Source organism: Cricetulus griseus, chromosome 5 (assembly GCF_003668045.3).
Source record: "Cricetulus griseus strain 17A/GY chromosome 5, alternate assembly CriGri-PICRH-1.0, whole genome shotgun sequence".
NCBI lineage: Eukaryota > Metazoa > Chordata > Mammalia > Rodentia > Cricetidae > Cricetulus > Cricetulus griseus.
This window is the reverse complement of record NC_048598.1, coordinates 82,893,869-82,964,075: the sequence shown is the minus strand read 5'-3', so window position 1 is coordinate 82,964,075 and position 70,207 is coordinate 82,893,869. Positions and strand designations below refer to the sequence as shown.

The following is a 70,207-nucleotide window of genomic DNA, read 5'->3' as shown; positions in this document are numbered from 1 at the left end:
AGGAAAGGAGGGAGGGGAAACTTTGGTTGGGATGTAAACACAAAACAAAAACCCCAAACCAACAAAAAACTCAATTAGCTTTCAAGATTTAACACCCCCCCCCAAAAAAGCAATATGGAGTGGGTGCTTTCATGCATCCTTATATTTTGCCTTGTGAATATGTACAGCCCTTTCAAATCTCTTCATTCATTCCTTCATTCATTCATTCATTCATTCATTCATTCATTTGCTCCTTCACTCATTCAGCTGCTAGGCATTTACTGAATACCAGCTTGGCAATGGACCCTGGGGATATTCCTGGGTAAACTGGCCTCTCCTTAGTTGCTGCCATGATGGTTCTCTGAAAGATAGCCATGCTGAGGGCTGATTTAGGACAAAGAGGAATATTCCTGGCTGTGGAAAATGAAGGGCTAAAGCCATTCCATAAAACCTTGACCCAGAGAGAAGGAATTGCATAGTCCAGAAGAACCCTGAAGGGACAGTAAACACCCCTGCATACATGAGGAGCTCAGCCTTATCCTTGGGTTGAATTCCATATATTTATTATGTTAAATGGAATGAAGGGACCTGAGGTCTAATGCTGCCTTCTGAATGCCACAATTATTGAGTATGACAGTCTCCATCAAATCTCTCCCTTAGCCACTCCCTTCTGAAGGATAGAGTAAATGAGAACAGCAACTCCAGGCCAGTCTCCCCACCCCCACCCACTTACACACCCTTCTAGTTGCCCTCTGTGACTCTATCCCTTCATCCCTCTACATAGGTTTCACCTTGAAGGAATTTGCTTAATTACCATGGATTAAGCCCAGTATTGGCTTATTGGGGATGACTGTGGAAATGTGAAGAACTTATTTACTGAGCCAATAGTTTTTTGTCTTTGCTTTCTATGAGTTGTCTTCTGTTCAACATCTCCTGATGACTATTTCACTGAGAATAAAGCCTTGCCAAGGTCTTGAACTGGCCCTCCTGCTCTTTCTTCACCCCAAACATTCTTATGTTCATTTGCCTCTTATTGGTTCTGGGTCTCTGACCTTGATTCTCCAGCTCCTAGACAGTTCTCCTAGACACCTGACCCAAAGTATCTCCTCAGAGACACTGACCAAAGTAACCACCATGTTGCCTTTTGTCCTTGATTCTTCTAGTCACCTTGTGTCCACAGCACACATCTCCACTATGTAAGACATGTCTGATTATTGTCTGCCTTTTTTCTCTCACAAAGACTGTTCCTTGGGATGAGAACAGCAACTTCGGTTTGTTCATTGTTTGACACCCCCCCACCCCCCACCCCCTACCACCCCAACACACACGCATACTTAAATTAGCCTCAGGCACACACTGCAATTAATACAGATTTGGCATGTGAGTGGCCCATGAGTGAATAAACATGTATACGCACAGCACTGGTCTCTTAACTATGACTGCATGTATCTTGGTCCCATAATGTGGAGACATCCTCCTTCATGCTTAGGCCCACTGCCTTGTTGCTGCTGTTGCCTTGTTTTTAAAGCAACCACAGAAATCTTGTCTATGAAGTAAGAAGTGGCTCTTGAGTACCTCAAGAACGTAAGCTTGACAAACAGAGGCCGTGAGACAGCAAGTGTTCCCCCAAGTTCAGAGAGCATGTCTCCACACAGGACTTCACCCACACTTTCCCCTTGTTCCTTCAACACACACCCTAGCACTTTCTCCACACTCCACTGACCCCTGCCCACTCACCACCAAGTTACTTACTCCTCACGCTCAACTGCCAGTAACGTGAACAGAGCCAGAAGGGCCCAACATACTAAACCAAGTCACCATTTGCTTCCATCCAAGTCCATGCATTCTAATGACACCTGGGTGTGGAGGGATCTTTTCCCCAGGGAAGCCCTCCCTTTTCCTTTGTGACACTAAAATACATGGAATCATGCAGCAGAGACCCAGCTGCTCCAGCACAGCTGGGGTAAAGCCTGGCATCTTCTTCGACACCCTTTGTGATTATGTAGGTAAATCACACATTCACAGCTGATTAAATGCAATTTTGCCGTGTTTCCTCTTAACCAATCACATTCTTCTCTGTCTCCCCATGGTAACTGATTTGCCTGGTCTGCTTTGCTTTGTTGTTACTGTTTTGGACGGGCTTGTGGGGAAAGGAGTGTTCACCCGTCCTCCCCTGTGCACTCCATATGGTCTTCGCTTCCGGCTCTCCCTCGGTCCTTCTACAGCTTCACGTGAAATCCATTCCCCACTGCTGCGAACACTATTTAAACTGTTGCTTTATTTGGAGAACTCCTTATTTAAGAACTGGTGCATCCCCGGAGTCAATACTGCATTAATCACTTGTGTTATCTCCTCAGATTACCTTTCACAGTTGGTTTAGTTTCAATTCCCAAGTTCATTTTATTTGAGAAACGTGTCAGCACGATAGCGATTTACTGTAGCCACAGCAGAGGCACATAAAGCAGGGGCCAATGCTTCACCGATGCCTTGGCAGAAAGACAGATGCTTGTTCAGATATGTCCACCTCACAGCCCAGCTCACTCCTTTGTAGGCTTATGCTCTGGGTCTCAGTTTTTCCAATTGCCAACAAGGACAACAGTCATCGCCTCTCTCTTTACCGCCAAGGCTACTTCAAAGTTTGATTAATCATGTTTGAGGTAGACCCCACCACCACCACCACCACCAAATCACTGCACAGTAAACCAATCTCAGAAAGGAAACTTAGAACATGAACTGCCCTCAATATGAAATTTAAAGATTACTTGGAAGGTATCCTTGTGCTGACAACATCAGATAACTTTATTTTACTGTTCAGTAATTTCATATGTATTGCCTTGTAAATTAGTTCACATTCGATGTGGATAAAGAAAATAAAAATTTACACTGTCTTCCCAGTGCAGGGGAGGGGCTCTCTTTAGTGTGTGGCCTGCTGACATTTCTGGAAAGCACATCAGCTTGTGGACACCTCCTGAGAGGATCAGCAGAGACAAACGATTTTCAAGGCCACACAGCAAGGCAGCCATGAAGCAAGAACTGACTGAGAGTCCCGAGTCTCTGGGTTGCTAGCTTGCTAAACCACAAGGCTCTGTAACCTCCTTTTTCAAATAATTGCTCTCATTTAGTGTTAAAAAAAAAAAAAAGCCATCAGGGATGCTTCTTTCACAAAACAAAATAGGAAGGATTGGTCCACTTAGATATTAATCTTCAGGCAGTCCTGGTGGCACGGGGATTTCTCATAATGTGGTATGGGGGGTATGCCAAGAAGGTAATTAAAATTGCTGTCATACCTTTAGGCGACTGCAGACTGAGGGGGTCCCTTGAAGGTCAGTCATGTAAAGCGATGCTTGTGCTCATAAAAATAAGCCTGGCACTTTCTGGAGTCACAAAGAGCTGTGTGTATTCTGGGTTAGAAACAGCTGCTTGATGGAAGACTATGAAGCAGTTATTTCCAAGGGGAAACTGTCAAAATCGTGAGTGGATGCAAACTGAACCTATGTACATGCATCGAATGTCTCATGTATGGCTAGGGCTGGGTTACTAGGGTGGATTCGGGGTCTGGGGGCATCAACACAGATGCTCTGTAGGGGGATGGAAAGTCTGTGGGATGAGAGGGCTGGAAAGCAAACCACAAGTCAGCTCTTTAGTACTCTTTATGAGGTTGTGAAGCAGGTCCTCACTCAAAGAGTGATTGTTACTAATGCCCAGAGCCAACAGTGGGGAGGACCCTGAAAACCAGAGCTTTCGTGTCTACCACTCGTGTACATCTATTCTGAATGGAGAAAATCGAACCATGAGTACAAAAGTGACTCTGGAATCGGTGTCGTAGAAGAAAGTACTTTACAAAAATGAGGTTTAATGGTGGTTATTTCTAGTTTGTTTTATTTCCTGAGCACCCCATGGAGAGATGTGAAAATCACCGCTGTGTCTTTGGTTGCATTTTAAACACTTAGTTTTAACGGACTGCAGGGGCTGGACAAGGTGAGGTGGAATGTGTTTGGCTTGCTGGGAATGTGTTTGAAACCTGCTAAAGCCATGGCTGAGTGAAGCTCGGTTCAGGCATAGACGAGCTTCTAAAGCAAGTATTTATGTGCTCATCACTGTCAACTTGACACAAAAGATATTCTGTGATTTAAGAATGAATGGCCCTTTGTTTCATATCTGGCTATGATGATGTGGTACCTACTGTGTTTTATGGACATGGTCAACAGAGAACCCTGGCTGACCTAGAAGAACCAGAGTCTAGTGGTGCCTCTAGGAATCTTGCAAGGCTCTGTGCACTTTCTAGAATCCCCAGAGGGTGTCACTCTGAACGTACACATGAACGGAATGCACAGAGGTTGTCCTATGTGGGCCTAAAGATCCATCCCACTTGGAGAAGCCAGAAGCTACAGGTCATCTAATCTCACAACACTCCAAGAGGTCAGAATATTGGCCATTTATTAAGGTAAAGGCATGCTTTTCACAATGACCAGTGCATTTCATAAATGCCACTCAGGAGCTCAATCTCCCAATTTTAGTAAACTCTAGAGAAAGGCAACACTTGACCAAAGACCCACACCTAGTAGGCGTATCTGAGGCTGAGATCACCGCTGTGGGACATTTGTGTATTCCCCTTTTCTTCAAGTTGTTTTATCCCCCTGCCCCACTTTTTTGTTTTTGGAACAAGAACTACAATTTTCAGGCTAGGAATATAGCTCAGTTGATAGAGTGTTTGCTAAGCATGTACAAAGGTGTGTGTTCAATCCCCAGTCCTTCACAAACTAGACATGGTGGCACATGCTGGCAATCCTATCACTTAGGAGGTTGAGGCAGGAGCATAGATTTACAACAAAAGCAAGCAAACAAACAAACAAACAAAAAGTTCATTTTTTTGTTTGTTTTATTTACTTTTTGTTTTCCTGCCTTGAAACAGGGTCTCAGCAACTCCAGCTGATCTTTCCAACTTGCTATATAGCCAGACATGACCTTGATCTTCCCAATTGTTTGATTGCTGGTGTGTGCCACCCATCAATGACCTAGTTCTAAAATCTTCCAAAGGAATCATCCTTGGTCATTCTTCCTATCCTTTCCCTCAAATCCAATTTACTAGCCATCCTTGTCAATGCCATCTCTGAAGCATCGGCCCACTACTCTCCATTTCCCTTGCAATCTCCCTAGTCCAGGCTATTATCTTATGTCCTATGACATCAGGGCTGGTCTCAGTCTCTTTGGATCCCCTTTCTACCCAGCTGTAGTACTAATATTCCTACAATGGAAATGAAACCAAATCATTCTCCTTCATTAAACCCTTTAATTGCTTCCCACTGCCAGAATAAAGTGCTGCATCCTATTAATGGCAGCCACTAAGGCTCTGCTGGTCTCAGGACCTGGCCTCTACCACTGACCTTTTGTTTTCTCTACTCCAGACCTTTGATCTTCTATGTTTCCCACCTTATATCACATTCACTTAGACATCTAAAGGAGACCAATGGTAGTCCAGGCATGCGAGCACTGTTTTAACAATGATTGCTGAAGGAGAGAAAACACACACACACACACACACACACACACACACACACACACACACACACACGGGGGGGGGCAATAAAGATGGAGGGACCTGGGGGGCATGGCTCAATGGATAAGACACCTTGCTGTTCAGGATGAGGACACAAGTTTGAATCCTAAGTACCTACAAAAACCCAGGCATGACTCACACAACTGCAACCCAGCCTTGGAGGACTGACACAAACAGATCCCAGGAGCTTGGATGAATTTCAAGTCAGGGTGAAACCTCAAGAGAATAGGAAGAAAGCAATAAAGAAAAATGTCTAGTGTCTTCCTCTGGCCTTTTCTTGCATGCACATGGGTACGTGTGTCCACACCTATGCATGTGGCATAAGCATATGTACACACAAAGAAAGAATCTTAATTTATAGGTAACCAATTTGTTTTCCTCTTATAGGCACTCCAAGCAGATACACTCGGATGTAACAATTGAGAACAATTAAAAAGCTTGCTTTAAAGGTTTTTAAAAATATAGGTTGCATACAAAGAGGAAATATATTGAATAGACATATTACCAGGATGCAGTTGGGTACGTACTGCATCTTCAAGCATGTGTGCTTGTTTTGCAGAGCAGAGAACTTCCACTCCTTCTGGTCAAAGGACAAAGCCCTGGAGAAATACAAATGCAATTTAAAAAGAGTTCTTGGTCAGTATAGCCATTTGCATTCAAAAGAAATTATTTCTGAAGCATCCCTTTTCAGAATTCCAATTAGAGATGTAAAATGCCCGCACATAAATGGGAAGGTTTAAATTGAGGTGTAGAATCATATTGAGGTCACTACTTAATAAAGTTTGAGCCATCAATAAATGTTCCATCGTGCTTTGTTCATAACACATGCAAGTTCTATCTGGGTTAGTTTGGGTTAATAGTCCCTTTAATTATCCAAATGAGCCTTCCTTGCTTGCCAAGCTATATTCTCCTTCCATTTGGCCTCATACTACTATTTCTAACAGCTTCCCTAAAATGGTGTCAAGGGAGTCAGGGGTGTCTGCGGAAGGAGAGTTTTTATCTGTGACTCAGAATTCATTCACAGAGTCTACAGAGATTGAAGAGCACCTACTGTGTACCAGACACTGAGCAGTAGAGACACAGCAGTTTGCACCTTGCTAGAGTGTTAAGTCTGGTTAATGCTGGTTAGCATGAAGACAGTATGTGAAGACTACCTGGCTAGGAAAGGGGTTATGGCAGTGTAGCCTATTCAAGGATGTTATCTAGGAGGGTTGTGATTTGGTGAGTGTAAATTCAAATAAATCAAGCAGAGATTTGGGTGTCCCCAGCAGGGGAAACAGCCAGAGTGGATTGATAGGCAGCATCCAGGCCCTGGGCACCCCTGACACTGGGTATTTATCACTGTCCCTGGAACACATGGGCCTTCCCTTCCCTGTCCTCAGGACCCAGTCACCTCTCCATCGCCCTGTTTAGTTCACCTGGTTCATACCCTGTTACCACTCTCTTATTTCAGTTTCAACTGGGAAATCTTCAAAAGGCACCTTCCCACTTCCAAAAATTTCATGTGAGTTATAAGAACCAGGGGAAGGGAAATGCACACAGCCCATGTTGTGACTGTAACTCAAAAGCTTCCTGTGGCAATGACTGTCTGAATTACTTTCATTCTGTGTTTATGCAATTTGGGGTCAGAAAGGACACATTTATCTATCTATCTATACCTTACTTCATTTTACTACAGCACAAGCTTCATGCTGGCAAGAGCCTTTGTTCTGCTGCATTGTTTCCCAAACGTACTGCAGAGCACCTGGCTCCTGTTAGTCATTCCAGAAATACTTGTTGAAATATTCAATTCCTTTTATGGGGGTGGTATGCTCTGACAATCTTGACTCTCAAGGGCTCCTGGTGGTCCAAAGAAAAAGATAGTGTTTCCTCAGAGTGGGTGGTCCAGGCTCTAACAATTCAAGTAAACCATAGACTTGGCAGTTCAAAAGAGGGGCAATGTGGGCCCTGTGGCTCTCCTTAGTGCTTTAGCTAAGGCCTGCTTTGCTGAATGTTATCTCTTTGTAGTAGGTAGATGTAGTTTTATTTATTTATTTATTTATTTATTTATTTATTTAGGTATTTATTGCCTACAGTCCCTGATGCTCTGTAAATCCACTCATCATTCAGCACCCAGGGGAGGGAGTGGTGGTTGTGGGGGGAGACTAACCTTTCTTGGTGACTAATGAAGAGACATAAGCCCAGATGGGCCAGTGTCCCTAGACTATTCAAGGCTAAGACCAGTCACTACTGAGAGGTCCTTGACCAAGGCTTGGTTCCTCCAGGCCTTTGAATCTGCTCTTGGGAGTTTCTTGTCCCAGTACCCCTGGACACCCTGGGATTGCAAGCTGGATACAAACCATCACATGGTTCCCTTTGCTGTCTCTGAGCTACCCTTGGGCCCTTCCAGCCTGTGAAGTTTGTCCGGTGAGTCTTCCATTCCTAGGGCGGCTGTCTCCTCACTTCAGTGAGCACAGCAGCCTCTACTTACTGCCCATCAAAATCCCCCCAGGCAAAGAAATAGTGTCGCCACACGCATGCAATGAAAAGCAGGGCAGAGAACAAGCTGAGAATATCAAGACATTTTCATCCCACACACAGACTTGCTCCACCATTTCAACTGGTCTTGTTCAAGTACCGGTTAAAGAAACAGCCTTCGGAGGACCCCAAGATGGAAGCCAAATGCCCAATATTGACAACATTCGCTCCCTCCTAGGACAGTAAACAGAAATGGAAGAATCTTGTTCCCCATGTTCCCAGCTCCCAGAATCGGAAGGCTCTTGCCAGATCCTGTTTAAATTCTGTCAACTCCCCCAGCTTCCTAAGAACCTGTCTGGCGTGTGAGCCTTTCCACCTTCTGCCACGGAGAAGCTTTCTTCCACTCGCACCTCAAACCTCTGGGAAGAGTCCCTGAAACTTCAAAAGTAACTCGCTCAGACATTGCTGCGGTGGCTAGAATATAAATGTCCAGGAGTCCTGACATCTTCTATGGGGGATCTTTCAAAAAAAGACTTCAAAGAAACTGCTCTCCTGCTTTGAGAGTTTCCCACATAAGTAATAAATGAAAATAATTGCCCCTTTCTAGATGTATCTGATTTCATCTAGAGAGACTGGGTTGTTAAACAGGCTGGAGAGACTGTGGATGTGCCTGGGGCCTCAGCGGTGCATGAACCCTCAGGGGAGGGAGCGCATTTGAAAGGCCTCTGCTATGCTGCCTCCTCCCAACAGCCTCCAAGATGATGTGTGGGCACTGGCATTTGGAAATAAAGTCTATTTCTTCTTGGAGTAATTATTGTTTTTCTTTTCTAAATACTAAATCCATTGGGTATTGTTTGAGACAGAGTCTCAATGTAGCTCAGGCTGGCCTCAAATTCACTTTGTAGTAGTCAAATACAAGCTTGATCCTTTGGGGCTCTCCCCAAATTCTGGGATTACAGGCATGTGCCAGCAGGCCCAGTTTGTGAAGTGATGGGGACTGAACCCAGGGTTTTGACATGCTAAGCAAGCACTCTAACACCTGAGGTACATCTTCAGAATGAAGTTCTTCCAGTGAAATTAAAATCTAAAACAATGTCTTATGGAGGGTGTGGCATTTCCCCTATTTATAGAACCTTACGACACCTGTCACATGAGATAGGGGCTGGTGTTGAGCTAAAGGTGAAGCATAGGCATTAGTGCCCAACCCTCCACTGAAAGATAAGGAAACACAGTGGGAAGATTTTAAAGTGAAAATAAAATGAAGGAAATATTCCCATTCTGGTCCTCAGCTTCCCTGGGATAGTCCCTGCCTGGTAGAGCTTTTGAGAGGGGTGGATAAAGTAACAGCTGGAAAACTGCACAGCCCAACTGGGTGCTCAAGGTCAGTGCTAAGTAGGTTAGCCTGCTTAGTTGGTAGCTTAGGAGTAAGTCACATTCTGACCCACTTGGCCAGCCCAAGATGCACGTCAAAATTATGTTTCTTTCTCTCTTCCTCTTTTTTCATTTTTCTTAAAATTCAAGCTTATGTTCACCTGTGGACCTTGAGTTCACTGTCCTGCTGAAGAACTTTCCAGGTGTTTCTGATGTGCTGCTTTGTGAAGCTGAAAAACTCGTAAGGCCAAGGACCACACATATCACTAAATGAATTCCGTTCAGGTGGTAAAGGGATAGGGACTTAAATATCAGTGAAATTTCAAACTTGAAATTTGAGAGTTTTGAAAATGGCATCTTATATTAATAGCAAACACATAATTGCTACAAAGAGATAAATAACAATGACCAGCTTAATCAACATAAAGCAATTAGGCTTCCTAGAATTTGGGCTCAGCACTCAGAGGGCTCAGACAAGAGGATCACTGCAGGTTTACACAGTGAGCCAGAGGCCAGAAAACATAGCAAAACCTGGCCTCAAAAAAATCAAATAAACAACAACTAATTGAAAACAAAACAGAGGTCCTGGCTGTCCCTATGTCTGGGGAAGACTTGTTGACTCAGCTAAAAGACAGAAAAAAAAAAAAAAAAAAAAAAAGCACACCTAAATTAACAAGGGGGCAGTCATTTAATGCAGAAACCCAGTTAACATAAAGAGACACAAAGCCAAATAACAGGTAAGACTTCAAACGATACTGCATAGTGTTACAGATCAGCTCTTACACAGTCGGTCTGTTGTTCTTATGCATTAGAATCCAGTACAAAGACAGAAAGTTGACTTCAATTCATTAAAAGTAATAATAAGGCAACAGAAGAAGAATCCTCTGGTGACAAGGAACAGCCACAAAGAATGCACAAATATCAGATGCTGACACAACAAGACACCATCAGGACTAGTTCTGAGGATGCTGCATTAAAATCGAACAAGCCTGATACAGTGACAAGAAAATTATACTCGTTTTGTTACGAATCCTTTTGCAAATAGAAACGACTCTCCGGTGATGGTTATATACAAACTTTCTGAAAGAAATGGAAATTGTACAAATTTTCCCATCGCTGTTCCTCTTTTCTGGTGCCTATAAATGTCCCGTGGCACTGGTCCTCATTTCGGACAGTCAAAGTGTAAATAGTCATTAAAGCACTTGAACCCACAGTAGTCTTGTCCTTAGAAAGGTTGGGAGGTTCTGCTTGATTTTCTGTCACTCATCTGGAAAGGGCAGCAGGCAACAGGTTGGAATGCAAAAGACCTCTTTGTGCTTGGAACCCTGGTGTGAACTCAGTTCCACTCCCCTTAGGAGTGACCCCACTCGGTAGCTGGGGCTTCTACAGTGCAGACAGTCATACAGTGGAGTCCCTGCCAGACTTCAGGTGTGCAATCTTGGTCCGGCTAATAAACGGATAAGCGATGCAGAGGCCTCCAGCTGCCACAATAAAGCCTAAACTGCACCAGGCACAAAAGATAGACCAGCTGTAGCCATGTTCCACATCGTGAGGCAGGCTGTAAATTAGCTTCGGGACCCGGTTCAAATCATAGGAGACACTGGCAGCATACGTGCAGAGTGAGATGGTGCAAAATATCCCTACAAGGAATGCAAAGAGAGCAGAGTGATCAGTTGTGCTTTGCTCATGTCCAGGCAAAACACCAGACAAGCCTCGGTGAAAATCAGATCACCCCAAATTCAGGAACACCTGGAATTCTATTACTTGAATGGATTCAATCTGTAAACATCAACAAATAGCAGGGAAAACTCAGATCATTTAAACCTCTCAGATTTGTCTTGCATAGTTTCTGCAAGCACTCTACCAACTGAGTGACATTCCCAGACCTTAAAATTTCGGTTTTTTAGCGGGGAGAATCTAGCAACCTCTCAAATCTAACACAAAACAGCCATCATTTCCTTTGCTCTATACCAGACTTACACTTTCATACAGTTGCAGATATTATACAAAGACATCTTTTCTTTTCTTTTTCCTTTTTGTATACATTGGTTTTGTTGTAGCAAAGCAACACTTCAACATTTAAAAGGGGCATCTTTTGATGATTATGTTTACCAAGTTTACTGTAAGATTAAAAGAATTGTTAGAAGTGGCTTTTTTGGTAAGATACAGAATCTAACACACACTAGGCCTTTAGCAATTTTTAAAAAAAAAATAAAATAAAGTAATGAATACTTCCAAATAATATAAACTACATCTAGAAATTTGGAATTGATATAAAAATTTAAGTAAAGGTATTGTGTACTTCAGTCATGCAAATTGTAATTAATTTGAGTGGTAAATATATACACCATACATTTACATAAGTATTTATGCTATATGACATATTGTATACATAAAACAATATTTTACTTTATCATATCAATATGTGTATAGACAATTGTCCTTTAAGAACACTAAAATCAGGAATGGGCAGACAAAACAAGGGCTCATTTGATAAAGTTCTTGCCTTATAAGCATGAAGATATTGGTTTGATACCCACATAAAAAGCCAATCACGGTGGCACATACTTATAACCACAGGCAGATGGCCAGCCAGATAACGTAGCTCACTGGGCCAACAACAACAACAACAACAACAACACACACACACACACACACACACACACACCACTTATAAACGTGTTTCTTAATGTCCAAGAGATGTAGTTGCTTCCTGCTCTCCAATGGACCCTCAAGAATGTTTTATGGGAGTGGGTATAGGATGAGAATGGGGTATTCACAGAGTTCATGAAATAAAATAAACAAATGAAACCAGAAACTGGCATTCAATCAAGTGTTAGAATGTCCAAGCCCTACACAGTCTCTCATCATGCCCTGGATTATTGCTGTGAACAATGAAAGTGGCATCTGTTTGCTGGGAAATGGCGTTATATCCTTGGGGATACATGAGGCACAGAACTTAAAAGACAGAGGCAAAAAGAAGCAAGAACTCTACCCCTGTCTTAATCTGCAGCTTTTGGTGATCAAAGCCACTAGCAGAAAAAACAAACTTAGAGCAGGCAGCTATTTGCAGGGAATAAAGATCACCCTACATCCTAATGCCATTTTACAGGCTCTAGACTTCTGCTTTCATTTGGGTCATGCAAAGGCACATTACCTAAATCTTTTTCCAAATGTGCACTTGGAAAATAAATATTCCAAAATAAAAGTACTCTGTCTGAGATAACTTGGTATTTCCTACTCTTTGTCTGGCTTTGTTTCTAAGCTCAAAAATAAATGATTTTGTTTTTCTGAAAAGGATAAAGTAATATTGTCTGGCTTCTTTCTGCACTGGTTCATTTTTTTCCAACTTTTTTTTATTTGAATTAGAAACAGGATTGTTTTATATGACAGTCCTATTTCCCTTCTCCCACCCGGCGTCCTCTCCTACCCACCCACCCCCAACTAAAACTTTATCTGTCACATATCTTTTCTGCTCCCCCTGGATAGTGAGGCCTTCCATAGGGTGTCATCAGAGTCTTTGGTATCCTTTGGGATAGGGCCTAGGCCCACCCCCGTGTGTCTTGGCTCAGGGAGTATTCCTCTATATGGAATGGGCTCCCAATGTCCACACCTATGCTAGGGATAAATTCTGGGCTTCTACAGGAGGTCCCATAGATTTCTGAGGTTTCCTCACAGAAACCCATGTTCCTTGGTTCTGGAGGGTTTCTCTGTGTAGCCTTCGCTGTCCTGGAACTCACTCTGCAGACCAGGCTGGCCTCGAATCCAGGGATCTCTGAGTATTGATCACCTCCAGAGTATTGGGAGTAAAGGCATGTGCCACCACTGTTTTTTGTTTTGTTTTATTTTTTAACAGTAGACATATTATTCGAGTTGTACAAAGGGTAGAAACCACTCTTTCATCAAGGAATAGACCATTCAAATGAGGACTTCCCTGCTTTTACCAAACCCTGTGAAGAGCAAATGTTTACTACATCTGTCCACATGACTGCACTGACAACAAAAACCATGTTTGTGAACATTAAGTCCCTAAAGAAATGCTGACACTAGAAGGAGGGAAAAATTGATCTCTGGAAAATCAACAGGTAAAACATAATGGTGGAACAATGACCTCTTCCCAGGGAAAACAGCTTCATCCTGCACTCAGATGTCTGCACATGGCTGACTGCCTAAAAGCAAGCATTTTTACAAGCAGCATGATGCTAATGACCTCTGAAAGCCTGAGTTCAAACTTAGATTTCCCAAGCATCCTTTGAAGTAAAATGTGCTGGGCTGGGCTGCAAGAAAAACGCATTCGGCTGGCTCTGTGTGACCCTGATATTGCCTTACCTTCCCTGGAGCATTCGTGGGGAACAGGGGCTTGTCAACACATATCCCTTATAGCGCTCATAATTCTGCTAATCCCAAATAAGGCACACAATCAGTGTATTGCTTAAGATGTCTTTGTGACCATGGGACGATTAGGAAACTAAGCTTTTAAAAATGGCATAGCTTACATTGCTTTCTGGATACTCTCCCTTTGATTTTATCTAAAATGTTGGTTTTTATGAGCACCCCTCCCTCCAAGAACTCCATGAAACTACTTTTGGTGTGATGCATTTTATGATTGCACCCTGGGTTCATGCTGAATAAGAAAGGATGCTAATCTGAAGAAATGGCCAGGGCACAGGTGCCTTATGTTCTGAATGAATGTGTGTTTTCCTGGGCACTTGGTGAGGGAAGACCTCATGGACACTGTGTGGAGTGAATCTAACTGGATATCTCTCTCTCTCTCTCTCTCTCTCTCTCTCTCTCTCTCTTTCTAAGATGCCAGGGGCTGAAGTTCCCTGAAGCTAAATCTGTGCCCCTCCCACCTCCCAAGAGCAAAACAAAGACTATTTTGGAATGCTTTTTGGCTTCCACCCTCACTCTTGGATCTAAGTTGCTTTGTGTTTCAGTTTGGAGATTACATGTCTATCAAAGGCCATGAGTCAAAGTCTTGTGTATCAGCTTGTGAGTGTTAAAATAATAATAGTTTTATGTCAGTGGTGGGCCTGAAAAAGGGAGCTGACACGTAATTACACCATGAGCCAAAAAGTCAAGAGGAAAGAGAAATCAGTAACAGGTGAGGGGAATTAGTGTTAGCCTCTTTTTCCAGGTCACAGCACCAAATGTTAAATATAATAATAAATAGAGTGGCCAGTTGGGAAAACGCAGGTGATTACATGTCATCTTCTTTCTGGAACCGACCACTCTACTATTATATTTAATAGTGAGTATGACAGGGAGACAGTGGAATCTTTGGGAGATGGGAACTGGTAAAAGAAAATTAGGTCACAGGGGTGTATCCTTGAGGGGACTATTGGAACTCCAAGGGCTTAGTCTGTCTATGGGCCCAAAGCAATGGGGTTCAGAGACCATGAACTAGAGACTCTGAAACCATGAACCCCCAAAACCAAACAAAATCTTTTCAATCGATTTACCCAGGTGTTTTGTCACAGCTAAGGACTGCTAACACATCTTGCAAATTTGATTGTCCTTTTCTCTTACTTTTTTTTCCTTCTTGCATATATTTATTGTACAACGAAATACCACATGCATCTTCCGGCCACTCAGGTCCTTTTGGGAAGAGGTACTCATCAATCTGATGAAATTTCATCTCCTGGCCTCACTGACATGGTGTAAGGAAGAATAGGCCTACTTGCCTACTCAGTGTCCCCTGTCTGCCCTTCCCTCTTCCCACAATGCCCCCTAGGGTCTCCAGCAGTGTCTTCCCTCCTTCTGAAAGCTCTGGAGACAAGAGGAGCTAGCTATTCCATCCAGACCCTTGAATCCCTGAGGAGCTCTACAAACACCTAGTGGCTACAGGTGTTCTTGTGCAATGGAAGGTCCATAGAAGGAAATGTACTGGAGAAGACAAACTTTTATAAAATATTATAAAAAGAAGTTTGTCCCATTCAAGATATTAAAAAAAATCCAGCTGGGTTTAGCAAGTGTTTAATACCAGTACTTGGGAGGCAGAGGCAATCAGGTCTTTGTGAGTTCAAGGTTAGCCTGGTCTATATAGTGAGCTCCAGGATCCAGGACTGCCAGAGCTACATAGTGAAACCTTGTCTCAAAACAAACAAACAATCATAAATTTGATCACAACAGGAAAAAAAAAACTTGTTTTAAATAACAAAGGCATGCCTACTGCAGCCAGATCCATAGTTCAGCCAGTTTAGATATAAGATCCATTTTAAATCCCTTACATACCTTTTAATGTTCTGTGTATGTGGTTGATAAAGGTACTGTAGCAATGTACTACAGAGAGGGAAAAAAAAAAGAGCTATTTTCTCAGAATTCCAGAGGCTGTGAATCTTAGCCCAAGGCATTAGTATAATGGTTTGCTTCTGAAACCACCTTACCTTGGGCATGGCTGCCTTCTCTTCAAATATCTTCACATGCAACCACTCAAATCCCCCTCTTCTCTAAGACCACATCATCTACACTGGCTTACGACACAACATATTGCTCTGATTTAATGTGAGTTTCTCTTTAAAGTCCCTGTTGCAAAGTTAAGTCACACTTTGAGATCCTGGGGGCTGGGGAATCAACACATAAATTGTGGGAAATTCAACTTAACCCTTAGCACTGTGTGTGTGTTTGGGTCTTCTAACTGAATGGAGTATACTTGTATTTCTTTTACAGGTCTTAGCAAGACTACCGCCTCAGTGCAGTATATTACCACTTATTTATTATCTCTTCTGTCCCCTACCTAGCTCTGTTTAGACGAGAGGTGGTTTTATGTGATCTAAAAGGATCACGTAGAAGATCTGGAACCCAAAATGGTCTACCACTTCCCAATGTGCATTGCAAGCAAAGGTAGTAGATACCTCTTTGATTATCTGTAATCTCTACACATTGGCTAACAGGCATACACTCATAGAGTCAAGAAAGCCTGTTAAACCAAACGGAACTCTACAATGAACTGGTTAATACCATCTTAAGAAGCAACTCATGGGGGCTGATAAAAGATGGCTTGGTGGTTAGGAGCCCTTGCTGGTCTTGGAAGGTCAGGGCTTGATTCCCAGTCCCCATGTGTCACATCTCTAACTCCAGTTTCAGGGGATGCAATGCCCTCTCCTGGTTTCCTTGGGCACTGCATGCACATACTACACAAAAACACATGCAGGCAAAACCATTCAGACACACACAATAAAAATAAATCTATTTTGAACTTTAAAAAAAAAAAGGTAGTTCATGCCAAATTACTTCACATAATACTGCATTCTTCGAGGTGGCAATCTAGTTCGTACAAGGTACGAAGAGGTACGAAGAGGAGTATGCAGGTATTTCTCCATAGGGAGAAAGGTTAGTTTTCCATTCTTCCCTCTTTGCCCCTGCAAGCTCATATTTCCAGCCCAGCCGGAAGCCCCATGAGACAGAGGTTCCCCTGTCCTGAGCTTGCTCCTGGCTATGGCTGGGAGTATCTTCAAAGAATAAATAATTACTGGTTTCCTGACAACCCATGTATGCTGCAGCTACTTCTCTTATAAAATATTAAAGGGTCTTCTGCCGATATTCTTAATTAGAACACACCATGACATCACAGAAGAGCAGGACTGCAGGGGATATTTTTAAGATTGGGACAGCAAATAAATTCATGCCACTGTCCCAGATCATCAGTCCGATTTCCTGCCCTAAAACCTCAGCAGTGCCCATGGCCAGCTTGGAAGATATAATTAGGCTAACTAGGGCCATTTTTTTTCACCTCCCTCCTTTGAAGTTCTTAAAAGGCTCAAGAGTAGGAGTTGCTTTCCCTCCGCTTAGCCTGCTTGATAAACAACTGACTACTACACCCAGAGGCATAAACATTGATTTTCTCTTTCCCCGTGCCTTCAAATGATAGCCTGCCCATCATTCTTGTCTTTTTGCCCTTTCAGCAAAAAAGACTTGTTCCTTTTCATATAGGTTACTTAAAAAGCCTCACCTCCATCCTCGTAACTAAATGATGTGGCAGGCCTACTAGAGGCAGACAAAAGTTATAAGAAATAAGTAAACAAACACAATGAAAAGATCCATGATCTGCAATTCCTTAAAAAAAGAAAATCTAGCCTTTTTCTGCAATATTGCCTCCATTTCCTGCACTTTCCCGAGCTAAGGCTATGACAGCCCTCACTGGTCCTGTTTAGTGTGAATATTCATACATTTTGTTGTAGAAATGTTAGTGTATTTGATTTTGCAACAATGCCCCAGACCTTGCTGACATATTAGAATACACAGAACACATGTGCCATATGCTTTCACGAAAATAAAATATTTAGGTCTTGAATTCCAAAACACATTTAGTCCCCAGGGTTTCAGATAATATATCAAGTATCTGTGGTTTAGGGTTGTAGTTGACAGATAGCACAGATCATTCTAGAATAAGACCTACTCTAGCAGGTCCCTTTTACTGAGAAGCATTGAGGCAAAGAAGGGTCAGGTCAGGCCAGGGTGGGTGCTAGCTGCTCCTGATGTTTTGAAGGGGCTGCCTGGTCTCTGCCTCTTCCTCTGCAGTCAGCATGGGGGTGTTATATGACATGCCATGTGTGTGCTTCAGCCTTTGAAGGATGATGGGTACAGTTGGTACTAAGACCTGTACCCAGGGAGGAAAATGGAATACAAGCTTTGTTCAAAATGGAAGACTTCTGGTGTATTAAAAAAATAGTTAAGGGACAGGGAGACATTTCAGTAGATGAAGGTGCTTGCCCAGCCCTGAGTTCCATCCTGGAAAGCCACATGATGAATGAGGGAAAGAACTGAATTCCACAAGCCGTTCTCTTACCCCCACATGCACATGGTGGCATACCACACACACACACACACACACACACACACACACACACACACACACACACCACATACACCCCTTAAAAATGTAATAAAAAACAGATTAAAATTCTATAACATAAAAGATATACTAAAACTGAAAATATTGAACAAACTAGCCCTTTAGTGGTAACAGTTGCAGCTGTATTCCTATTGTCATCTAATAGAATGCTTCATTTACTCATTTTTGCTTTTTGCATGTGTCTACATATATGTACTTGAGTGTGTGAGTGTGCACATGTTTATGGAGCTGTCAGGACCACCCTGAGGAACTTTCTCTACCTTCTTTGTGACAGGAGCTCTCATTGCCTTGGAGCTCACCAAGTAGGCAAGGCTGACTCCTCATCTATTGCTAGAAACCCTCCAGGCTTTGCCTCCTCACCGCTGAGATTACCAGCACACACCATCACATTCAGATTTCTATTTTTATATGGGTTCTAAGGATTAAATGGAGGCCCTCATGCTTGGGGGAGGGGGCGGGAAACAATCACTTTGCTGAGTCATCGATCTCCCCAACCCAGCTGTTTCATTCATTCATCCATTTAACAGGGGTAGAGCTCATTCACACTGCACTGATAATGGTACACTCTAGCAACGGGGAGGAACTTAAAGCTGGAAAAGGAGGGTCTCACTGGCCCACTTCTCTGTGTGCACCACTGTTTGAGTGTGTAACCTCAGAGCATGTGATATCATAGGTCTAGTATGATGCCCCAGGTCCTTCTCCAGGAACCCTTGCAAGGCTGGAGAGTAGCACATGGCATTGTAGCCCAGCTCTCAGATGCAAACTGATGGTCCAGAAGCAGTCCTTCTGCCTGCAGGTTGTCCAGGCTGGTCAGTGTGCAACGTGGTTGAAAGAGGAAGGTTGCTCTTTGCCTCCCATTTTAACAGCTCAACTGTCACATCACTGGGGTTCCCATTGAAGGGAAGGGCTAGCTAATCAGTTCAGGCAGAGAATGAAGACACCAGCATATTAGAAAGGGCTAAGTTTAGCATCAAAAATCTGTGGGAGAGCTGCCGTCTAGAGATGCTGAAGACAGCCTGCTTAATTAAAATCAATTCTTTTAACCCTTCAATGTTTTCGCTGCCTGCCACTCCCTGAAAAGGCACTCCAGCCAAGTTATCTCAGCTATTGGATTAACCAGCATCTTAGTGTCCTGGTAGGAATTTGAAAGCATTGTTCCTCTCAACCAAATCAAAAGGAACTTCCTTACACCCCACTTCAAGTGACAGAAGAGCATAGCACCCTGAAAACCATCAGCTTTTTCTCTGTGACTACAAGACACTTGATTTTACTTTCCTTTTTGTAAAACAAAACAAAACAAAACAATGCATCTCCTTGGCCTCCCTGGAACTGTTAGACTTGGCTTGCGTGGTCTTGTGATTTATTTCAATACTAACAGCTGTTTCATACACCTGAACATCCTTAGTTACTCCTGCACCACCTATGGTAAAAGATGGCATTTAAAATAAAGTAATCCTTCTGTGATTTTTGGTGTGGGGCCTTTCAAGACTTCGGGAAAGCAGCCAGGTATTATAATGTATAGCTGCAATCCCAAGACTTGGGGCAGAGGCAGGACTGTTGCAAGTTCAAAGCCAGCTGAGACTACATAGCAAGTTCCAGGCTATCCAGGGCTACATAGCAAGTCTCTATCTGAAAAGCAAATAAACAACAATAATACTGCTTGGGGGAAAGCAAACTACACTTCTTTAATGTATTTTGAGCTAGAAACCATATACTTGGGATACAACTAACAAAGGGGAAAGAAAAGGAGGAGATTTTTCCTATGAAGCCCGAACCAAGACATAGAAGAAGAATCTTAAAACAATTTGGTCACTTGTCTGGACCACCCATAGACACAAATCCTTGGCTTTTAAGGGTTCAAAACCTCTTTCCAAAGCTTAGAAACCAGCTTCAAGCCTCCCAAATTACATCACTGGATATCCCTCTAAACCTGGGAGAAATAACTTGGCTTTTCTTCCAGAACTATACAGGGTCCAGGGTCCATCTGAACATTTTGTTGGGGTGTTTATGACAGTCCACAGACAAGGTCGCACCATTGCATAGAAAAGGAGTGGAGTGGAGTAAAAAGGAAGGAGAGCTATTTGTCATGTCAAGGCTATGATGTGAACATACTAGACATGGAAGTACCACTTATCTGTTGGCTCTGAGAGAAACGTAGAAAAGATGGCATGGACATATAGGAAAACCATCATTTGTACACTTACTATATGCCATTAGAGCAGAAAACCAGATGGGGAGCACTGGAGGCATGCTGCTACCAAAACACAGGCTTGATAAATCACTTATAATAGAGGCAAATATTGGGGAGGGGAGGGAGTCTTGTAATGGTCACTTGAGTACCAAAACCTCAGGGAAGTAACGATCGCCTTCTAGAGTAGTGTTGGTTCTTATGCTGGGTCTACTTGGTGAGACTTAATTTGGCATTCTTTCATTATACACACTTTCACTTCCTGTGAAGGTTGAAAAGAAAACCATTTCTACTCTATAGCCACCTTCCCCTAGCCATTGACCCCAACTTCCACCTGCCTTTTAGACAAAAAATACCCTTCATTTGTTAACCAGAGAAACCTAGCTGTGTCTCTACACCCCTTATGTTTTAAGCAAAGTTGTCCTTCGATGGAACCTTCCAGCAGTGTCTATCACCCTCACTTCACACTCATGCTCTTCTCTTCATTAGGAGATCTCTAAAGATTTGGTTCCTGGCCAGGGCTCTCACTTTGCATGGTTTCTTTCCTTCTCCTATTGCTCTTCTTTCTGTTGCTCAGAACACACTCATCCCACTCTTGCCCAGAGTTTGGGGCTGGTGGCTTCCTCAGCCCACAGTTCTCTCCCAACTTCCAGCCATGCCTCAGGGCTTCATGAGAAACTGTTGCCTCAGCATCACCCAAAACGACCGTACACTGCCCATCTTCTTCACAGTTTCTATTGTTATCACAAATCATTTCTTATGTCTCTCCACAATAAAAATGGGCAGTGACACTGCCTGCTAGAGAGGCTGTGTCTCTAAGACCAAGAACAGGCACTGGTACAGTAAGACCTCCAACAGGAATGCCAAGGACACCATCCCCTTTACATGGACTATGAGGGGACTTGGAGCTATTGGCCTTCCTCTCCTTGAGTGAACCTGAGAAAAGTGGCCTGTCTTTGTCAAGAGTCCAAGCCAGAATCCAAGACATAGAATTAAACAATGAGAGAGAAAATACCAGCACTGGCTCTAATGACACTTTCCTCTGACCCATTAATGCTGCTATGGGAAAAGAGGGAATGCACTTTTGTGCCCTGTTCCCTTTAAATTCTGTTTCCTACAAAACTGAATGAGCCTCTTCTGCTTGCTCTCTTCTCACCAGTGAAAACAAAATCAACAGTGATATGACCAAGCTGAATGCAGAGAATGACGTGCAGTAGTATACCTGTCATGAGGAATAGGAGGCCAGCCACGTGCTGGGTCAGGCTTTCTTCCCAGAAGAAGCTGACAGTGGCCACGATGCAGCCACACAGCAGGACAGCCACCGCCATGCCCAGGAAGCCAGCTGTTATTCTTCTTAGATCTAATCTCAAAAACAGAAACAGTCAAAATCGGAGACAGATTGGGAAAGTGACAATTGCAGGACAAAGAGTTCCATTCGTATTGTGAGAGGATGCTATACAGGCAGGCATGGGGTCTGCAGGGTGGAGGATTTGGGGGATTCTATTCCTGGGATCAGTGCAGCCCTCTGTGTCCATGAAGTCATTACAGCTACAGAAGAGATGAGGGGACAACCACAGGGTAAATGTGAGCAACAAACAAGATCCATAGCAAAGTGGGCAAGGAAGACTCAAGAGACACACTCTCAGCCTTCAAAGAGCAACCCAGATGAAGGTTAGCACACCACAGTGGTCTCTATTAACCTGGCTTCTCCCTCTTTGGAACAAAGAGCCTAGAAGGCAAGCTTATAACAAAACAGAGTTTTGTCTGAGCATCCCAGATGCCAATTAGGTTTTTTTTTCATTTCTAGCAACCCATGTCTATTTCCAACAAGTATTTAAGAAAAATGTGAGAAAGTAAAGCCACCTTGGAGAAGGAAGCAGTGGCCTACAGTGTGTGCTTGAGACAGCTAGCTGTTCATAAACATCATCTCGCTGCTAAATACAAGTCTCACAAGCGGAGTGCCTATTTACCTAGGCTAAAAAGGGACTATACCCATGGGACAAGTCCTACAAACAGAGTGCCAATTCACCTATTTACCCAGGCTAACGAGAGACTATGCCCATGGAACAAATCTCCACTATATGCCTAACAGACAACATCTGTATCAGCTGTTCTCAATCCATGGGTCTCAACCCATTTGAGGGTCACATATCAATGGATACCTTGTATATAAGATATTTATATTACACTCACAACAGTGGCAAAATTACAGTTATGAAGTAGCAATGAAAATAATTTTATGGTTGGGGGTCATCACAACATAAGGAACTGCATTAGAGAGTCACAGTATCAGGAAGGTTGAGAACCACTGATCTACATAGAAATGTGTCTTCCATTTGCAACACTCACGTTGCCCTCCTTCTCATTATTTTACTTTTCCACTGTTTCTTTCTGTCCTTCCTGCTTCTGCTCCTGTCTTTGTCTGGAAGAAAGCAAACTGAAAGGAGCTCTTAGCTAGATGTTCAAAGTCTACGATGTTTCTTAAAACAAGAGTTCTCAAGCACACAACTGCTGCCCCTAAGGCCAGGTAACAAGTCTGAACAAAACACACATGAAGTAGATCTCAGTAGTGAGTGGGGCTCCTCTGCTGCTGTGGAATTGTCTTCGGGGGACTGCATGGAGGGAAGACTGGCTACAGTAGCTTCCAATCTTGGCCACAGCATCTTAGCTACCTGTGGGTTTCCCTATTTCTTGTTGTTTTTTGTTTGTTTGTTTTTGAGACAGTTGTGTAGCCTTGGCTGTCCTGCAACTCACTCAGTAGCTCACACTGACCTCAAACTCACAGAGATCCACTTGCCTCTGCTCCGAGTGCTGCAGTTAAAGTTGTGCATCACCACTGCCCAGCTGGGTTTCCCTATTTCTTCAAAGGGAGTCCTTATTTCCATCTCAGAGTTTTTAAATCTTTTAATCTGAATTAAAACAAGGCCTTTTTTCTTCCTCAGAAGAGAAAATATACATCACAAAATAAGGGATTATGGATAGTAACAATTTAAATATGCTGAGTTTAGTGTTATAGGTACAGGGTACAAAGAATTTGGAGATGGCCACATATGCGGAGAGGGACTAATAATGGCTCAGTCCTTTGCTATAACATCCCAAGAGTCTGTGATGTGAAAAATCTGTCTTATGTGACTACTAAAAATCACAAAGATCAGACATAACCTATAGGGGCCTGGCATCGGTTCCAGACATGGTGGTGTCCTAACTGGGGAATGTGGTACAGATCACCAAGCATGACTCTCAGAAACAAACAGCCAGGCCTGTGGGAGCTGAAAGCATCTTGCTCTTAGAAACTCCACCAAGGCTAATGATCAAATCTTTGCCTTGCTGGGTAAAGAGGCCAAAACTTGGAGAATTAAAGGGATGAGGTCCTTTGCTGGGCCCTGTAATTTTTTCTATCTGGCCACAGTCAGTGACAATGAGACCGGTCTTCACAGACACCTAAGACAAAGACCTTCAAACATGCTCATAAGGGGTTAAGAAGGAAGACCACCCAGATAAGACTTATGGGTTTATTGAGAAGTGCTTGTTTGAATTTGCCAGCAAGAAAGAAGTCTTATCACTCTCTCGACGTTTTATCCAATGACTTGTTTTGTTTTTTGTAACAGGGTTTCTCTGTAGACTGGGCTGTCCTGAAAAACACTCTGTAGAGCAGGTTGGTCTTGACCTCAGATATCCACCTGCCTCTGCCTCCCAAGTGCTGGGATTAAAAGTGTATGCCACCACCACCTGGCTTTTATCCAATGACTTTGTAAGTCCTAAAATCGAGCCTCCATATTTGTAGTGAGAATTGGGACATAGCCTTTTGCTTTCCAGGGCAATTTACTGGAAGAACAAGACAGTATCTACAGTGGCTTTCTCCACCAAACAACGTGTCCACAGTCCTCATCTCTGTTTGCTCACTGGAAAAGACAGCAATGCTGACTTCTGACTCTGGGGAACACGGGAAAAAACTCAATGTCTTGTTTTTCTTTCACGTGCCACCTACCACTAGCCAGTTTGCATCAACGATTTCTAGGTAAATATCCACCCTTTTTAGTTTCACTTTGCACGCTCTTATCTAGACTTTCACATTTCCTTGACAGTGAAAAAGAGCAGTTCTTTCCACCAAGATGCAGAGCTAAGAGATGCAACCCTCTGAGAAAATTATGACATGCATTCATAAAGATATTTCAGCAAAAATACAGTGATCTGAGCTAAACACAGTAACTAAAATAAATAGAGAATATATAGAGAAAAATTGAGAGCATGGAAGGTATAAGTTCTTAAACATACTAACTTATAAAAAAACATAAACATACTAACTTATTTTTAAAAATTGAGATGGGCTAGAAAGATTGGTTGGTGGTTAAAGAGCACACACAGCTATCTGAGCTTGGTTCCCAGAACCCATGTTGGGTGGCTCACAAACACCTGTAACTACAGCTTTAGAGAGATCTAGGGGTATCTCTGGCCTCTAAGGGCACCTGAACTCCCATGCATATACCCCCTCACAATACACATAACTAAAAATAAAACTTAAAAAAAAGGTTGAGTTACCTGAAGTTAGCAATGCCACTCAGGCTGACAGGCACATAGTCCTGTCTTATAGAGCTTCACACATGATTTTTCTCACACTTGAATTGTAAACACACTGTGTTCACAGCATAGCAAACTGATGCTTGGAGTGTCTGACCAAGTTCAGCTGGGTCCAGAGGGCACATAGGATAAACAGCTTTCAATCCAAACCTAAGAGAGGTAGGGATTTTTTTTTTTTCTTCTTGTGTAATCCTTTCCCAGAAATACTTACGAAGCAGGTGCCATTCATCTTGCTGGATTGTCTTGGTTAAATTGAAAGGAATGTTTCTTAAGCGGATTGGCTGCGAAAAGTGGTACTTGATAGCTGTGCATCGCTGGGCAATACCTTGAAAGAAATAAGAAATGGGATTTGCTAGCCTTTTCATTTGTAATAGAATTCTGGAGCCCAAGGCAGAATAATTTATCCTAAACCAGGGAATGAATGGGGAAGGGATAAGGAATCTCTTGATTACTGTCATTAACAGAGGCAACTCATGGCAGCCAAATACAAAAATCACATTCCATCTTATATGCATTTTTATGAGTGTGTATATATACATATATTTAAATGCCTTTCAATACTAAATGAGTTTGTTTGACTTAAACACAAAGCTATCTGGGGGGGAAATAGGCTAAAATGTTCAGATGGTTGAAGAAAACCAGCCTAGAATTTTAACACTTAAATGCCTTGTCTAAATTCAATCTAGTCTCAAACCCTCAATTAAGTTTCACCCCCAAAATTCATTAGTGTATACTCCATATATATATATATATATATATATATATATATATATATATATGGAAACTAGAAGGCATTTTTCCATAGTCAACTTCTACATGGTGATTTAGGGGGTAGTTATAATTGCCAAATAAAAGTCTCCAGCATCTGGTGTCATTCCTTAACGTTACTGACTTGAACTATGAATCTTGAGAAAGTCTTGATGGACAAAGAATTCTTTTCTTCCCCTCATCTAGTGGCATGGCCAGTCCCATATTTTAATATGGCCTCACGTTGCCATTGGGTCATCTTCAGCCCTCGTCCTTGTTCTCCCACCCACTGGCTGACTGTGGATCTGTCCTGAATCCTAGGAACAGCATCATTCTTCCCTTGAAACTCAGCAACAAACCATAATACTTCTCTCGGGGTCAGTCATCACGGCCAGCTGTCTGAATAAATGCATCTCATTAAACTGACTTTTAAGCAGCATGAGTGTGTGCTAGCCCTTTAACCCTGCAGCTGTTATCTAGCAAATCCTAACAGATAGCAAATTAATCTCTAGTGGGTAGACTCCCAGGAAGTAAAAAAGCAAAGTGAAATTAAAAAAAAAATCACATAGTGAAGGAGGTTAATCTCACAGAAATAAATACTGGGGAAACCTGACAAACACTAATATTATATTGGACAGAAGAAATTCCTAGGAAAACACAAACTCAAAGGGCTAACTCGAGGCAATAGGTAATCTATTCTGACTGTATCTACAATAAGAAAAGGGAGAGAGTTGATAATTAACTTGGTAAAACATGTCCTGTAAGGAAAAGCCCAAGGTGACTGGTGAGTTCTACCAAATGCTTAAAGAAAAATCAGGAATTCTCAGACTCTTCAAAAAAAAAAAAAAAAAAGGCACGGGGAGTGGGTGGGGGGTGGAAGAAATACCTCCTACCTGAGTCGGAAACCAAGACATCACAAGAAAGGAAGCTATGTGTGTCTGTGTGCAGGAGCAAACGTGAGTGCATATGTGTGCATGTGAGACCAGAAAACAGCCTTGGGTGTCACTCCTCAGGTACTATCTGCCTTTTTGTCCTTCCTTCCTTCCTCCCTTCCTCCCTCTCCCTCTCCCTTCCCCTCCCCCTCCCTCTCTCCTCTCTCCTCTCTCTCTCTCTCTCTCTCTCTCTCTCTCTCTCTCTCTCTCTCTGTCTGTCTCTCTGTGTGACAGGACCTGTCACAGGCCTGGAACTCACTAAGTAAACTAGCCAGACTGACTAGCTAGCAAGTCTTCAGGGATCAACCTGTTTCCACATTACAAGTGCTGGGATCACAACCTTCACCATCACAGCCTTCACCATCCCACCCAACTCTTTGTTATTTTATTTTAATTTTAAAACATACAAACAAAATATATGGGTTCTGCAGATCAAAACTGAGTCTTCATACACTTACCAATGCTCACCATATGAGTCAACTCCCCAGTCCCAGGAAAATATGTAACATTCTTTAATACATTTTATGCAAAATTCCTTCACAATACTAGCAATCTGAGCTCGGCAACATTTTAGAAAGCCATGCATCATGACCAAATGAGATATCTCTCGGGAATACAAATTGGTTCACTGTACAAAATTCAATTTATCCAGCATACCATATATGGAATAGAAGATAGAAATGATCAGATCATCCCAGGCACACAGAAAAGTCATCTGACAAAAATCCATTTGAGGGGTTGAGGAGATGGCTCGTCAGGTCAAGGGCTTGTCCCATAAGAATGACAACTACATAAATACTGGATGGGGATGGTGGTCCACCTGTAATCCCCCTTGGGCAGCAGGGAGAGGGGATCCCTAGTGCAAGCTGACTGGCTGAACTATTGGAATAAGCAAGCTCTGGTGCAAGTAAGGCACACTCTGCCTTGGTGTCTAAAGTGGAGAGTAATTTAGGAAGATGCTCAACACCAACCTCTGGCTTCTTCATGGATACATACACACTTGCACCCACACAACGGGTGACATATACATACCACGCACCACACACATACGCATGCAGAAAGAATCCAACTGATACTCATCAATGACCCCAGGTATAATTATTTCCACTAAACAGAAAAAGTCTGAAGCTCAGAGGCTAAAGAATTAGCCTGAGGCCACAGTATAAGGAAGTAAGCAAGTCTCAATGTGTGTTCTTTTAGAGGAACCCAATTCTTTAACTTTAGAAACTCATGTGAATTCTACAGATTTCTACTGTTGTTATTATTCTAAAATATGTGATCAACTCAATATGAAAAATTGGTTTTTCCAACTTAGTATTGACATGAGCACTTTTGGAAACAAAGCTGCTTTGTGGTGGTGGGCTTTGTCTGTATTTTTAACACCTGTCTATACATATTATTTGGAGATTACACTGGCTACGTGGCTGGTTCCCTGGCTGGCTCCCTGGCTTTCCCCATCCGCATCTCTTAGAACCTGCTTCATGCTGGAGATGAGAGGTAGAACTGGAAAAAAAATGAAACAATCAAACAAAAAAGTTTTCTCAGACTCATAGAGATTGGCCTTAAAACAACTTGTGCACTTAGGAAACCGTGTGCTTCCTTAAACTATTGCCAACATTTCCAGGACCAATTCCCTCCTCTCCCCCTTGGCAGTAGCAGGCAGGACCCCAGGAAGCAGGAGCACAGCAAGAAGACCAGCAGTTGGGTGCTCCACTGGTATCAGAAATGAAGTAAGCAGCACATACATCACCAGATATAGTTCCTTCCCCTGAGATGTAAGTTTAAACTTAATTACCAAGGATGCTAAAGTGAGCATCAGAAGATGGCAAGGGAAGGGACCAGATCTGTAGTCAACCCTCAAAGGTCTCAAAGATGAGGCGTCTGGTGGTGAAGCCCTGACTTCCTAAGCTCAGTGTACAGGTTCCCAGTGCTCAACTCCTTGAGGGGGGAGGAGGGGTAGGACTCCAGACTTCGACAGAATTAGAAAAGGAAGTGTGAGTGAAGGAAGGATCAGAGACCATATCAGAGACCAGCCATAAGATTTCTGATGTCCTGTTCTTAAACACTTGTTCCGCTGTCACAGCACAAAGTCAAACAGATTTGCCGGGCTTCCCACAGCCCATGCAATTACACTAACAAAAATGGCACAGAAGATGATCTGCTGGTGCTCAATGACTTGGCAAAGCTCTTTAATCTTAAGACCTCAAAATTTAAAAAGAAAGGCTGATCTGCACAACTATTCATGTGCCATCTACATGGAGGAGGATGGAGACAGAAGTCCCTGTGGTAATGTTAAGGTGTGATACTGGTAAAATCCACAAGGAGGCGTTAGATTCCAGGGCTTTCCGAGCCTCAGAAGCAAACGGAAATCAACCAGGCTTTCTGGGCTTAGAAAGGATGGATCTGGCACTCTGCAAAGGAACACAAAAAGCATGAGCTCATAGCACCAGATGGCATCGCACAATGAGGGGAAGAAGCATACAGAGGGCTGAAAAGAACAAGTCATGGTCTATATTTGGTGATTAATTAGCTTCTTACAGGGCCAAGTAGAGCCACTTTAATGATGCTAAAAACCATAGGATAAGATATGTAAATAAATATGTTGTTCAGGGGTGAGGAACAGAGCCTTTGGTCTAGTGAAATCTTGCTGCTTCTAATGCTGAGAGGGGCAAACTAGTTCCAAGCTGAGTCACAGGGACCCACATTGGAGGTTAAATAAGGGAGAAACATGCCAAGTGCAAGATGCTATAAAAATCATAGTTAATCAACATTAAGACATTGTTCGGGCTTTGAAGCTAGGCAATACACGGGTTTGAATTACAACTGGGTGAATTTAGTGAATCATTTAACCTGTCCCTGAATTCCCTCCCCTGTAAAAGTAGGGGCATGACAATATACATTCTTTTATTAAATTTATTTTTCGTTTTACATACCAACCAAATTTCTCCCTCCCTCCCCTTCTCCCATCTCTCAACTTCCCCTCTTCCCACCCTCCATCCAATCCTCAGAGTGGGTAAGACCTTCCTTGGGGAGTCAACAAAGTCTGGCATACCCAGTTGAGGTAGTACCAAGCCCCTCCCTTCTGTTTCGTGGCTGAGCATGGTATCCCACCCATTGGGAATGGGCTCCAAAAAGCCAGTTCATGACCCTGGCATAGGGCCTGGTATCATAGCCAGGGGATCCCCCAACAGATCAAGTCCCATAACTGTCACCCACATTCAGAAGGTCTAGTTCAGTCCCATGCAGGTTCCCCAGCTGTCAGTCCATAGTTCATGAGCTCCCACTAGCTTGTGTCAGCTGACTCTGTGGTTTTCGCCATCATGGTCTTAACCCTCCTTGTTCATATGATTCCTCCTCCCTCTTTTCACTGAACTCCAGGAGCTCAGTCCAGTGCTTGACTGTGGGTCACTGCATCTGCTTCCATCAGTAACTGGATGTAAGTTCTATGGTGACAATTAGGGTAGTCACTAATCTGATTAAAGGGGAAGGACCATTCAGACACCCTCTCCACTATTGCTAGGAGTCTTAGCTAGGGTCATCCTTGTGGATTCCTGAGAATTTCTCTAGCACCAGGTTTCTCCCTAACCCATAATGGCTCCCCCTATCAAGATATCTCTTTCATTGCTCTCTCCCTCCATTCCTCCCCCAACTCAGTCTTCTTGATCCCCTGTGCTCCCCTCCCTTCTACCTCCTCTTCCAGTTTACCCAGGAGATCTTAGTTATTTTCCCTTCCCAGGGCCCTCCAGGTACATCCCTCTTAGAGTCCCCCTTTCTAACTAGCTTCTCTGGCATTGCGGATTATAGTCTGGTTGTCCTTTGTTTTACATCTAATATCCACTTATGAGTGAGTACATACCGGTTTGTCTTTCTGGATCTGGTTACCTCACTCAGGATTTTTTTCCCTAGTCCTACTTATTTGAGAGCATATATTTCATAAGGTTATTGTGGGTAAAGAAAAGCCTAAAGGAAGCATCCCATAAGTCTCAATGCTGAACCATGAGTCATCTCATGGCACTGGCTCACATTCATTAGACAGAACCACCAGCACATACCAGGAGGCTATACCCTAAATGGCCATCATAGATTAACCCACATGTATAAAGGATTCGCAGAACTATGCAACCATTGCCTGGGCAATGACCCAACCATTGGTTCCCACTTTCTTCTCCATTGTTGTCATCTATGCAAGATTCTCAGCACCTCCATGTCACTCTTCTCTCAGGCCTCAGGCCACATGTGTGCAGCTAATGGATTAATCTGCTATGTGATCATTTATGGTGTCTGGCTGGCTGCTCTTATAGAGGACCAGAGTTTGACTCCCAGCACCCACATGGTGACTCACAACCATCTGTAAATCCAGTTCCAGAAGATCTGATATCCTTTCCTGGCCTGGCCTTTGAGGGCACCAGGCACACACATGGTACACAGACATACATACAGGCAAAGCTCCCATAAAAATTACAAAACAAATGAATTAAATGGTACTTGAAGATTTCTGAGTTTTTTTTTCCTATTATGGGTTTTTTTGAGATAGTGTTTCTCTGTGTAGCTCTGGCTGTCCTAGAACTCATTTTGTAGATTAGGCTGGCCTCAAACCTAGAGAATTCCTGAGTGCTGGGATTAAAGGTATGCACCACCATCACCCAGCTGACATCTGAGATTTTTTTTCTGTGTGTTACAGTATCATAAAGTTATATTGCTTTTTTTCAAAGACTTATGCACTTTTATTTAGTTGTATGAGTCTTGCATGTATGTGTATGTAAGAGTACATATGAGTATGTATGTGCACCATGTATGTCTATTGTCCATGGAGGCTAGACGAGGGCACCAGAGGGCCTGGAACTTGAGTTACTGAAGGTTGTGAGCCAACACGTGGGTGCTGGGAATGAAACCAGATCCTCTGAAAGAACAGCAAGAGGCCATCTCTCCTGCTCTGTGCTATAATTTTGCAATTCTCATTTTGAGAGAGGACCTCTCTCTGTAGGCCCGGTTGGCCTGGAGCTTGCTATTAGGCCAGGCTAGCCTCAAACCTGTGTGATCTTTTGCCTCCGCCCCCAAGTGCTAGGATTACAGGTGTAATTTATGTTGATTTAAATTGGTGGCTGTGAGTGTTTTATTTGCCATTATATATGTACTTATTTAGCAATAAAGAGCTTGGCACACGTTTATTACATAGCTCTAATATTCTGCCAATATGCTAACTTCCAAATTTTGACAACCAAAAGATGAGAACCATCTCTCCTGGTCCCTCAGTTCATGAGACTAGGGTTTCATTGTCCAGTGGATGCATCACACACAAAAATGTATGAGCAGCTTCCTCTTGGCCCACACCTCTTTAGCCCTACCTCATTCACAGTTACCCAGGAATAATTCCCAGAGGCCACCTCTGTCCTTAAAAATATTCCATGGCAGTATGTGTGCCTGTTTCCATGACCCCCTATTCCTACAAGTCTCACCTTAAATCCTTCCCCAGTCCTACTTAGTCCTCCAAGCCCCTGCCTGGGGAAAGATTAAGCTTTTCAGCTCTGTCTCCTCTGGCTCACTCCTTGGCTCCTGAGTTCTGTTTTTGTTCTTTCCTGATAGGTCAGAGAGTCAACTTCTCTGTTCCTGACTCAAGTTCCTTATGCATGGAGACTATGGCTTCATTGTCAGAATGTGACACGTCAAGGATAAGTCTGAAAAGGGTATGACAACAGCTATACCTCCGATACTTCAGACTCCCTAGTTGACAGGCCATGACAATGTGCCCTGTTCTTAAAACATTTAAGGGCAACTTGGAATTCCATAAGACGTCCCTGAACAGAAAGTAAAGGACTCGTATCCACACAGGCTCTTCCGGCACACACCCCAGTTTAAAGGGGAAGATTGACCCTATGGTTATAGGCCAGAGCAGCAGCTGTGTTCTTGTCAGAAGATTTCATCTCAGAGTGAAGCGGGTGCTAAGAAGAGAGAAAAGTTTCCCTCATCACTTCCTTTGTCTTGAATGGACTTGAATGAATAAACCAAGTGAAGTAAGTTCAGTGGCTTCAACTGACTTTGAGAGCCTCAGCCAGATGAAAATACATTCTGGAGGGCAAACCCATCCAGCCTGCATCCTGAAAGAAGGACAAACAGGAGTGGTAAATGTATAGCATCACCCAGCGGAAATACAATGCAAGTTCTGTAAAATTTCAAATTTCCTAATAATCATATTAAAAAGTAAACTGAGGAATTTAACTTTAATATTATGTATAAACATATAAGTTGTGTGTGTGTGTGTGTGTGTGTGTGTGTGTGTGTGTGTGTGTGTGTGTGTGTGTGTGATATAGCCCAAGCTCAAACAGAACTTCTTATGTAGCTGAGGATGGTCTTGAACTTCTGACCCTCCTGTTTCCATCTCCCAAGTGCTGAGATGACGAGTATGCTAGATCACGCCTAGTTTTAAGAGGCTCTGGCAATCAAGATCAGAGCTTTGTGAACAAAAGGTAGACATCTACCACCTGGAGTCTATCCCCAGCCACAATTAATATTTTAAACATATAATCAATGCTTTGAAACTTTTCCCTTGAAAATTATTAACAGTATTTTGACTTTTTTTTTTTTTTTTTTTTTTTTGGTCACTAAGACTTTAGATTCACCGTACTTTTGTTCTCTCACAGCACTCTCCTTTTAGGTATGTTTCATTTCATGTGCTCAGCATCTCCTGTGACTGACAGTCATCATGGCAGAGAGAGAAGAGGGGTGCAGAATGGTGAATAGGTTAGAAATTAATTCAGCACAGCAAGTGTCGGGGTGGCAGGTGCTCACTGGCATGCTGGGTCAGGTCTAAGTCCCTTTAGTGTTACGATTACATTGTGTCTACAATAAAAGTAACAACATAGAGCTGGGTGTGGTGGCCTAAGCCTGTAATTCTAGCATCTGAGTTGGAGGCCTGTCTGGGCTAGATAGCAATTTCTAGAGCAGCCAGGGCTGCATAGGTGACTCTGTGAAAAATAAACAACAAAAACCCACCAACAACAACATTCCAGAGATTCCCAGCTTCTCAAGAACCACCAAGGCGTACAGTGAGGGGCTTTTCAGATTTGAGACTAAGGAGTATGACTCTGGGTGGCTTATGGGAGATTTCAGACCTAGCTAATGTTTTCCCCAGCCCTGGCTTCTCCTTTCCCTCCCCCTCTCACAGTAGACGGGAGAACACAAAGCATAAGAGTCCTCTCCTTTCTTCCCAGCTCAGAGAAAGCATGATGTGTGACAGAGGACATCATTAAAGAGGAGGTAGAGCAGAAGGGAACCACACCTCACCGTCTGGCTTCTTCCCCCAGCCTCTGGTGGGACTGAATTCAGGCTGTAGTGCAGAGGATGCTCAGCCCAAGCTGGGGTGGTTTTCCTTTCCACAGGGAACGTTGTCCATGCTAAAGACAGGCCAGCAGTCACCACTGGCCACTGTTGTGCTGGTCACAACAGATGGACCTCAGAGAGGCCAGTAAAGTCGAAACAGTCGAAACAGACGAAACAGACGCTGTCTGAATAGTTTGTGGATTCAGTGGTGTTATTGATGTCCACTTTAATTTACCAACTCCTAGACCAGTGATTCTCAAACTGTGGTTCATGACCCCTTGGGGTCACAGATCAGATATTTACATTATGATTGATAACAGTTAGCATAATGACAGTTATGAAGTAGCAACTAAGTAATTTTATGGTTGGGGGTCACCACAACATAAGGAACTACATTAAAGGGTTGTAGCATTAGGAAGGTTGAGAACCACTGTTCTAGACTGAGGACAATACCACAGTTTGAGCAAGTCTAAGCTTTCTTCCTTCTCCAGCATGACTTTTCAATTGTGAAATAACCACAACCAAGTCATTTAGCATATCCATAAATTCACAGTTACCTGGAGAGAGAGAGAGAGAGAGAGAGAGAGAGAGAGAGAGTCGAAGTGTTGAAAACACTCAGGATCTACCTCTCACAAGAATACAATAGTACTGTTTCCCAGTTTACTTGGCTGTACACATCTCCATAGAAACCTATTCATTGTGCATGGTAAGAATCTTGTTCTTTTTGATGCATGTGTAAGTGGGATTGCTTCCTTTTCTAGATGGTTTGTTGTTAGTATAGAGAAATGCAATTGATTTTTACATGTGGATTTTCTATCCTAAAACATTTTTTGGCAAGTTTTTCTATTTTCCTCCTGATATTGATTTCTAGTTTCATGTCATTGTGGTTACAAAAGACAAATAAAATTTCATTCCTACATTTTCTCCCGTTATATGGGTTGTCTTATGCTGACTGTTTTTCTTTGTTGGTAGAAGTTTAGTTTGTTTAGCCCCATTTTTTTCCCATTTCTGCCCAAGTTGCCTGTGTTGTTGATGTTCAAAGCAAAATTTTAATTTTGTTAAGATTCATTTTATGGCTGTACAGGCCCCCTATCCTCTTCAAAACACAACGTTATGCCCCCTCACATCTGTCTCATTTTACCAGCTACCAACTTCAAGAAACACAGTTCTACTTTCGGGTCCTATGAAATTGATTATTTTGGGTTCCACAGAAGTGAAATCATGCACCGCCACATTTGTCCTGTCTGGCTTTTTTCCCGTACCACGTCTTGCAGGTCAGTCCAGTTTTTGAAAATGGCAAGGTTCACTTCTCTTTTATGGCTAAGTAACAATACATCCCACATTCACTCATCTATTGGTGGACATTCACACTGTCTCTATATCTCAGCTATTCTGAGCAACACTGCAAAGAATATGAGTAAGCAAGCATCACTTTGAAATCGGGAGGTTTTTTGGTTTTGTTTTTTTTTAGATAAAATAAAGATGGGTAGCTTTAAGTTTTGAGGAAATCTCTGTTGTTTGGCTTTGTGGCTGTACCCCGACTTACTTTCCTATTGTTCCCTTTTCTCTGCACCCTTCCCAACATATGTCTCTTATTTTAAATGCCACCTTAACAGGCATGGCATGTTGCTATCTCATGGTTTTGACTCCACTTTCCCAATGGTTGATTAGCCATGTTAATCACATTTTCATACATATGCTTGCCATTTATATATCTTCATTTGCTACTGAATTTTCTGATTCCATATACATTTTTGCATATTCACATTTTCAGGTATATGCTTTGAAAACATTTTTTCCCTTTCCATGGGGAGAAACAAGTCTTTCTCTGCAGTATGTAATGAGTCTTTCTTTGTTCCACCCAAATAAAGTCAGCTCCCAAATAATGACACAGAGACTTATTATTAATTATGGAAGCTCGGCCTTAGCTTAGGCTTGTTCCTAACTAGTTCTTACAACTTAACCCATATCTTTTAATCTACGGTCTTTTATGTGGCCTGGTCACCTTTTCTCTGTACTGCCCATCCTGCTTCCTCTCCATTTAGTTGGCGACTCCCCCTTAAGTCCTGCCTGTACCTCCTGCCTAGCTATTGGCCATTTAGCTTTTTATTAAACCAATCACAGTGACATATCTTTGCACAGTATATTCAAATATCTCACAGCAGCTCTATGCTGGCTGTTTTCCTTTGATGATCTAAGATGTTTGCTTAATCCCAATCTTTATTTTGCCCACATTACCTGTGTTTTTGGCTTCATATATGAAAAATCACTCCATAGGCCAAATATCAAGTTTTATTTTTTCTAGCATTTTGTAGTTTGAAATTGTTTCTGTTTTGTTTAATTGTATGAGTGTTTGGCTACATGTATGTATGTACACCATGTACATGGGGACCTGAAGAAGGCGATAGATTCCATGAACTTGAATTTGTAGATGGTTGTTTGTTGGCTGTGAGTGCTGAGAACAAAACCCAGGTCCTCTGCAAGGACAGCGGTGCTCTTAAACACTGAGCTGACTGCCAAGCCCCACAGTTTTGAGTTCTTAACTCTTTAACCTATTTTGAGTTGATTTTTTAATACAACACAGGCATTCTGTTTTATTCTTTCACCTATAGGTATCCAGGGTTTTTTCTACATTATTTATTTTAGATTAATGTGGGATCTCTATTCTGTCCCCCTGATCTATGAACCTGTTTTTATGCTAGGACCAACCACATAGTCTGATGATTACCATAGCTTTATAATATAATTTGAAATCAGGAAGTGTGATGCCCTCCATTGTCATTCTTCAGAGTCCCTTGTGGCTCCAAGTTAATGTTAGAACTTCTTTCTACTTCTGTAGAAAATACTGGAACTTTGTCAGAAACTGTATCAAGCCTAAAGGTCACTTTTTGGAGAATTTGGCAAAAACAATATTCGAATCCATGAATGTGGGACAAACTTCCATTTTATTTGTGTGTTTTAATTTTTTGATGTTTTACAATTTTTAGTGTATGGATGTTTTATCTCTTTAGTTAAATTTATTGTTTTATCCTTTTTAATGCAATTGTAAGTGTGCCCTTTTCCTTTTTTTTCTGTTATAGATGGTGTAGCTGTAGTGTAAAAAAAAATGCAATTGGTTTTTATACATTGATTTTCTACCCTAAAACATTTGGGGCGCAAATTTTCCTTTTTCCCCTATTATAAACTTCTCATTTCTTACTATTGTGGTTACAAAAGATGATATCACGTCAATTTTCTGAATTTTCTTAAGATTTGTTGAATAGCTGATCATGTTATCTGTCCTGGAAGCATGTGTCCTGGGTGCTCAGGAAGAATGCCTCTTCTGCTACCATTGGATCAGAAGTTCCATACCTGTCTGGTAGGTCTATTTGGCCTATAGTGTTGTTCAAATCTGCTGCTTCTTCTTTGATTTTCTGTCTGGCTGATCTGCTCACTGTTGAAAGTGGTGTATGCAAGTCCCTTACTATTGCTGAATGGCTACCTTTTTCTTCCTTCAGCGCTATTGATATTTGCTTTATAATATCAGACACTCCAATATCAGGGGTGTGTGAGTGTGTGTGTGTGTGTGAGAGAGAGAAAGAGAGAGAGAGAGAGAGACAGAGACAGAGACAGAGACAGAGACAGAGACAGAGACAGAGACAGAGACAGAGAGAATCTTGTTAGGTCCTCTTGATGAACTGACCCTTCTATCATCAGACTGTGACCTTCTTCTTTCTTTTTTTCCTTTGTGTGTGGGTGTGTGTGTGGGGGGGGGTGGTTTCTTTGCTGCTGTTTTTGTTTTTGTCTTTTGAAACAGGGTTTCTCTGTGTAGATTTTTGGAGCCTGTCCTAGAATTTTCTCTGTAGACCAGGGTGGCCTTGAATTCACAGAGATCTGCCCACCTCCCAAGTGCTGGGATTAAAGGTGTGTACCACCGCCCAGCTCCTTCTCATTTCTTATGTTTTTTTTTCCATTACAGATTATTTTATCTAATAGAAGTTTAATATGTGCACTTGAATGGGAATGTAGGTGCCCTCAAAAGTTAAAGGCAACAGATTTCCATGGAGCTAGAATTACTGGTAGCTATAAGCCTGACTAGGATGCTAGGCACCAACTTGGGCCTCTAAGAGTAGTGTATGCTCTTAACCACTGAGTAATCTGTGTAGTCCCAGATTTAGGGAGTTTCCTGAAATTAATTCTTTTAAAATTTATTATTACTATTATTATTTTATGTGTATGGTTGTGTTGCCTGCATGTATGTCCTGTGTACCACTTGTGTGCCCAGTGCTTGCAGAGCCGCCAGTGCCAGTAGAGGCCATCAGATCCTGTAGAACTAGAGTTACAAATAGTCATGAGCCACCATATAGTTGCTGAGACTTAAACCTGGATCCTTGAGAAGAGAAGCCAGTGCTTTTAGCCCACTTTGAGCCCATTCTCTAGTGTCTGTCATTATTTCTTTAAATAAGATTTCTCTTCCTTTCTCTATTTTTTTCTGGGATTTTCATGGAGCAAATATTGTTGTATTTGATGGAACCCCACATGTCACAATGGTGTTCTTTGCTTTCTCCCTTTTCCTTTTCTTTATGTTCCCATGGCAGTAGTTTCAAATGACATGCTTATGAATGTACCTTATTATTCCACATGATCTGAGTACTGTGGGAGCTATCTATCCTACTTTTTCAGTTCTGTGATTATATTGTTTTGCTCCAGAATTTGGTTCTTTTTTTGGTTTGTGACTTCGTTAAACTTGTTTGGTTCAGTATTGTTTTCATTGTTTAATTGAGGTTCATTACCATTCTTATTTGAATTCTTTGTCAGGTAATTCATCAATCGCCATCTAACCAGGGCTAGACCCTGAATATTTATTCTGTTCCTTTTATAGTATTACATTTAAATTTTGCTCATGTATTTCTGGAGCCGTCCCCTCTTCCAGCCATTATCGATTGGCTTCAGAGAATGGCCTTCACCACTGACAGACTTCAAGATCCTCAGACCTTCCTGCAGAAGCCTCTGCTCTCTCTCTCTCTCTCTACTGATTTTCCTCTTAAAGGGCTCTAGGTGTGTTAGACACTTTTAAACCCCATAAATCAGGCCAATTGCTAATAAACTCCAATTTATTTTCCCCAGAGACATGCCTTAGGATGCTGAATTCCCATGAATGATAGGTATCCCTGATTGTGCCACCTTGCTGAAGTCATTCTGCCTTGACGACTTTCAGACATATACTACTCACTAGTATTGACAACATTCATTTTGCTATGCAACCACCACTGCCATACCTTTCTCAGCTTACAAATTGAAATCCTACCTATTGAACGAAACCTTCCTACCTGCCCTTCCCACATCCCCGTGGGAATCACCATTCTACTTTATGTCTGTGTGTCAATCATTACCATTGGCACTCAAAAGTCAGTCATTACATCACTTATTCTTCACTCATTATTTCAGCAAAGATTTATTTTGCAAGTGCCCCTTACCTCCTGACTCTAGAATTTGGTACCATGAAGACTAAAAGTTAACGAAGTGAAACTAAACCAGAACTAGGAAATGGAGAGGGAGAGAAGGAGAATTCCAACATTGGGGTGACCTATAAAGCCAATAGCTTCAGTAACTTCCCAAATATGATAACAAGACCAACTTAGTAGAAAAAGGCTACATGTTTTAGACCAGGCTGCCAGCGTTCCACTGAAAGATATCCTGAAGCAGTGTGCTGCCGCTCTTTTCCATGTGTCCTGACAGAATCTTTGTAGATGAGCGATGGTTTTTGAGGTTTGCTCCTTTATGAAATAAACCCCGGATCAAGCCGAATTGACTAATTATTACTGTTTATGGAGAAGTGGAAACAACATTCAGTATAGCTAATTTATGAAAACAAAGTTAAAGTGCAATAGTGCTAATCATGTTATAAAAATAATCTATGAGTATTTGCTATGGTGAACAATGTTCTACTGTCCCTTTCACTACTTGATGGACTACAGATTAATGATGCTTGTGTCGCAGACACATATCAAGACACACAGAAACTAGGAGTCCACTTAAAGCCAGCCTTTGAGATCTAAAGAAAGTTTACAAAACAGGAATAGGAGATAGCTCAGTATGTAAAGAACTGGTCAATAAAGCATGAGGTCCTGAGTTTAATCCCCAGGACTTAGCATTAAACCCTGGTCTCCACAAACACATGTACTTGCTCATACATGTGCAAAACACACACACACACACACACACACACACACACACACACACACACACACAGTAATCAAAGGGTACACAGGAGAGTAAGGTAGAACAAAGATAGTCAACAGGTTCAGTGGTGGGTATAAAAGGAATACCTTCAAGCATTGTAGAACACAGTAGGATAACCATGGTTAGCAACAATTAAGGATTTCCAAATAGCTGATGGAGAGGATGGTGAATGTCCCTAACACAAGGACATGATTACCCAAATTGATCACTCTACATTGTATGCTTGTGTTGAAATGTCACACTGTGCCCTATAAATATGTATTAGGAGTGCATTAAACTATTTTCAAAAGACAGTTTATTGTATAGCTGGTTTTATAATCGACAGAAATGCACTCTTGGGCTTTTATGGATTGTTGAAATCAATTTTTAAAAATTACATAAATTGATTTTAAGCAATATTTTCAATTTTTTTCTAAGCAATATTCAAGTAAAGCTGATATCTGAACTTCTTTTTACTTCTTCAGCCCATTCTCTGGTAGAGAGGTTGCTTAACAGATACCAGAGGAAAAGAAGTAACGGTATAATAATATCTTATGAGGGGTCCTTCAGCAAGATAAGGCTGGATTCCCTACCTCCCAATGGCAAGAGCCTGATGGTTAGGAGGAGGCCAAACCCTGAAGCCATTAGTTGCAGCATCAGGAAATGACAATTGGAGGCGTGGTCCTCTGGTTTTGGCTGCCTTTTCTCAGTTTCCTATGTGTTTTGTTTCTTCCAAATAGCTCCACACACCTCTGTAAGCCACTCCATCAACCCAATGAATAATGTTTTTATTCATTACATAGCATGTTATGCTCATCTTGGAGCACTTTCTCACCAGCCCTGTACTTACATATGGCAGACGACCTCCTCCTCTCACAAATAAGGGGGCAAGACATGGAGCACTAAAGGCCACTGCTCATGGCTGTACAACCAAACAGCGATGATAAGAATCTCCTAGGGGCTTCCTGTATGGCAGGCTCTGTGTATGGAGCTCTATTCCCATTTCTTTGTGACTGGCTCTATTGCTACCTCTGTTTTCAGAGGACACTGAGGCTTGGAGAAGTGAAATAAACTGGCCCAGTGACTCACTTAAGTTTCCCCTTAGCCTTTTGGCCACAATAACAAGTGATACCTTTTATGAGCCTCCGAGACTATCTGAGCAGACTCAACCAGATAAGAATCACTATGACTGCATCTCATCACACCCAGCTAACTCATCTAAATGGACAAGGGCAGAGCAGGCAGGCCCACACTGGCATGCAGCTTCACCTTTATCGTATCTGCACTCCTGTCCCATTTTGCTCGCACGCTGCTTCTCAGAGGCTGTCCTCTTCCATACTGAAGCAAGAAGGAAAAGAAATCAATGAAACTGCTGTGCAAAGATATCTTTCCCTGACGGCAGAGCAGGTTTTCAAGGTCCTGGGTACCTGACTGGGGCTGAGAACAGTGAAAACAAGAGATGCAGAAATGACTAGGAAGGGAAGAGATGTGGGAAGTAGATGAGGGGAAAGACTACTAAGGAGGTCACTACAGAGCACCAGCACACAAGCTCACATGAGAGACAGGACTGCGGAGGTGGCAGGTCCCCCAGTGTGAGAAACCTCAGTTTGACAAATGAAGTGGACATTTCCATATGGGAATCTCCTTTTGTATGAGGACAGGAAACCTAGCACACAGCTGGACACTCACAAACTGAATTGCCATCCTTCCTAGTCTACAATCTCTCACCTATCTGCAAAATTCAAACAATACAAATAGCCAGTGCTTGAGCCTAAATGGACTTTTGGTTCCCTTCCAAGGCCAGCATGAAGGGAGACTGTGATTCTCTTTGTTTTTACCACCTGTCCTTATCACTTCTAGTCCTAACTAAGACATATATATTGTCTAATCAAGAACAAAGAGAGGACACAGGACTCGATATCTTGGAAACAGTCCAGATGGGTACCTCACCCTACACACTGCACCACACACACACACACACACACACACACACACACACACACACACACACACACACACATGCCCTACTGCCTTTCTCCCTACATCTCATCAGAGCGTGCCCACACAATGTTCCCAGCATTAATCTTCCATCAAGCAGTATGATGTAGCCAATCAAGCAAGGGGGAAAAATGTGCCAATAAGCAGTTTTGCTTGGCATCCTTACATTAGCTATTTGAAGGACAGGATGCTAAGAACCAGCCAGTAAGCGCAGTTCACCAGGATCACAAAAGTCAGAAGGTTTTCACCCAGCCCCCATCCTCCCTGTCATCAACAACCCGACTCCCTTACCAACCCTCCCCCCACACACACACATCCCCAGCCCAGGCTTCAGCCCCACCAGCCTGGCTCCCTGCCCCCAGGCGCCTTGCTCTGTTGGCTCCCCTCAGCAGCCAGTCTGCTCAGCACATCAACATTCCTCTCACTCCCCTCAACCCAGGGGGAAACATTTCCAGCTGCCTTGTTCTTAAGTATCACCCTCGGCACCATAAGCCTGAGCCTGTGCATAATTGACAAGGAATATGTTGATAAGGAATGGGAACGCTCCAAGTTTCTGAAGGATAAGTAGGTAATTAAAAGAAAAACCTAATTTAAGAAAATTCTAAGGACTTTTTTCCCTTCAAATCTCTCTGGCAACATCCTTTATGGATTATTCTGTTACCAGATGATTTCTGATTTGAATCTGTTTGTTTTTCAAAGCCTGGGGCTAGATATCCAATGTTCTATGGCATCCCACAGGCCTCATGACTCCTAGTGGAGTAGCTCAAGAGCCCAGTGCTGGGAGGGAAGTACTTGCATCTGTGTCTCCCTCAGGACTCAGAAGAACTTGAGTTTTCCAATGTCTGAGCATCAGGTAACTTCCTGCTAGGTTCAACGTGGAGCTCTGAGGCACTCTTGCCAGTGGCTATACACCCTTGTACCCCACCCTGATATAGACAGAATTGTATTTGATACACTAAGTCTTCAAGCTCACAACCCATTGCCAAGGTGTAAGTGTGCAGAGGTGGAATCAGTGTCTGTGAATGCTCTGAGTTTCTGGCTGCATCACTTGGTAGCTAGCTGATTGAAGACCCATAGGGGGGCTGGAGATGTAGCTTAGTCAGTGGAGTGCTTTTCTAGCATGCACAAGGCCCTGGGTTCAATCCCCAGCACTGCATAAACTGTTTAAAAAAAAATACAGAGTGTTATAGTAGCATCTTGCCTTGCCAGTAAATTTGTGTTAGTTGCCACACCCTTTGGGCGTGGCTTCAGATGCAGACTTGATCAAAAGGTAGAGAAGTGCAGGGCAGGCACTCTCTCTTGGGTCTCCAATTGCATCAGAAGGACAGAGACTGCCATCTTCTGGAGCAGGAACGCCACCACCAAGGCAGTTCTTTACTATTATCTGTGTAAGTTGTTCCCCAATAAAACACCCATTTATCATTTATCTTGGGACTCATTAATACCCCACCTTCAGGGTATGGTAGCACAAACCTGTAATCCTAGCATTTGGGAGGTAGAGGTAGGAGGATCAGAAGTTCAAGGTCATCCTTGTCTATATAGCAAGTTCAAGGCCAGCCTGAGCCATAAGCGATCCCAACTCAAAAAAAAAAAAAAAAAAAGGTAGTGAGGTAGTGGAGCAAAAGCCACAATGAACTGGGCAGACAGACAAAGCACTGTGGGCTCTACAAAGTGCATACCAGGAAGTCTGTCATTTCTCAAAGCAGAGCCAGGCCATGTATGCTCCATTCCACACTGCCTCCCTATCCTGGGCATCTAGGGAGGTAAACAGTGGACTGCAGCCCCTTACATTGCCGCTTAGGACCTCCATCAAAATTATTCTGAATCCTAATCATAAAAGCGTTGATAATTCACAGGTCTCGAAGACTCTAGGCGCTTTATTTTCATGGTCACAGTTAATTGAAGTTTCTTGTCCTCATTCATTTGGTTTAATCTAATTCAACTCATCTTATGTAGCCCTCCTCAGTAGTTGAAGCACTTGTATAACTTGAGATATGAACCCTGTGATTTCACCCTTCCAGCACCCTCAATCCCATTCTAGATGCAAACTGAACGAAAACAAACACAAGCTCTTCCTTGAAGGGTTTGGGGTCCAACAAAGGGCCCAAGTGTTCATGAAATAATAGCACTTAGACATGTGAATGATGGCTTCAGCATAAAGGAGAGGTATGCAGAGCTATGGCATCAGAGAACGGGGTACCTGAGTCAGGGTGGGGGTGGGGAGGCAGATAGGGAAGATTGAGGCTCTGGGAATGATAGAATTAATCCAAAATAGTAAGGGCAAACTCACTGAAGGGCTGTGAGTGGGAGAGCAGCTCAGCCTGGAACAGGAAGGTCTGCAGACCTGGGGTGAATAAAGCAAGAGGGGCATTGAGGAATATGAAATGGGACTAAACTGGGGAGAGTCTGATGTCCAGGTTGGGACTTTGTGGCCCCAGACTGTGAACTAGAAGACATGATCAGAGTTGATGATTTTAGCAAACAAGCCAAAGCCATTTTACTCTAGCCTAGCACAGAGAATGGATCAAGCAAAGTCAGGAGTGACATTAGCAATAGAGATGCACCAAGCGGGCGATCAGAGAACTTCCAGGAGTAGTTTCCAGTGTGTATATTTATGCCGGGGTGGGGGGGGTGCCTTCAGGAGACAGGCAGAAGGAAGGAGCTTCCAGACAAAGGAAAAGTCAGGGTAAAGTTCATAGGTAGGAGGTGTTTATAGGAGCTGACAATAAGGCTCAGTATTGCTGAAGTACGAACGGGGACAGTGAAAGGAAATAATAAGCCAGGAGAGAATGTCAGCAGACACCAGACGGAAGATTTCTCCTCAACACGCTTGAACCTCATCCAGGGTTAGCAGGAGCAAATTTTTTTAAGAGAGTTGATTCTGTCATTTGGTGGAAAAGATACCAGGAGGAGATAAAGGAGTCAGAAAGATGAACTCAGTGAGTAGCTACACATCCACACACTAAAATACTATGCAGATATAAAAAATGATTAAAACTGTGCAATCTTTGTGACTTACTGCCAGTTGTGAGGCGGTATATTTCATATGATCTCAAATGTGTGTTTGTGTGTATGTATGTGCATGAAGACTGGATGAAGACAAATCATTTAACAGATTTGTAGAACTAACTTAGGGATTATAGATAATTTTTGTTTCCTTATTCATTTTTTTTGCAATTTCTACACTGAGTATAGCTTTATGAATTAAAAAAAAAATGAAGTACATGAAGTCGGCCCAGATGATCCTATCAAATTGATACCAATAATTTATGTTTTGATTGCACCTAATATTTAATTACCCTAAATTGTAAGCTACAAGATAAATACTATCCTCTTTTTGCTCATAGAGAAAATAATGAAAACAGGGAGCAAAGTGATTCATTTAACATGACATGAAGAACTGGAGGCAAAGGCAGACAGGAATTAGGTAGATGCCTGCGTTCTTCAGCTGCTTCAATTCCTTTCGCTGGGAAATTATTTGAACAGAACAGATCATGCACAATCCAATAATTAAGATAGCCAAAATAATTAGAAACAGCCCAATAGACTGCATGATTATCAGCCACAATCAATGCAGAAGACGTCAATCCTAAGCCTTAGAATAAACAAAGCAGGCTATGCTGCTATGTGGACTACAATTCCACAGTCTTCTGCTTAATTGAGAAGGTATTTTATATTCCCTTTTCTTTTTTGTGTGTATGTATGTGAGTGCTTTCAATCACGTGTGTGTGTGTGTGTGTGTGTGTGTGTGTGTGTGTGTATGCGCACAAGTGTGAGCACATATGGGTAGAGGCTAGAGGTTGAGGTTAAGTATTTTCCTCAAATGCTCTCCACTTTTTTGAGACAGAGGGTTCTAACTGATCCTGGAAATCAGCAAGCTCTGGTCACCCTCCTGACTCTGCTGCCCCAGCACTTGGATTACAGGTGCATGCCACCAATTCTAGGCAAGCCATTTATTTCTCCAGCCCAAAAGTAGCATTTTTCCATTGAGTAGGGAATCAACTTTAGAAGTTGCCTGTACCCTATGTCCACCCTTGTGGGGGTTCTCTTTTCCCTCTCAGTCTGTTTGCCCCAGGTTGAGAGGGGAAAGAGGCAGAAGGGGCAACAAAAAGCTTTGTATGCTGTATGCAGAGACAGCCCTCTGGGAGACAGATTTCGAAGAATCAGTTCAATTTTATTCCAGAGTATAAGGATTATATAGGATTGGGGAGCCTGGGGACAAACCCTAATTTGCATTAAGTGGCACACTCCTATCACAAGGCTTTGTCTGTGGCAGTAGGGTCCTATAGCAGAGTTCCAAGCACAAGTCTTCTCAGCAGGGATCAATGCCAAGGGTCAAGCTAAAGATGAATCGGGCATCTGGTTTAGAGACAGCTTTTAGATAATGTCAGTTCTCCAGGCCCAGGGACATCCTTCAGATAAGGGCAGGTAGAGGCAAGAAGTTCTGCTGGAGGATGGGAGTTCCACATTACTGAGCTTATCAAGACAAGCTGCTAGGCCATGGGGAGGCTGCAACCTCTGACTAGCCAGCCATTTCTTCCAACACAACATCATCCACTGACTGAGCTGGATAAGAAGGTACATGCCATAATGTGCTTAGCCACCATGCTAGCACAGGCAGCATGGAAGTTCTAGCTCCCAAAGGGCTAGTCTCTTCACAGATCTCCCAAATACTTCTCCATCACCCTCATGAGCTACAAAAGCAAGCAAACAAACAAAACCATAAGGTAGGTGAAGCTACAGACACAGAGATGACTAGATGCTCCAGGCTCCAATGCTCAACACTCCTGGGAAAGTGTGTGGTTCCAGCAAGCACCATGTCTAACTGCAGGGTATGTTGCTTCTTAGGTATGGACACCCAAAAAACAGAAGGAGAACTCTGTGGAAGACCAGCCCTATTTTTTTCTTTTTCAAACTTTCAGAAGAAGCTTAGAAAACCAATGATATGTTTAATATGGCCTCCATATCCTAAAATAACACTCTTGGCTTTGTTGTTGGATGGGTGAGATGAGACCATGAGGGAGAGAAGATGGAGGAGGAGGTAGGAGGATTCCAAAAACTGCCAGCTCTGCAGATTAAACAACTGAAAATTAGTCAGCAACCAAATTTATGCTAAAATGGGCATATTGTGGTTTGTAAGTTAATAAGGTGGGTTTTATTTGTAAATACACAAAAAGTGAATAACCAATTTAAAATTTCCTAATTTATTGCAAAAAAAAAAAAAGCCTTGAGGATTAAAGGAATAAGAAGCTAGAAGGTCTGCACCACATGTTTCTAACTTAACCTTTGCAGCTACCAATTCCCCCTTTCTGCTTTATCTTACCAAAGGAGTGATGGGCAAGCCAAGGCTGTAATTGGGGTGATTATGTGGGATGGCCCAAAATGAGATCTGGCCATGCCTGTCAATCAGCTGTAGACTCTAACAGACCTTCTGGGTCTGCCATTTGCAAGGCCTCTTCGCCCTCTCATAGTCCCTCAGTCTTGGCTTGCTATCCTCTTTATATCCTCTAGAAGGAGAGCCACAAACTTCATATCATTTGTAAACAGACAGCAACATATCCATTGATACTGTACTTAATACTTACTGCAACACAGAAAAAATACGCCCAGTGCTTGAGGCAATGGTAAGGAACTTTGTAAGTCTTCACTGGCAGAAGTCGACCCTGAAATGTCACCTGAGACCACACAAACTAACCAGACATAATGTCAGTTTACATTTCTTACCCATTAGAAGCAGTAGGGGAGGATAAAAAGAGATAGCCAAAGCTGGGCAGTGGTGGTGCACACATATAATCCCAGCACTCAGGAGGCAGAGACAGGTGGATCTCTGCAAGTTCAAGGCCAGCCTGGTCTACAAAGTGAGTTCCGGAACAGGCTCCAAAGCTACAGGGAAACCATATCTCAAAGAGGGGTGTGGGAGGAGGGATAGCCAGAAGTAGACAATAGCAATAAGGAAATTGTATTGATCAAAGCAGTAAACATAAAACAAAAAAATAGAATAAGCAAAATCACCTTTTGAAACACAGTCTGTGTCATTAAGTCTAAGGCATACCACTCTTACATAGCCCCACATTCCTTTGGGGACATTTAGGTATTGCATCATGATATCCTATGATACCCTTGAGTCATTATGCAAAAATTAGATTTAGGGCTTTCTGTTTCAGAAGGCAGAAACATGAGCAATGTGCTGAGTAAATCCATCCTTCCAGTTAGATAAAACAAACTTTGACACACATAGAAGTACATTTGAGCTATTTAGGAAACTCACCCTTGACTTCCTGATGCTAAGAATAAATCCTAGAATGTAAGAACTTGAAAATATTTAGGAAATATGATGTTTGACCCTCCACTGTGAGAACAAGGAACTGGGGTCTAGAGTGCTTTAGTAACTTGTCAATGTCCCAGCACTAGGGTCCAGTTTCTAGTTCCCTGGGTTCCCTCACTGTACTAGAGACATGCTCTCCACATTACACCCACAGTAATTTGCCAACAGTTCCACCATTATTCTTCCCAAAAATGTATGCTGAACCAGAGCACATGTCTCCTTACTCTCTTTGTCAAAACTACTTTGAATTATGTAACAAGAAGGTACGGTGTGGATTAAGGCCCTGTTTCTATTCTACCACCACCAATCCTACAATCATTACAGGCTACAGTCTCCTACTTCATCATCTCTCACAGATTTTATAAGCTTCCTCCTCTTAAAGGAACAAATAGCCCACAAGAAAGAAAAAAATCCTAAGAAGCATGTTCAAAAACCAAGAAACAAAGTGAAGACCAACATACATTCATCATGCACTCAACAACCATGGCTCTCGACTTCATCCTTCAGTACAGAACTCTCTACATTGTCTTCCCCACCACCTTTACATGCAGTTTGGTTAGCTTGTTTTGGGCAGACTCATCTGTCTAGTTTAAGTAATCCTGAAGTGAGACTCTCAAATGAGCACAACAGGACAAAGGTGAGGCAGTATGCTCACCACACACAGAATATGGCTGTTGGGAGTAGGACTCACACAGTATGCCTACTGGAAGACTCACAGTTCCTGACTCAACAACAGTCAGCCAGACCCTGATGCAACTGCTTAAGGATATCTATTTGTCCATCTTGTGTTTCCTTGGTATGGAAGGATTTCAGAACAAAGAACAAGTCCTGTCAAGTATCAGGATGAATTGCCTATCAGCAGTTGCTTATGTTAACTGAAGAAGGTTGCTGTTGCTGGGTATGCCTTCCATCTGCACAAAGGAAGAAACTGGGATTTGAGAAAAGGGTTCCCATGTTCAATTTCTCTAAGTAGGACTTTCAGGGAAATTAACTATTATGCCGATGACAATATTCAGCAAACCACCAGAAATATCATTCAAAGGAGAAAGGAAGAAATTGAAATGAATAATCAAGATTCATAATGTGAATTAAAGTTGATCAAATATAACTTCCAGGTATTTAACACATTAACTATTAGACTCAGAAAGCATGCCACTAAAACTTCTGAGCAAAATGAGGCATAATTGTGGACTTCTCTTTGATTTCACGTAGATTATGCAAATGAAATACCCTCAGGCAGCAAAGAAGAAAATCAACCTAAAATTTTCCCTATAGTAATAAAGGACAGTACATTTCTTTCTTTCATCAAAATCTTTTCAAAAGCTCTTCAAAGACATTTGAAATGAACTGGTAAGGCAAAATTCAAATTGTACATACTATGGCATTTTCTAAAGTATATTCCCCATTAAATATACACTCAAATTCCATTGCCTAAAAGCACATATATCTAAAGGATACCATTCCCTATGAAATGTATGTAGGGAGAAGAAAATTAGATGACTGAATACTTCCAAACCAGTGGCAAACATTGTGCCCGAAAAATGCAAATGCTGAAACAGTGCAGAAAAAGAAATAAATCCTGATTTCTCCCTTAATTCCATCATGAAAAGAAAAAGAGAATTAGAGAAAAGAAAGCATGTCACATTCAAAAGAGCAAAGCAAAGCAGGGTGGTGAACAACTGGGAAGGAGGGAAATGTCTTTAACCTGGCTTGTCCTAATACCTGCTTCTCAAGAAAACTGACCTTTTCATGGCCTGCCACTTTGCAAAGTTAATTAAGCAGTGTTGTCTAGGCATGCCATCATCATGGCAGTCAATACTGAAAGAAACCCAAACCAGTTATACTCATGTCCAAGCTCTCTGTCTACAAATGAACTAATCTAGATCTGGAGAGAATTGATGACTTGCCCAAGGTCACACAGTTAGTTAAGAATGCAGTGAAGTAAGGCCCCAACTTGCCTGACTCCTGTCACTTCAATAAACTGCAAAATAAACTTGCTGGAAGATCACTTCAGAATCCCAGCACAACCCCTCATCTCTTGAAGAGGCAGAAGAGAAGCCCGAATCTCTTGTGATTCTCCCTAGAAGCCTCCGCAGGACAAGCCCGACAGCAGCAGACAGAAGTGCAATTAAGGACCAGTGACGGACATTAACCATGGGGCCTCCAGCAACTCCTTCCCATTATTCTGTTTTCTGGCTATGGGAAGCACACAGTTGGGCTTGCAATAATTTTATTGAAAAGGGAACATTTAATGAGCCCAATGTATGAGGACATTATGCATGAACTTGGCAAAATAATAGCAGTATATTGTGTTCCGGTGATGTGAAAACCACCTGACGATCCTTGTAAAAGAATAAAGGACCAATTCCTGGAGGGAGGGATTTCCTGTGGGGACACACAGCAAGACAGGAAAAACCTGAATGGTCTCACAATCCTTCACTTCAGGATTGGGGGCATTTTTTGTAAGAAAAACCCATAAAGAAGTTCTCTGTTAATGCTACACCGATATTTTTACTGGCTTGAAAAGAAAAATGTACCATGAATGCTAGCTTTTATGATTTCTACAACGATTATTACTTTTTAAATGCCAAGTACTTTGTCTTCTATTTATTAGTGTCTTATTCTAATTATTCCTTAGTGTTTTAGTCTCTAAAAACACAACAATTTCCCTCCTCCATTTCAAGCATACTTGAAATAGAGTCTCATGGAGTGGATGAGAAGAAAACAGTCAGATATGGCTGTGATTTGTATCAGATACTAGACCAGAAATTGTGGTTAGAAACAAACTTCCTATATATAAAGTTTTTCCAGACATATATATGATAAAGTTTGATTTATGTATTAGGTACAGTTAGTTTAATAATAACAATAAAAATACCATAATATAATATAATATAATAAAAGTGGTAGTACTACCATTTTTGCACTTTGGAGTATTATTGCATAAAATCAGGATCACCTGAGCACAGAGATGGTAGGACCAGCTTGATGACATAGAGGTTACTGGATGATCGACAGGCCAGTAATATATACCATGTAGTTACATTGATCAAGGGGAAGATTCTCAATTCATGGACATTGCAGATCAAGAGGATACAAGATTTCATCACACCACTCAGAATGCTGCACAATTTAAACTTATGAAATATTTATTTCCAGAACTTTCTATTTAATAACTTTGGATGACAGTTGACGTTGGACAGCAAAATTGTGGGCAAAAGTGGAATACTGTAAAAACAACTCATTCTGGTGTAAAAGTTCAAACCAGGAGAGGGATTTAGGAACAGGGGATGAGGGAAGGAGGGTGGTGCTTAAAATAAATTGAGCATATAACAAATCACTCTACTTTATGGTAACCTGTAGATATGCTACAAAACTAGACAATGTTAGTCCTAGAAGTGATGGATCACCAAACAAAAACCCAAGTGCCTGGTATTGGATACCTCTGGAATTGTTTGTCAAGAACTCAGAGGCCCCCAAAACAATACAGACTCAGAACATTCCTTTTGGTTACCCACCAGAACTTGTTGATAAGATCCTATTGCTGAAGATACTACACAGGATAGGTTCAAGATATAGAATAATCAAGCTGAATCTAAGCTGAAAGCTTCCTCCCTAATAGTGAGAGCTCATTCAGGCTGCTGATGGATAAAGGTATCAACTATATTACCTGGCTGTGAATTCTATGAACTTCAATCCCAACCATCTAGGCAAAATGTACCCATTGATGCAATAGTGGCACAACTCTTATGGAGGCAACCAAGTGTTCCTTGATAGGATTTGATGCCTGCTTCACAAAAGGGAACCTTTATCTAGTATTGTAAACCTGGATGAAAACCCATAAGGCCTCTGGGAAGGGGAAACCCAATAGTGCTGAATTTATACAGCTTCAATCTGCTTTCTACAGACAAAGACTGCTCTAAGCTTTAATCAGAGAGGCCTCTCACTGTAGTGAACAGAAGTGAATGTAGAGACCCCTGGCTACAGAAGATGCTGTGGAAAATGGATGGCTGAGGGCTCTACCCTAAATGAGACATTTAATCATCCTTACAAGGCTCTTAAGAACTAGGCAGAATATAGGGAGATGTCTTAGAGAGTGTCCAACACAGCCATAGTAATCATAAACTCATAGCAGCTATGTCAGTGTCACTAGGCTCACACAAATCTTCCTAACAGCTTTAGAATGGGAAGGGATTCATGGGGCCCAACCACTTATTACTGATCGGCTGGCAACTAACAGGTTCTGGGAGAGTGGGGAGCATAGTTCCAGTGAGCCCACCAAGATGTAATAGATAGTTCCAAACCTATGGTCACACAGATGGCCCTAGTTAACACTAGGCAAAAGAAAAAGTAGTGAACAAGGAAAAGAAATTTGGAAGGAAGGAGAGGGGCTGGGACAGATCGGGGAGAAATCAACGAAGTTTGCAGGGCAGTAAGTAGCATGCATCATATGCGCATATGAAACTGCCAAAGAACAAAATTTATTAATAAAAGTTTAAATTCACTTTGCAAAGGGTGAAAGTAGAGCTAAGTATAGAGTCAGAGAAAACAAAGAGAAAATATGATGGTACTTGAATTTCAAGGAAAAGGCAGACATGGACTATATGGAAGAGACAGAATGGGATTTTAGGTACAACAGGCTGAAAAAAGGTGAAAGAGCAAGTCTCTTAGTCAATGTTTCTATTGCTGTGAAGAGACACCATGATCATGGCAACTCTTATAAAGAAAACATTGAATTGGGGTGGTGGCTTACAGTTTCAGAGGTTTAGTCCACTATCATCATGGTGGGGAGCATGGCAGCTGGGAGTATGGCAGTGTGCAGGCAGAATGGTGCTGCAGAAGGAGCTGTGAATTCTACATTTTGATCCAAAGGAGGCAGTAAATGAACTGAGATAGTGGGTGCAACTTAAGCACATAAGAGACCTCAAAGCCCGCCTCCACAGTGGCACACTTCCTCCAACAAGGCCACACCTACACCATCAAAACTACATCTCCCAATAGTGCCACTCCCTATGAGATTATGGGGGCCATTACATTGAAACTATCACAGCATGTGTGAGGGAAGAGCAAATTTTAGTGTAGCCTGACCCTGGTTTTTATGGAGAAGTGCTGGTAATGGAGAAAGGTAGCCGGAACCTCATGGTTGAAAGAGTGTGTACCACCTCATAAGAAGTTCAAACTTGTAGCTGTGGGCAATAGGAAATCACCAGTCTTGGAAGCTCTTGAGATTGTTGTTCACTATTTTAAATTGCACAATTTACTGGCAGTCCATTGTGCAATCTCCCACTATTTCTATAACATGTTCATAAACCGCCCAAAATTCCACAACCAATAAACAATCACTTCCCCTCCCTGCTTTCTGTCTCTCTGGGATTGCCTATTCTGGTTATTAGGTTGCACACAGTGCATGCATGGCCTTGCTTGGCTTCATTCGCTGAGCATAAAGTTTACTAAGTCTGCAATGTTGCAGCATGTGCCAGTGTTTCATCCCCTGCCCCCTTTTAACCTCTGAATAATGACCCATTATATGGGTACATCACATTTCTTTATATGGTGATGGGCATTTGGTTTGTTCCCACCCGTGGCTGTTTCTGAAGAACACTGCTGTGGGTAAATAACACGTTACTCTTTGTGTATCTATGAGCAGAATGTCTGCTTTCTTTGGAAATAATATATTTAAACTTAAGGAGAACTCATCAGAGTCTTTTAGTGAAAGGATAGACGTGACGAGGTTGCATTTTAAAATGCTGACTGTTCTTAATGTTCAGGAAGTAAGATCCAATAGAGATGCTTCCCAGAGACTCAGCAAACCCTTGTCCCTCTTGCTCATTCTCCTGGTCTTCCTTTCATTTCTTTTCCCCTGAATGCATATCCATATTCTTTCTCTCTCTCTCTCCCTCCCTCTCTCCCTCCCTCCCTCCCTCCATCCCTCTCTCTCTCTCTCTCTCTCTCTCTCTCTCTCTCTTCTCTCTGTGCCTCTCTGTCTCTCTCTTTGTATCTCTCTTTGTCTCTGTCTCTGTCTCTGTCTCTCTCTCTCTCTCTCTCACTCTCTGTGTTTTGAACCTACAAGTTGGCATGCAATCTGGTGGTCCAAATATGTGTCCACCCACATACCTCACAGCTTTACAGCATCTCCTCAGGCTTCTGCACTAAAATGTCCTGCTAGCTCAGCCCATCTGTAACAGTTCGATTTCGCTTTGTCATTCCTGCTCTGAGCAGATATCAGACGCAAATAAACAGACTTCTCGGAGTCCAAGGAGAGGTGCAGAGGAGCATGGCAATCCCATCAGGAAACACAAAGTTCACTGCGGCAGTGTGACTTGAACATTCCTGCTGAGATGACAAGGGCTCATCTTCTTTTGCCTTTCCTCCATCCCTCCCCTCCAAACACAGCAACCAGCACTGCTAGGGAGGTTTTCTCAGCTGCCCTTCTAGGTGTGTCATTTCAAGAGCAGCTGGCATCCTTTTTTTCAATTGGAATGGGTTAATTCTTTAGATATGTGGGTATGTGCCTCTATCTACATGCAAGGACACAAGCAATAACAGAGAGGGCCTTGCTGATTTCCTGCTCACACTTACTATAGGCTTATTTGAAAGTTGGTGTGATGGTCAGGAGCCAGAGTGAAATATATTATTGTTATTTGCTGTTTTCCTCAAAATCGAGAAACTAAGATAAGCCATGGTGAGGTTTGAACAGATTTATCAGAGGAACCGGCCTGTGAGGAGATGTATATGTCTAAAGGCTCTTCTGGCAGCTGCTGAACTTCCGTGTACTGGGAAAGGTGGAGGGGAGACAAAGGCTGCATTATTTGGGGAGTGTCTAACATGGACCACACCAATCTAATGTATATCAGATTTTAACAACTGTGCCTTTTAATTCTAGAGTACATTTACAACTCTGAAAATGCACGATTTTGACCATATTATATCACATTTTAAAAGTACTATCATAAATAAGACTGTTAGAAACAAATGTACAACCCCCTGGGTCATTCTAGATTGGGGGAAAAAATGTGACTTTTCTGAAAGGAAGTTACAGGGCCTTCACAGGGGCCAGAGTGCAGAGGAAGTGGTAAACCAGAAGAGCCAGTCCAAAAAACAACAAAAAAAATCTGAGTTCTGCTACTTGAACATGCCGGCTGTGGCCAGCTCCACATTTCTGTATGCCTGTCCTTGGCTAACATTGAGCAAACAAGCTAACCATAAGCCTCCAAAAAAGACTAGACTCTCAACCCGGGAGGCAGAGCTTGATTAGGCTATGGGAATTAATTGTTTCTTGTTGGGGGTTGGTTTAGAAATGGTCACATGACATAGTTCTGAGCAGTTATATTTATGGGAAGTCTATTGAACATTTTATAGGAAGTAGGCCAGGCCAGGCAGTGGTGGCACACACCTTTAATCCCAGCACTCAGGAGGCAGAGGCAGGCAGATCTATGTAAATGTGAGGCCAATCTAGTCTACAGAGCTACTTTCAAAATAGCTAAGGCTGTTACAAAGAGAAACCCTGTCTTGGGGGGGGGGGGAAGTGGGCCAAGAAGCGGGAAGGACAGGGCCTCTCCTAGGGAGGAAGTGACTCAGAATGGCTGTGTCCAGGAAGAAACCAGGCAGAAGGCAAAGCTGCCATTTCTGAAACGGCTAAAGTCGTCCATCACCTGACCTCTGTAATTAACCATCCCAGGTGCAGAACTCCTCCTGACTATCATGCAAGGTAATGCTTTTTTCCTTTTAGGTTGAACCATTTTTATTTGGATATTCTGTTATTTGACACTAAAAGATTTGTAACCAATAAACCTACCTGGAAGAGTGCATAAATGTTTATCAAGTACTATATTAACTTCCTTTTTAAAAAAAGTTACACCACAACCAAATTACAATGTGTCATATCTCATCAGAAATGCTGCTGTATCTGGCCCTTTTGGAAATAAAAACAACCCCAGGAAAAAACTACATATATGGAAAAATATTGGGGCGGGGGGTGGACCTGCCAATTTAACTTGCAAATGAGACTAGAAGGGTGCTCCCAGAGAAATCACATGGTAGTTTAGAAACAAACACATCCTTTAAAATACACCCCCGCCACAAACTTCCAAAATGAACCTCCAGGGCCTATTAGCACAAAGTATTCAATTTCTGCCACAGCATAATCAAAATACAATGCTCACGAATCTGTGTGCATGACTAAGACATCGAGAGACTACTCTGTTCAAGGCCCATCAGACAAATTCACTTCAGTGACTGTCACATTTGGAGGACATGCACAGTTGTGCCCTTCCACGGTTCCTCCTGTCATTTCCTTTTGAACTTCTCCAAATCAGGTGTTTGGGGACATGTTCAGAAACAGGTAATGAGTTATTTATACAGCTGCCACTTCTCTAAATCAGTGGTGGCATGGAGGGATGACTTTAAAGGACTGAAAAACCCATGCCACTGTATCCATCAACTCCCCCACCATACAACCTTCACCCCCCAAAGTTAGAGTGGATTAAGCTCCTTTGCCACCTCTTCTACATGAAAGCATAGGACCTTCTCCTTCCAAATGATGCTTTCTGCTTATAACTTAAAACCAACTCAGGATTATGCTGATGACAACATTTGCCAGTGCACAGACACTCAGTTAATAAGCTTTGAGAGAGGAAGGGGTGGGGGAGTCAGAGGATCACAAGTGGCTGGTGGGGGGTAGGGGAGTGTTCAGTACAAAATCAGGTGGCCAGGGCTTGACGTTCCTTCCAACTCCACAAAGCTTTGATTCTACCTTTATTTGCTATCTACCTCCTTCTGATTTGAGTTTTTTCAGAAGGGGGGACAGCAGTTGAGGAAACAGGGTAGGCAGGGAGAGAGATACAGAGAAAGAGAGAGACACAGACAGAGACAGCCAATGAGATCCCTAGCCCTTGAGAAGGCAACACAACTTCGGTACTCCTCCAGCAGACATCTGGCTAGGGTTGACCTGTTAACTACTCGGGAGTGAATGGGAACCTTGTGTCTTTTGTTTCTAGCACCTGAGGAACACAGTATTTTTCAGAACCTTTCGTGTTAACAAGGGCTGCTGCTTTTCTTCTCTGTCATTCGCCTGTCATCTTTATTTTCCCAGGGCTTGAGAGCTGGAGCTCTCTTCATCCAATACTTCCATTGTCTGAATGCTAAGCAAAACTTCCCTGTGGTGCCAAGATGCTCTGTATGAAACGAGCTGCAATCGGCAGTTCAAAACCATCAGTTCCCCAGCTCAAATCCTAAGCTCTCATAGCACAGACTACTGCAGCAGGCCATCAGGATTTCTGCTCCCCATTCCCTGGAAATTCATCTGGCGTCAAACTGTTGCTCTGATGATCCATTCCATAACTTCTCAGTCATTTGATAAGTGATCGATTTTGTTTTTTTTTTCTCAAGAATAACTTCATGAGTAGTATTTACCACAATGCTCAGACTCTATAACGCAAAGTGTTACTGTAAACAATTTTCTACTACAAATTAACCACAACTCAGAGGTCCTTCTCAACTGCTGTGGACATGTAAAGATGGCAGCTTTGCAGCACATGGCATTCCTTTTTGTACTAAGAAACCACTTATTTTTGAAAATAGTTTTTTTTTTTTTCTTCTAATGGTAGCATGATGGGGGAATGTCCTTCAGTATGCTGTGAATATATGTTTCTCTTATTGGTTGATGAATAAAGCTGTTTCAGCCAATGGACAGTCAGGATTTAGTCAGGTGGGAAATCCAAACAGGAATAAAGAAAGGTAGTAGGCAGAGTTGAGGGACTCCATGTAGCTACTGGGAAGGTAGGACACCCAGGCATTCTCCAGTAAGATAGGGCCATGTGGAGATGCACAGATTAATAGTTATGGGTTAATAATTAAGAGAGAGCTAGCTAGTAAGAAGCCTGAACAATAGGCCAAACAGTTTATAATTTATATAAGCCTCTGTGTGTTTATTTGGCACTAAAGGCCTTCAGGACTTTGTGGGACAGAAACTTCCGTCCACAGTAACAGGGGTTGACTCTTGAATGAGGCAAATACTCACATATTCCACACTGGATTGAAAATTCTTTAAAATGTAGTGAAATGAGGTTCCAGGCAAACAGAGCCCTCCCCCCCTCAACCCGCCCCTGATTTCCTACCCAACTTGTCCTGCCATGGCTACAGATATATGCTAAGTACTACAGCATCATGGCTGATTTGCAGGTGAGCATCCTGTTACAGAGACAATCAAGCTTTCCAGAATCTTCTCACAGTTTTCCACTTCAAGAATTTCTGGAATCTCTTTTCCAGTTGAGGGACCAAAAGGCACAGAAACCCTTCAGATTGTGAAGGGGAAAGAGAGTTGATTGGTATTTTTTTTTAAACTATGAACAAAATGTTTTTAGAAAATTCAAGCTCTGAGGAACACCAAGCAAGTGATTCACTTCGTCCTCAGCAATTCAAAACAGGAGAAAGTAACATACAGATCTTATGCTTCTCCCTTCCCACTGCTGGTGTGTTCCCTGATGGGTCTCCCCACCATGACATGATTGCTTGGTCTACAGTCAACTGGCTGAGTTGCAGGAAAGACAAGGCAGCATGTTGCTTTCCCGTACTCCACTGAGAACAAAAGCTGTCTGCCTCACCACCTCCGAAAGCGATGCTCACACTTCAAGAAGTTCACTTACATCCTTTTAGTTAAAACTTGCAATAAAGCAGATTAATTACCACAATCACTTTTAACCACAGGGAAACCCCGTGAGCAAGCCAACAAACAGACGCTATAAATTTTACCAGGTTTGGAAGATAAAGTCTGTTCTCTAGTCACAGTGCCGCTATTTTGATTTTCAAAAGCTTTTTACCAAAAGCTACGCACAGCTACAAATGAATATCAATACTCAGTGTTTTGTTTTTTAAAGACAGTAACTGGAGGTGTAGGGATGGCCCAGGGGTGAAGAACACTTAGTGCTCTTGCAGAGGACCCAAGCTCAGCTCCCAGCACCTACATCAAGTGGCCCACAACCTCATGTAGCTCCAGTTTCAGGGGCTCCAACACCCTCTGGTCTCTGAAGGTACCAGTATTTATGCACACGGTTCACAAAAACTCCTACACACACACACAGAGAGAGAGAGAGAGAGAGAGAGAGAGAGAGAGAGAGAGAGAGAGGAATAAAACCAAATATTTTGAAGCCTAAGGCAGATCTACATGGTTAAAATGACCTTATCTTTATCATCAAAATAATGAGCTAATGTTTTGCTTCAAATGAGCCATATTTGCTGTTTGTATGATCTGCCAGTCTTCCAGTTGGTTTGTTTTCAATTTTCCCCTCCCATCCCACCGGTTGCTGTTAGAAGAGGGTGAGATATAGGACAGATGATCTGATGAAGTCTGATTACTTTTATTCTTTGAAACCAGCAGGCCATACAAGAAAACAGACCAAAGACATTCACCCACTTTAGATCATAGAAAGACAGTGGACTTTCTCTGGATGATAAGATGGACAAAAGACAGGTGAGCTCAGGGAACAATGGCACAGACTATCTGAGGTGACAGCTTGCTTGGCAGAGGTCCCAGTATTAATAATCTGCAATGAGAATCTGACATCCAGTCATTACAGGCTGATAAGCCAGGGTCCAGGGCACTGCAGGTATTCAGAACAATGGAATGGAGTCTGTTCTTGGTCCTGTTGGGAAAACCCTGAGATCTACCTCCATCCCATCATCAATGTTCCCATTCCTTAGGACCTCATGATTAGCAGTGACACAGGGAGTCTCTGTGACTCCAGATGCTCCTCCAACAAAAGCTTATGCTGTGCAGCAATCAAGAACACTGGCAATTACGAGCAGCCTGCCTGATGGAGTTGGAGGGCTCTTTGCAAGCACTGATGAAGAAAAATCAGTAGCTAAGGGGTAAAAAAATAAGTCACAACAAGTCAGGTATAATTGGATGTGAACTTTCTATGACATAGCAAGAAAAAAAAAAACAGCTTCCATTTTCCCCCTAAATGTTATCCACAGGACACAGTGAAGGAAAATGTCAGTGGCTCTGGAAATTTTGATCACAAACCACTTAAAGCACCATTGACACTTATGTTTGTAAATGACTTTTCAAAGATATTTCCTGTGTACAAACAGGCAAGCATGAAAGCAAGTCCCTTCTTTGGATGGCAGAGTAGCAAGAATTTAATTCCTGTTCCAAATAATCTTCGTGAGTTTTGGTGACAGAATGTGTTGAAACAGAGCATCACACTGGGGCATGCTCAGCCTCCGAGCATTGTGGGACAAGATGAAACTACAAATCTAGTCATTAAGAGTTGTGCAGGATGAAGTAGCAGTTGTTTAATCAAAAGGGCTCATTTAATACTGTGCCTAATGTCAGAATTGATGTGGAAATAAAATGCATCTTCTCTCCTCTGCACAAGATAGATGTGTGTGGTATAACAGAATCCTGGGAGAGCACGCATAAATTTCAACCATGATAAGCAAGCCTCTCCTCCCTCTGCCCAGAAGAGAGGAGTAGCTGTACTAATGAGCATCAAGAAAAGCCGTTTTTAAAATGTGTTTTTGGGGAGGCATTGGGGTGACTAAGAAAAATTTCTATTTATACCATTTTAATACTATCCCCCCCTCAAAATTTGCTTTTGTCTTTGCTTTATGATGCGTGTACTAATGCAACCCTTGCACATGATTCTGAGTGAATAAGAAAATTATATTTAGATAAGCATCACAGTATATTCTCAAAAACATCTCAGACACCACTTGTCTGGAGATATAAAGAAGGTCTTTTTAAAGGTGTGTGTGTGTGTGTGTGTGTGTGTGTGTGTGTGTGTGTGTGTGTGTGTACTAGTTTATGTACAGCATGTGCATGAGTTCAGGTGCCTTCAGAAGCCAGAGTGTTGGATCTCCCGAAACTGGAGTTCACACATGCACATGGACACGCACATGCATGCATGTGTCACATGTGTATTGGTGTTCACTGAAGCCAAAAGAGGACACTGGCTCCCCTGGAGCTGGAGATATACACGGTTGTAAGCAACCCTGCATGGGTGCTGGGAAAGGAACTTGGTTCCTCTAGAAGACCAGCAGGTGCTCTTGAACACTCTTCATCCCAACCATAGACTCCCTAAAACTCAGTAACCCCCTTGCCAGCACTATCTAAGGCAAGGTCTGAAAACAATTTGTGACTTCCTAGGTCAAGGAGGAGAAAGAGTGCAGGCCACTCGGCTTCCCTAGGTAGATCTGCCCTTGGTAGATAATTATTCCCACACAAATGATACTTTGGTCTGCAAATGAGCTGAAGAAAGTCATCAATCTATTTCTGTGTCAGGTAGAACTTGGTGGGTCCTGTACAGACTATTAATTTTTTAAAGAATAAGCAACAGGGGGAGCAGATACATCATTAGCACAAAGCAGAGATGGCCTAGTAAATTCTTGCCAACACTTTCTCTCTCTCCTTTTCATCCAGGAAGCAAAATGACAAAGTATTTATGTACCACTCACTGTCTTTGATATCTCTGTTTATCTCATTTGACTGCTTCAAAGACCATTAGGACATATTTCTACTTCAAGTCTCAATGCAATCCCCACTGATTTTCACAAGTTAACATGACAAACATAGAATTGTAATCTCCCTATCTCTGAAATCTTGTCATTTTTAATTTAGTAAAAGCAAAATGCTACTTTAAATTTCCTTTTGTTTATTGTTGGCAGAGTATCACATCAGAATTTGATTTACATGTACAAAGTGCATATATTTGAAAAGTTATGTTAATTGTTCTTAGGAAAAGTTCTTAGTGAAAAAAAATGCTAAGTTAAAGTGAATACAACAGCTAGAACTTCCAATAGAGCCCAGTGACCATTTCCAATTCCTATGTATTCACGGGTCTCACCAATATTTATTTATTAAAGTACATGCTCCAAGGCACTGAAAGAATGCACACGCAACATTCCCAAAGGACGGGCCTTCCATCTGCCCTTCTGGCTCACCGTACTATTGCAGGACAGGTACTTGGACAGGAAGTCAGAGAGTCCCCACAGGGCTCGACACTCCATCACACTGTACGGTATTTTCTGTCATTTCCTCACTAGTGCTGTCAGCTCTCCCAAAGTGCTCTCCACACTAGTCAGGTAATCTTCCACAACCTACTAAGAGTAGCTACTGTGTAATCCACTAGAAAATACAAACTCCACTTTTTGAAACGCCTTTTTAAGAAGGGAGGGACTTGTCCATTTTGTTCAACTCTCTGTGTGTCTTCAACATCTAGACAATGCCTGACACTTCATGATCTATTTCTTGAGTAAATAAATGAATGGTGACTAAATGAACTAAGAACTACCTTTAGGTCACTGTCTATTTTCTGAGACCTTATATGCCACACCCACTGACCTAACCTTTCTTTGTTTTTTTATACATAAAATCTTCTTTCAACCCTCCCACATTCCCAATGGCACAGAGGAGCCCAAAGCCCAGTGCACTAAAACCATCCTATTCAAGTGCCTACTTGGTTGGTTCAACTATTCCACACCTCTCATCTGATTAGGAAGAAGTGACTGATTTGTATATTCTCAGAACTAGCCCTTTACCAGGAAAGCTTTCTTGGATCCAAAAAAGCAATGACAGCTGGAGAGATGGCTCAGTGTTTAAGAGCACTGGTTGCTCTTCCAGAGGACCAGGGTTCAATTCCAATGCCCATAGGATGGCTCACGCCCATTGGTAACTCCAGTTCCAAGGTGTCCCAATCCCTCTTCTGTACACCACTGGCATGTACATGGTACATAGACAAATGTGTGTACCATGCAAGCAAACAAAACACCCATGCACATAAAATGATCTAAAAAAAAAAGTCAGAACCACAAAAACACACAAGCAAAAACAGCTTAGAGTGAGACCCAAAAGAACTCCCAAAGTGTTACAAAGTCTTCTAGTAATACCGTCTACATATAAGTTTTTGGTGTGTTTTTAACTGAATTGGAAAGTATATTAAAGAAATACAGTGTAAACTTTTTTAAAGCATTTGATTAGATTTCCTGTTATCAATCTAAGCAACCGTGGAGAGGCTACCTTAAATGCCCTCCCCTGATAATGAGATTGATGACTAGCTTATATGCCATCCTAGAGCCTTCATCCAGCAGCTGATGGAGGTAGAAGCAGACACCCACCGCTAAACACTGAGCTGAATTGGAATTTAGTTGCAGAGAAGGAGGAATAATGAGCAAAGGGGTCAAGACCAGGCTGGTGAAACCCACAAAAACAGCTCACCTGAACAAAGAGGAAATCATGGACCCCAGATTGATAGCTGGGAAACTAGCATCGGACTGATCCAGACACCCTGAATGTGGATGTCAGTGAGGAGGCCTCAGAAATCTATGAAGACTCTGGTTGTAGATCAGTACTTCTCCCTAGCATAGGAATGGGCTTTTGGAGCCCATTCCGCACAGAGGGATACTCTCTCAGTCTAGACACATGGGGGAGAGCCTAGGCCCTGCTCCAAATGCTATGACAGACTTGTAAGATTCCCCATGGAAGGCCTCACCCTCCCTGGGGAGCAGAAAGGGGATGGGATAGGTAGGGTGTTAGTGGGGGGGGGACAGGGGAGGACGGGGTGGAGAGGGAACTGAGATTGACATGTTAAACAAGCTTGTTTCTTTTTTTTCTTTCTCTCCATTTTTTATTTAAATTAGAAACAAGGTTATTTTACATGTCAATCCCAGTTCCCTCTGCCTCCCCTCCTCCTCTGCCACCCCCAACTAACACCCTACCTACCCCATACCCTTTCTGCTCCCCAGGGAGGGTGAGGCCTTCCATAGGGGGTCTTAAGAGTCTGTCATATCCTTTGGGATATGGCCTGGTCTACCCCTGTGTGTCTAGACTCAGGGAGTATCCCTCTATGTGGAATGGGTTCCCAAAGTCAATTCCTATGCTAGGGATAAGTACTGATCTACTACAAAAGGCCCCATAGATTTCCGAGGTGTCCTCACTGACACCCACATTCATGGGGTCTGGTTCAGTTTCATGCTGGTTTCCCAGCTATCAGTCTGGGGACCGAGAATTCCCCCTTGTTCAGGCCAGCTCTTTCTGTGGATTTCACCAGCCTGTTCTGGACCCCTTTACCCATCACTCCTTCTCTGCAACTGAATTCCTGTTCAGTTCAGTGTTTAGCTAATTTACATTTTAAAAATGGAAAAAAAAAAGATTTCCTGTTATCCTGGCACTACAATTTGACCATGAATCCCACTCCCCTTAGAATAAATCCATGTACTTAATGCCATGTTTGGAGATGCAGATCTGGGGAGCTGATTGGATCATTGATGGATTCCTTACTTGTGAGGAAGTGGAAACTAGGGGGGTGGAGGAATTAGATCAACTAGGGTGTGCTCTCATGTGCTTCCTAGCCACTGCGAGGTGAGTAGCTTTCCACCATGGTGTTTCTACTTCCCTGTGTTACAGCAGAACTAGCCAACCAACCATCAACAGAAATTAGGAGCTGAAATAAATCCTCCATTAAGTTGTTTTTTTTCGGGCATTTTGTCAAAGCAATAAAGGACCAACTAGCACACCAACTGAACAAGATGGTTCTGGAGAGACTGGTTCAGACAGGGAGAACTTGATGCTGGAGAAACATTGTGTTCAAACTGCTGGGGAATAGCTCATGGTTGGCTTGGAAAATCAGCTCAGGGTTATAGTCTTGATCCTTGGAAGGCTTATCAGTTACATTATCTCTGGCTGGGGATGGAGTTTAGCTAGTAGAGTTTAGCCTAGCATGCCCTGGATTTGATCCCCAGCACTTTAAAAACAGGTGCACATTTGTAATCCCAGCACCTGGAAGATGAAGGCAGAAAGATTCCAGGTAGAAGTTCAGGGTCATCATCAGCAACTTAGTGAGTTGATGGCCAGCCTGGGTTACATGTGACCTCATATTCAAATAAGAAAAAAAAAAAAAAAAGAAGGAGAAGGAAGGAAGGAGAAAAAAATCCATTCTTGTTGAAGGTTCTGCTTGGAGGTCCAACCTAAACCTTCTAAAGAAAGGGCTAGATAAATATTAACTAGAATCATTAAAAAAGGGACAAAAATCAGAATCTGATTATTTCCCCAAATCTCTGTATCATTGAGATGGATGCTTTTCTGTTTGTGTGATTTCTCTTGGGTAGATTACTACTGTGGAGTCTACACGTACTGATTCTAAAATAGTCTGTCATGGTATGTTTCTAACTCATATGCATCAAAAATATGTATAGGGTCTTCAGGAATAGGAAATACTATTTCTGGTGAGCAAATGTTTTCTGTTGCCCTCTTTGCACCCTTTGCCTAATCCTACCTTTATCCTCTGTGTCCACAGGTTAAAAGCTTAACTTATTTTTGTCTCAAAAGTTCACAAAATATACCAGAAAGTTCATAGACCCCCCCATTCTGACCCCTGCCTCTCCTGAGTCAGCTTGTTAATAACTAAAATTTAGAAGTGGTTGTAAGAGCCATCAGATCATTCAGAGAGGAAAGTAAGAAGCAGAACTTGAGCCTTTAGTTGGATAAATGTTTTAGCTACATGTGATGACAATTTCTAGTGTTTTATGCTCATTCAGAAAAGTCACACCACAGCCACTTGATGTCAGGTGCCAAAACAACAGTAACAGTGTTTACCTAGTATGGATGCAAGAACCATCTGCTCAAGACAGGTAAATATGCATGGTTTCCCTTTTCCGGATTATTCACAGAATCGGAATTTTAATGAAATATATGTGTCCTTTCATTTCCCTGAGGTGGCACTGAGACCCCGAAGAGTTACTCAACCAGCCTAATGTGGATGAGTAGCAAAATATTGTTGAAAGTACCAGGTACATTTCTCTCCATCCCCCAATAAATTTTGATCCCACAATAGTGGTGTCATCCTTTGCTCCTAGCTCCTCATTCCCTAACAGTATCAGTTCACTAGCTTTCCAGGAATCTAAATTTACATTGTTATTATTAAAACAATGATACATCTCAGATCTAGCAAATTCTCCAAAGAACAGTCAGCTCATAGACAGAGACAACAAAAGCAAAGGCCAAGTAAGTTTGGACAATTGTGCAAGAAAACACACTGGGATTTAGTAACAGAACCAGTATGGGACTCCTTTTCTGACTGACCAGAATGTCTCAGTGTTCGACACAAAGGTTTAGCTAACAATGATCAATAGTATAAATGTGAGGTAATTTTTTTCAACTAAAAGTCACATTCATGGCCAGAACAATCTAATTCATTTAATTAGCATTCGAGTTCTGCTGCTTTGGTACTGTATTGGGCAGCCATCTGTCAGAAATTGTAGAGGGGTTAGAACAGTGGGTTGGAAGATTGGATCCACTGACCTCTAATCACATTCTTCCACTTCTAAGATTATTTGATTCTGCACACTCTAGGAGCTGGAAACCTCAGCTAACCAGCATATTTCCACAAGTATCCTGGAGCGTCCCCGTGGGAGTTCTCCTGCTGTGGGCTAGACTCTGCCCTGCTGTTTCAGACACTACACGCCATCCAAATTGCATGCAATGGAATACTCTAGGCACAGAGAGTACGTGGAAAATGCAATTCTGCCATTTCCAAAGACAGACTACACAGCTTAACTTTCAAAATTGCCTTGCCTAAATGAGCATTCCATAACCAAGCCTCCACAAACAGCTTTTACAGTTTGTTCATGTACTGTGCTACTATCAGGATTAATTATGCAGTGCCTTCATGAAGAGTAGTCCGATTCAGATGCAAGTTGGAACAGAAGAGAAAAAGGTTTTGCTTCTCAAAGGAAGATTACTGTATCGAATTGCCCCCCAAATTGCTGGAGTCCTTCCATGTACAGACAGATTTGGAATGGCAGTCCCCAGCTGGGCTAGCCATGGGAAGGAGGAAATTGACATGTTTGAGAAATGAAGACTATGCCAATGAACAAAATGGGGAAGGCCAGCACATTATTAACCCGCTCCTTTCCACGTGGTTCTATGGCAAGCTGCAATTCAATGTACATCTGTTCAGTTGCTTCTACATTTTTAAGATGGCCTGACTTCTGACTTCCTTTTGGGAGCAGTGAGTCCAAGGAAAGGAAGTTTATTTATTTTTCATTCAGGAGATAAAAATTCTGTTGAGCTAGAAGTTAATGGGAGCTCCACAAAAGAGGATTCTCATCGTGATTTTTTTACATGCATGGATTTACCAAAAAAAAAAAAAAAAAGATTGCAACTATCTGATTACATACACCATCTAGGTGTTGCATAGATTCCAGAGAAGCGAAGTGATGCTATACAACCCAGTGCTTAATAACGGAGCAATAAAGACAGCCCTAAAAAGTGTCACAATCATAAGAGTGTGAAGTGCAGAGTCTTTGTGCCCAAGACTACTTTCAAGGACTTGGCTCATGGCACTCCTCAGCTACTGCTCAGACCCCGAGGAGGGTGGGGTCATCAGGAAGGTTGAATAATCAATAAAGCAGGTGTCTTAGGGGCCTTCACTGGTGAATTACGGTTGTAAAGTTCAATCCAAACAGACCCTGAACTTGGCATGTTCGGAGGGCAGACCTTCTTTGCTCACCATGAACCCTCAAGGATGAGGTGGCCACCTCAATTTAATGCAACACCAACCAACACCAGCACCACAATACATGAGTAAGCCCCCCCTCCCCGCCCCCTGCCGCTCTGGGTTTGCACCACGTCTTTTCCAGAGGGCATTTCTCAAAGGAAAATGCAACTTGAGGGAAGGAACCTAGTTGAGAAAGATCAGTCTTTGTGGCTGTCACCCTTCCTGGGAACATCGTCAAGAAAATCCACACGTATATCCAAAGTCAGGCAGGTGCACAGGCGGGGAGGGAGAGGGGAGAAAGAGACGGCAGTGAGGGGTAAAGCAGAGTCCAGGAAACGCAAGAAAGATGGGCAGCAGCAAAGGACAGCGAAAAAGAAAAGAAGAGAGAGTAACTGGGGAAGGGAGGCAGAGGAGACAGCCAGGAAGGGTGAAAAATGCACGGGGCAGCGGAGCGCGGCAAATGGAGAGGCGACCAGAGGGACCCGCGCGCGCCCCTGGGAAGCCCAGGCTGCGCTCCTCGTGCGTTCGCCGAGACGCGGGGCGCGCCCGCCGCTCACCTTTCAGGATGAGGGTGTCGATGTCCCGGTCGATGCCCAGGAAGTAGCACTTCCTCCAGAGGCCCGAGTAGGTGGCGAACAGCGGCCGGCCACACTCGGCGTCCAACCCTCCGAGCCCCAGCAGCGAGCGCCAGGACTCTGGGTCTGCGCGTCCGGGGCCACCGGGGAGCAGTCGGCGCCCCAGGGGAGGCGAGTCCCTCAGCGGCAGGTGCGACAGCGGCATCAGGCGGTTCTTCTGATCCGGGGGGTCGGCGCCCGTGCGACTGCGCTCGCAGCTTTCCTTGTGGCGCCGGGGGTCGGTCTCGTACCAGTGATCGGTGAAGATGGCCGTGACGAGCAGCCCCAGGGAGCAAAGGCTGAGGCCGAGGCTGAGCGCCGTGACGAGCGCCCGCGGCTCCATGGCTTCCCGGGCCGCCGCAGCCGCCGGGGCTCGCCGCCGCCGCCAGACACAATGCACTTGGCCTCGGCGCTCCGCCGCGCGCCTCCCTCCCCGCCACCTGCCCCGCACTCCCTCCCACGGCAGCCCGCCCGCCCGCCTGCCCGCCTCACCCCCGCGGTAGCCTCCTCCCGCCCGGCCCCGCGCCCTCCCGCGCCGCTCACACTTTCCCGCCCTCCCCCCTTAGCGGGCTCCCCGCACTCCACCGCCCCCCGCCGCTTACGCCCCTCGTCCCTCTCCCTGCTTCCAGCTCCCGCGGTCCTCCCCCACTGTCCAGACCTCTTTCCCTTCCTTCACCTCTGCTCTCGGTCCTCGCTTAGCTCTCTCCCATCCTTTTCTCCTCTTATGCCCGTCCTACTTTCCCCTTACTTTTCTTCAACTCTCCCCGGCGTTCTTTCCCGACTCTCGCTGGCCCTTTGCGTCCCTGGCTTCTTTTGCCTTTATATACCTGTCTTGGATTCCAAGCCTCCCTGCACCTACCCCTGCTCAGACCGCCTACGGCCCTCTGTCCCTCCCACGACCTTACAAGACATCCACCAACATCAGGCTCGATCTTGCCTCTTGTCCAAGTTGATTTTGATCACTGTCTCCGTTTTGCCCCCAGGAGCAAATCCCATCCAATTTCTTAAGCGTGGGCGTTTTTGACACTTCAGAATCTTGATCTTAGGGCAGCGAGCCTCATTTCTTGATCCCTGAAGGATCCAGCCTCAGAGACCTTGGCAGCTAGTTCTGTAGACAGGCTTCCCCCTCTCACCAGCTCATGACAGCCTGGAAGCATCTCTCTGCTTACAGTCTTTCTTTTGCAAGAAGACGCCCAGTGTCCCTGGAGCCACAGAACCATGGTCAGAGATAATACCCGCCCACTTCATTTCTGCTGGCTCTGAAATGGACTTCTTTTTCGTGGGCTAGCTCCACGCCTGAGTGACTGCTGGCCTCCTGGATCAATAAGGCCTTGCAGTGGCACCTGCTCTGCCAAGTGATTATTGCCTTTGAATAAAGCAAGCCCCTCCACCCCCACGCCATGATAAATCAAAGTAATGATTTTCTCCCGTGCAAGTTTCTCTGGTGGCCATCGAGGGTCAACAACAAACCAGTGTGCCACACCAGTCAACATCTGAGGCTCTGTGCTTTTCCAGGGCTCTCAAGTCACAAATGTTCACCCCAAGAATGGCAGGCAGGCTCTTATTTTCTAAAAGAGAAATCCTTAGGACTAAAGT

The 70,207-nt window shown here is 42.9% G+C and overlaps 1 protein-coding gene across 1 annotated transcript; it reads right to left on the bottom strand.

Annotated features, from left to right (window-relative positions):
• Positions 1–10,051: 10,051 nt before the first annotated feature.
• Tmem178a (transmembrane protein 178A) lies at positions 10,052–68,954 on the bottom strand. The gene is made up of 4 exons (XM_027417893.2): positions 68,555–68,954; positions 25,196–25,309; positions 21,629–21,766; positions 10,052–11,004 (listed from the first exon to the last, which is right to left on the bottom strand). The coding sequence occupies exons 1-4, from the start codon at positions 68,952–68,954 to the stop codon at positions 10,763–10,765; spliced, it is 894 nt and encodes a 297-aa protein (XP_027273694.1). The 3' UTR covers positions 10,052–10,762.
• Between the last annotated feature and the right edge of the window lie 1,253 nt (positions 68,955–70,207).

Coding starts and splice junctions, on each gene's coding strand:
- Tmem178a (XM_027417893.2), bottom strand. CDS start 68,954: ATGGAGCCGCGGGCGCTCGTCACGGCGCTCAGCCTCGGCCTCAGCCTT. Junction 25,310..68,554: donor CGACACCCTCATCCTGAAAG/GTGAGCGGCGGG, acceptor ATTTCTTTCAAG/GTATTGCCCAGCGATGCACA. Junction 21,767..25,195: donor AGATGAATGGCACCTGCTTC/GTAAGTATTTCT, acceptor TTTTGAGATTAG/ATCTAAGAAGAATAACAGCT.